Source organism: Pan troglodytes, chromosome 12, assembly GCF_028858775.2.
Source record: "Pan troglodytes isolate AG18354 chromosome 12, NHGRI_mPanTro3-v2.0_pri, whole genome shotgun sequence".
Lineage (NCBI taxonomy): Eukaryota > Metazoa > Chordata > Mammalia > Primates > Hominidae > Pan > Pan troglodytes.
In genome coordinates this window covers 18,133,433-18,205,521 of record NC_072410.2, presented here as the reverse complement: position 1 = coordinate 18,205,521, position 72,089 = coordinate 18,133,433, and the positions used below count along the sequence as shown (strand labels likewise).

Sequence of the window (72,089 nt, the reverse complement as noted above, 5' to 3'; positions counted from 1 at the left end):
TCTAGTTTATTTGCGTAGAAGTGTTTATAGTATTCTCTGATGGTAGTTTGTATTTCTGTGGGATCAGTGGTGATATCCCCTTTATCATTTTTTATTGTATCTATTGGATTCTTCTCTGTTTTCTTTATTTGTCTGGCTAGCAGTCTATTTTGTTAATCTTTTCAAAAAACCACCTCCTGGATTCATTGATTTTTTGAAGGGTTTTTTGTCTCTGTCTCCTTCAATTCTGCTCTGATCTTAGTTATTTCTTGTCTTCTGCTAGCTTTTGAATTTGTTTGCTCTTGCTTCTCTAGTTCTCTTAATTGTGATGTTAGGGTGTTGATTTTAGATGTTTCCCACTTTCTCCTGTGGGCATTTAGTGCTATAAATTTCCCTCTAAACACTACTTTAGCTGTGTTCCCAAGATTCTGGTACGTTGTGTCTTTGTTCTCATTGGTTTCAAAGAATTTATTTCTTTCTGCCTTCATTTCGTTATTTACCCAGTAGTCATTCAGGAGCAGGTTGTTCAGTTTCCACGTAGTTGTGCAATTTTGAATGAATTTCTTAATCCTGAATTCTAAGGTGATTGCACTGTGGTCTGAGAGACTGTTTGTTATGATTTCTATTCTTTTGCGTTTGCTGAGGAGTGCTTTACTTGCAATTATGTGGTCAATTTTATAATAAGTGCAATGTGGTGCTGAGAAGAATGTATATTCTGTGGATTTGGGGTAGAGAGTTCTGTAGATGTCTATTAGGTCCAGTTGGTCCAGAGCTGAGTTCAAGTCCTGAATATCCTTGTTAATTTTCTGTCTCATTGATCTGTCTAATATTGATAGTGGGGTGTTAAAGTCTCCCACTATTATTGTTTGGGAGCCTAAGTCTCTCTGTAGGTCTCTAAGAACTTGCTTTATAAATCTGGGTGCTCCTGTATTGGGTGCATATATATTTAGGATAGTTAGCTTTTCTTGTTGCATTGATCCCTTTACCATTATGTAATGCCCTTGTTTGTCTTTTTTGATCTTTGTTGGTTTAAAGTCTGTTTAGGGTTGCAACCCCTGCCTTTTTTTTTTTTTTTTTTTTTGCTTTTCTTTTGCTTGGAACATATTCTGCCATTCCTTTATGTGTGTCTTTGCACATGAGATGAGTCTCCTGAATACAGCACACCGATAGGTCTTGACTCTATCCAATTTGCCAGTCTGCATCTTTTAATTGGGGCATTTAGCCCATTTACATTTAAGGTTAATATTGTTAAGTGTGAATTTGATCCTGTCATTATGATGCTAGCTGGTTATTTTGCCTGTTAGTTGATGCAGTTTCTTCATAGTGTTGAGGGTCTTTACAGTTTGGTATGTTTTTGCAGTGGCTGGTACCGGTTGTTCCTTCCCATGTTTAGTGCTTCCTTCAGGAGCTCTTGTAAGGCAGGCCTGGTGGTGACAAAATCTCTCAGCATTTACTTGTCTGTAAAGGATTTTATTTCTCCTTTACTTACGAAGCTTAGTTTGGCTGGATATGAAATTCTGGGTTGAAAATTCTTTTCTTTAAGAATGTTGAATATTGGCCCCCACTGTCTTCTGGCATAGGGTTTCTGCAGAGAGATCCACTGTTAGTCTGATTGGCTTCCCTTTGTGGTAACCTGACCTTTCTCTCTGGCTGCCCATTTTTTCCTTCATTTCAACCTTGGTGAATCTGACAATTATGTGTCTTGGGGTTGCTCTTCTCAAGGAGTATCTTTGTGGTGTTCTCTGTATTTCCTGAATTTGAATGTTGGGCTGTCTTTCTAGGTTGGGGAAATTCTCCTGGATAATATCCTGAAGAGTGTTTTCCAACTTGGTTCCATTTTCCCCATCGCTTTCAGGTACACCAATCAAACATAGGTTTGGTCTTTTCACATAGTCCCATATTTCTTGGATGCTTTGTTCATTCCTTTTCGTTCTTTTTTCTCTAATCTTGTCTTCACACTTTATTTCATTGAGTTGATCTTCAATCTCTGATATCCTTTCTTCCACTTGATCAATTCGGCTATTGATGCTTGTGTATGCTTCATGAAGTTCTCGTGCTGTGTTTTTTAGCTCCATCAGGTCATTCATCTTCTCTAAACTGATTATTCTAGTTAGCAACTTGTCTAACATTTTTTCAAGGTTCTTAGCTTCCTTGCATTGGGTTAGAACATGCTCCTTTAGCTCAGAAGAGCTTGTTATTACCCACCTTCTGAAGCCTACTTCTGTCAATTCGTCAAACTCATTCTCCGTCCAGTTTTGTTCTCTTGCTGGTGAGGAGTTGTGATCCTTTGAAGGAGAAAAGGCGTTCTGGTTTTTGGAATTTTCAGCCTTTTTGTGCTGGTTTTTCCTCATCTTCATGGATTTATCTACCTTTGGTCTTTGATGTTGGTGACCTTCAGATGGGGTTTCTGTGTGGACGTCCTTTTTGTTGATGTTGATGCTATTCCCTTCTGTTTGTTAGTTTTCCTTTCAATAGTCAGGCCCCTGTGCTGCAGATCTGCTGGAGTTTGATGGAGGTCCACTCCAGACCCTGTTTGCCTGAGTATCACCAGCGGAAGCTGCAGAACAACAAAGACCACTGCCTGTTCCTTCCTCTGGAAGCTTCATCCCAGAGAGACACCCACCAGATGCAAGCCAGAGCTCTCCTGTATGAGGTATCTGTCAACCACTGCTGGGAGGTGTCTCCCAGTCAGGAGGCACAGGGGTCAGGGACCCACTTGAAGAGGCAGTCTGTCCCTTAGCAGAGCTCAAGTGCTGTGCTGGGAGATCTGCTGTTCTCTTCAGAGCCAGCAGGCAGGAATGTGTAAGTCCACTGAAGCTGCACCCATAGCCACCGTTTCCCCCAGGTGCTCTGTCCCAGGGAGATGGAAGTTGTATCTATAAACCCCTGACTGGGGCTGCTGGCTTTCTTTCAGAGATGCTCTGCCCAGAGAGGAGAAATCTAGAGAGGCAGTCTGGCTACAGCGGCTTTGCCAAGCTGCAGTGGGCTCTGCCCAGTTCCAACTTCCTGGTGGCTTTGTTTACACTGTGAGGGGAAAACTGCCTACTCAAGTCTCAGTAATGGCAGACTCCCCTCCCCCCACCAAGCTAGAGTGTCTCAAGTCAATTTCAGACTTCTGTGCTGGCAGCGAGAATTTCAAGCCAGTGGATCTTAGCTTGCTAGGCTCCGTGGGGGTAGGATCTGCTGAGCTAGATCAGTTGGCTCCCTGCCTTCAGCCCCTTTTCCAGGGGCATGAAAGGTTCTCTCTTGCTGGCATTCCATGTGCCACTGGGGTATGAAAAAAAACTCCTGCAGCTAGCTCGGTTTGGGCAGTGTCTGCCCAAACAGCCTCTCAGTTTTATGCTTGAAACCCAGGGCCCTGGTGGTGTAGGCTCCCGAGGGAATCTCCTGCTCTGTGGGTTGTGAAGACCTTGGGAAAAGCATAGTATCTGGACTAGAGCACACCATTTCTCATGGCACAGCCCCTTATGGCTTCCCTTGGGTAGAGGAGGGAGTTCCCTGACTCCTTGCACTTCCCAGGTGAAGCAACACCCCACCTGCTTTGGCTCGCCCTCTGTGGGCTGCACCCACTGCCTAACCAGTCCCGATGTGATTATGTGATTAGCCATGTACCTTAGTTGGAAAGGCAGAAATCATCCACCTTCTGCCTTGATCTCGCTGGGAGCTGCATACTGGAGCCGTTCCTATTCAGCCATCTTCCTAGTATCTTTTATTAACCTTCCTTTCCTCTTGACTCAGAAGACCATCTTTGTCACATATCAGATCTTTATATGTAAATGTCACCTTAATGGCTGCATGATTTGCCATCCTATTGTTGTTATATCAGATGTTACCTTAGCATTTTTACCTGATTTCTACCACAGCATTTGTTGTTCTATATTATAACCATTTGCTTTTTCTTTGTCTCCTATTAGATTCTGAGCTTTCTGATTTTCTTTTTGTTCTGGATCCATTATGGTGGTGGTTCCGCAGCAGCTGTTAAACAGGTTTTGATGACTAGGTGACAATTCTAGACCCCACTGACAGTCAAAGAGCTAAGTAGACTGGATGAGGTGGGAGAATCAAAGCCTTCCAGCTTTTCTCTCCTTGGGAGCTATAGAATGGGTTTCAGAAGCAAAACTATAGCATCTCAGATTGGGAAGAAATTTAAGAAAAGTAGGAGCCTTTCCACAGAGCAAATATTAGGAGACGTAATATTCAGATTTTAGGAAAGCTTTCTGCGTCCAAAATAAAATTTTTAGTGTCTAAGTTTCAAGTATCTAAACTTCTACAGCTACATATACATTCCTTTGGCTTTAGACTGTAACCTGGGCAAAAGCCATCTGCCTATTTAACTAGCTCTATCCCTTCTATACTGCAAGTCCCTATAAGACTGGCAGAAACTCTGACTGTCTTGTGTATTGTTGTATTCTGATAGTGATTCACATGTGATTAGCACCTGGCAGACAATAAATAAAAATTTTCCTAGTGACACAACAGATGAATAGAGATCAAAGCAATAAGCCCAAGCAAGCATTTGACTTAATATGAATAAGTCTGTAGTACACTTTTTTCAGAAATAGTTCTCATAAAATCAAAATAAACATAAATTAATGATCTGAGAACAGAGGAGAGGAACTCAGTCAGCTGGAGAAAAATAGCACAGAAGAGCAGGAATGAGGGCTGGCTGTCACCTTAGGTCATGAGCACTGTATCCAAGTGACCCCAGATAAGAAAAATTATGTTAACTATTTGAGTCAGGTATTGTTTCTCATATTCATAATCTCCAGATAATAATATTTTACAATGCCACTCCCAAGAGAATTTTTCCAAGTTTTTTAAGTACCTACTATTCCAGTTATCTATCATTGTATAACTAATCACCACAAAATTTGGTGGTATGAGCCATCAATTAGCTGTTACCTCTCAGCTCTGACCAGCTCAATTAGGTGATTCTCACTTGGGTCCCATACAGTTGCAGGTAGATGTGGCTGGGGGAGGGGATCAGTCCATTTTCACACTGCTCTAAAGAAATACCCAAGACTGGTAAATTTATAAAGGAAAGAGGTTTAATGTACTCACTCACTCACAGTTCTGCATGGCTGGGGAAGCCTCAGGAAACTTACAATATGGTGAAAGGGAAAGCAGGCATGTCTTACATGGTGGCAGGTGAGAGAGAACATGTGAAGGAGGAACTGTCAAACACTTATAAAACCATCAGATCTCGTGAGAACTCACCCACTATCATGAGAACAGCATGGGGGAAACCTTCACCATGATCCAATCACCTCCCACCAGATCCCTCCCTTGATACACGGGGATTATGTGGATTACGATTTGAGATGAGATTTGTGTGGGGACACACAGAGCCAGACCATATCAGGGAGGATCATCTGAAGGCTTCCTTCTCACAGTGTGGCATCTCTCCACACAATTTCTCTCCATGGCTAGCTTGGGCTTCTTCACAGCATGGTGCTGTTGGGAGAACCAGGCTTTTGAAAACTCAAGCTCCAAAAATGACTGTTCTCAGAGACCCAAGCAGAAGCAGACAGGTTTCTTATGACTTAGCCTCAGAAGTTCCAAAGTGTCACCTCTACCACATTCTATTTGGTCCATCAGGCCAGGGCAGATTCAAGGGGAAGGAATTACACTCTGCCTCTCAAGGGAAGGAATGTCAAAGAATTTTGAGCCATATTTAGTTCCTCATTTCTCCCCTAAGAAAAAATGCCTTGTAGAGGCTGAACTTATACCTCTGTGAAATCTTTCTTGTAATCATAAGCTATTTTTCTTATTTTGTCTTCTTAAAGATAGACAAGAGATGACTAGAAAGCTTTCGTTTGGTAGCAATAATTTCTATAATTTAAGACATTTATATCCTATCTGGGACTGGAGTTTTCCTTCCATAGTATGGGCATCTAGAAATTATATGGCACATTCCTACTTATATGGAGCTCTTTACCCAAACTTTAGTCTTGTACAAAGAGTCTAAAAATGTTTCACAATAAACAGTTATTTTTCATGACTGAAACCCAACCACTCAAATTACTGACAAAACACTCCTTTCCTTCAATTGCTAACTACTACTGAATTATTATTGTCCAGATAGGAACAGTTCTGAATTTACACATAAAAGATGAAGTTATTACAACATTTTGAGGAAAATCTTTGAAGCTAATTATCTAAAGATTAGAGAAAGGATATATTTTAATTAATTTCAAACCCTGGATTGAGTACTAAGCAGAAACATGAAAGAAAGATTTCCAATAGGAAGTGATAGTTACGGAGGAGCCCCCCCTCCCCTTGAGGATTACCATTTAATTTTCAACATTGATTTGAAATAAATGCTGGTAAGATCTCCAAGGGTAGACTGTTGCAGTTATAAACCTAAGGAGAAGTAAACAGTAGAGTAAGCAAAATATATTCCGTGCTCCTGTATTAAACCACCTTCCTCACACTATGCTTTGGTTTCAAGGGGGATATTAGCTTCTTCACATTCACTGTCACCATAGATGTGATGGATGGTGAACTTTAGAGGGACAAGCCTCAGGCCTTTGCTGATCTGTTATTTGCTTTCTCTCCACCCAGCGTCCAAAACACTACTTGGCACATTAATGTTTGATAAGTGAATGGCCACAAATATTTTTATTTTCCTTATATTATGGAATAAACTTAAAATGTAAAAACTATTCAATTTAGATTTTGGAGAAGGAGGCATACTTTGTGTCAGACTAATCTAAAAATTACCTACAAGTTAAATAATGTATAATTTTCTGGATTTTTTTTTTTTTTTTTTTGAGATAGAGTCTCGCTCTGTCACCCAGGCTGGAGTGCAATGGCACGATATTGGCTTACTGCAACCTCTGCCTCTTGTGTTCAAGCAATTCTCCCACCTCAGCCTCCCAAGTAGCTGGGACTACAGGCGCGCACCACCATGCCTAACTAGTTTTTGAACTTTTAATAGAGACGGGTTTTGACATGTTGCCCAGGCTAATCTTGAACTCCTGGCCTTAAGTGATCCGCCCACCTTTGCCTCCCAAAATTTGGGCAGGGCAGTAAGCCACTGAGCTTGGTTGATTTTCTGAAATTTTTATATCTTAATTTCTCGATTCTTTTAAATGTTTTTCTTTAAAAACAAAAAACACACACACACATTTACCAAGTACCTACAGTATGCCAAATACCAAGTGGGAGATGGTCTCTGGTCTCAAAGAACTTTCAGAAATCCTCAGGCTTTTGGAAACCAAAATTGCTTTTCCTCTCTAGTCTGTGTAAATGTAACTATCTTCTCAACTTCTATTTTTTTCCTTTTCCTTTCAAGGTTAGTTTTTATAATATACACTATTCCATCTTTAGAACTGATGTATAGCCTATGCTCTTGCAGACATGATGCTTAAATTTTAAAAGCAATGGGAAATGATTCTTTCTTTCAGCAGCCTTGGCCTTCCACAAACTCAACTGTAACCTCTGCAGAGCACTGCTTCTGTGTTCCACAGGCCAGAGAGCCTGCCTAGACTGAAACAGTGTGCTTTGCACAAGGGGCAGAAATCTTCCAGACGGTCTCATAGCAATATAGTACATGATGATAAGAAGTCCACACCATCAGCCCATCAAGTCCAGTATCAATATGGATAAGCAAAAAAAATTCACAGTGATAGAGCCATGCCCAGAATGATCTACAAGAAATTTTCGAATCCAAATTAATCCCCACTTTAATTTCACGTCACTTTATTGACACAAATTAAATTCAGGTCCTCGTTCTTTCTCTCTTAGGCTATTAAATGACTCTTAACTGGACTCCCCTCTTTTATTAAGGCCCTCATTTATTTACTCATTCATTCAACATTTATTTTTTAAGAGCAATGTTGCCATCATTTGTTTATTCACACTGCTTTTTTCTTTTTTAATCTGTTGACCCTGTATTTCCTAAGCATGAGTATCTAAAATTTTGATGAGGGTAATTTGGATTCAAGAACATTTTGACTCTGCCTAAAAACCTACTAACCCATACGTGTTTATTATCAGATAATGTACACAACAGAAAGCCTCTGCTCAGCCATGACTCTTGCTTCCACCTGACCCAGGGTCCCAGCATCTTGACCTGCTGCACTGGGGAAGCAGAAGACACCATCAGAGAGGTTGGTAGGGATGAAATCATGAACATCTGTGGATATCCTGCCAGTGCCATTCTGCAAACTGTGGGATCCACTGAAAGGTTTGAGCAGGAGGATCATGAGATCGCACAGAAGCTTGGGTTGATGGAAGGAATGTTAAATAGTATGACCATTATAGTCCCCCAGTATGCTGGGAGAAACAGAGATGAAAAGAAGGCTGAGAGCAGGGATGAAAGCCCTCAATGGACAAGGGGAGGAGGACGTAAAAGCTAAGGGATGGAGAGGGCTGAGCTGATAGCATGATTTTCAAAGGACAGCGTTTTACAGGAGTCCTGGTGGCAACAGGGAGTTAAGAAATGCAACTGCATCCTCCCAGTGCACTGCCTTCTCTACCCCGCAGCTCCCAGAAAGCTAACACGTTCATCTCAGCATGTCTCTCCACTTTGTAAAATTCCTCATGACTCCCATCTCCTCTGGGTGAACACCGTTTATGAGCTTTGCTTCCTTCCACAACCCAGAACTGTTGGCTCCTATCAGGGTGACAGAGCCCCAGCACTCTGCCTGTGCACGTGCTGGTCCTTCTGCCTGGGGCCTTCTCAGTAATCCTAACAGATTCCTCCTCAGCCCACCTGCGGCCTCCTGGAAGCCCATCCTGACCCTACGGCCTCACCGATTGTCTGCCAGGTGTGCTCAGGGAGCCCCTCTACTTAACTCTCTTGTGGTACTTTCTCTATTGTGTAGTGATTAGTGATACAGGGGTCTCTTCTCCTACTAGACTGATCACTTTGAGAACAATAAATTTTTTATCGTTCTCTGTATCTCCAGACCATAGCCTTGTGTCTGAAATGTAGCAAGAACTCAGTAAACATTGACCAAAGTGGCATTTGCCTACCGAGCTACTGAGTTGATGCCTGTCATAGGAAGGCTTTAATTTTATTTGATTCATAATCTCAGAGAGTTGCCTCTAACTCACACACGGTTTCCAAGAATGACTGTAAAGATCTAGTTCTCAAATGGACATATATAAATAACGGGTAGGAGCCCTCACCCTAATGCTTGCATGGAGGGAATAAAATGACACTTTTCCAGAAGGAAAAGGAAGAAACTTCTCCTACTTCACCCCCTTTAAGTGCCCTTGGCCACCCCCAACAGTTCCCCAGCAAAGAACTTTGCTTTACTTGCAGCTTCTATGTTGAACCAGCCACGCCTCTGAGGCAGTGTTTGGTCACCTTCCATGATGTCTCTAGTAGTCCAGCCCTTGCTGATGATGGCCCCTGGACCCTGCTGAAATGGCATATGCCTCTGTGGAAGAACAAGTGGAACACCCATGCATAAATACGGAAAGAGGAAAACACCACCATCCTGCCCCACCTACCATCCCCAGCCTGCTTTTGTTATCTACATATTCTGTGTCAGATGAAGCCGTGTCCAATTCATTTGGGGTTTTTTTTGTTTGTTGGTTGGTTGGTTCGTTTTTTTTTTTTTTTTTTTTTTTTTTTTTTTTTTTTTTTGAGAGATGGAGTCCTTCTCTGTTGCCCAAGCTGGAGTGCAGTGGTGCGACCTCGGCTCACTGCAACCTCTGCCTCCTGGGTTCAAGTGATTTTCCTGCCTTAGCCTCCTGAATAGCTGGGACTACAGGTGCCCACCACCACGACTGGCTAATTTTTGTGTGTGTGTTTTTTTTTTTTAGTAGAGATGGGGTTTCGCCATTTTGGCCAGGCTGGTCTCAAACTCCTGACCTCAAGTGATCCGCCCACCTTAGCCTCCCAAAGTACTGGGATTACAGGCATGAGCCACCACACTGGGCTCAATTTATTGTTTTTAATTTGCTTCTACTATATCTCCCTGGGTCCTTCTTATCACTTTGTTATTTACCAAGGTATTCACCAAGGTCTGGCTACCAAAATTACTACCAGTTAACTGCTCCTAGCATGGGTAGAAATCTCCTATTGGTGGCGGGAGCAAAGAAAGTCATTACCTGAAAAAGCATTATTTTCTGGCACCTCTAGTGTTGCTGCTATATAGATTTCTAAATGCCACATGATAACTATGCACTATTTTAATACAAATATTAAAACGTGATAAACATTTCTCCTCAAAGACAATTCCTCAATTGCCATATTTTATGATACAAAGAGGAGGCATTCTTTGGAAGTGCCCTCATGTTTCGTCAAGTTTATCCAAAGAAAAGTATCGGCACGGAAAAGCAAGATCAATGTTAATGCTTACTTCGCATCCCCAAATTTCATGCTGTAATTATCTATTTTTTAAAGAATGGCTGTACTTTTACATTCTCTCCCTGGGGACAACTTCAAGTAGCTTACTGTGTTAAGAGGCCAGGAAGTTGTCTTCCACTCTTTCAACTTCTAAACTTAAAGCCAGATCCAGACACTTGAGGAGAGGCCTCCGAGGCAAGAGGCACCAAGGATTTTAGGAACGCATGTCAAGTCTCCCAGGCTTTCCTTCGCTGTGAGATATTAATACTTCATAGAGTTTTGACAATGGTTGTTTGGCCACAAAGGTATTTAACTGGAGTTAGCCACTGCCCTTTCGGCCAGAAGTTTTTGAAAAGGAAGACTGCTGAGAGTGGGCTCATCAGAGCCTCCACTCATCCTTGTGGAAGAACTCTCTCCCTAAGGAGTTTGGTCTGTGCCTTTGAGCATTCCAAAGCCTGCAGCTTCCCATGGCTACATATGGCCCATTGACAGTTAGCAGCTGTCAGGTGAACAGGCCGCGCACACCCAGCTGGTCAATTGAAGCCATGTTTAGACAAAATGAATGGACACAGCCCTGCTCCACAACTGTTGTTGTTCATCTTCCTTTTAGTCAGGGACTCATTGTGACCTCAAGTCCCTACCACCAAAGTCTCTCTCAAGAAGCATTTCCTAAAATGTCATTGCTGAGCATCTGGTCCAGCAGAGGAAACCAACTCGAGACTCCAAAGAGATTTCAAGAGACCTTGAGTCTCTTTCCTTACCAAATGCAGGCTGTAGTGGAAAAGGAGTATTTACCCTATTTGCTCCATCACATGTTAGATATTGAAGAAAAATACTTGTAAAACGTAATACAGTCACACATGTAGAACAATCAAGGTGCCCATTCCCTCTAAAACAACCAAGGTGTCCATTCCCTCTACTGCCTAAAATTTACAAGATTTAAAAAAAAACAAATCTCTTTTGAAGAGTTAAAAACAGCACATAATCTGCCTGCAGACATAAAATATTTTTCTATAAACTTATTAGCACTTCTAGTGACAGGCTGGCCTTCATGATGAATAAAGAAAACTAGTTATCAAAATAGTTTCAGCATGTTTCAAAAGAGGAAAAAGACAGACGACACTTCAAAATCTGTTTGAGAAAACAAAAGTTGTATGGCGTCCAACAACTCCAGGGCTGATGCGATGAGCTCCAAGCTTCTCACCAAACATGTGGGCCCCTGCAGAAATATGCCAAAACAACACAGTTTGGGCTCATTGTATCCTAATTAATACTATAATGAGTTTCCTTAGATAGCCAAATTCTTAATCAGTCCTATCAAAACTATGTCTGCCCAGAAAAAGATTCATGTTAATTCTGCTTAATGCCTAACAGTGGTTAAGCACCATTAATACTCCATAATTTTATTGTATGTTATTGTAATCATATCAGCGTATATCTCAGTGGCTACGCAAAGCTCAATAGGCTGCCTTGAATTATCAGTCACGTGACTCTGCTTCACTAAGAGACTATCTTCCATCACAGCCAGACCTCCTTTGCCCGCCCCGCAGTCAGTAGCCTAAGCAGGTATTAATAAAGGTCTCCTTTTTTAAATTGCACTGCTCTAAATGGTCTTTAAGGGACCCAGCAGTAATCTCAAGGTCCCTATATTTTAGCAGGAAGGCAGGACAGAGGAATTAATAAGAGCCCTTTCTGTGTAAACTGCTCCCTGCTCTAAGGCTATATCGTGATGTCAGGGCGCTAAGAGAATTTTAAATGCACAGGATGGATTGTTTGTGTTGCAAAAGCGAAACAGGGGGCAAAGGCTAAGAGACTTGAGAAAATTGAAAGACTGCCAGGATGCTGGGATGCAAATAGCAACAAAACAGGGATAAATGCTCCTGCTCACATATGCAGGAGTCCTGCAGAAGGGGAAAAAAAAGGTTATTAATTTTCACCAGGCTGTATCTTACAGCTGGTGGCTCAGCATCAGTTTTTGGTGTAATGAAAATGGTCTGAGCAGAAGATAAATGGTTCATAAAGTGGACCATTTAGATGCAATCGAGGCTCAATCTGCCCAGTGACTAATCACGTCCCCCCAGTAAAGCTGAATTCCACTAACAGACTTTTTTTTTTTTTTTTTTTTTTTTTTCCGGCTGTACCAGTGAATTGTAGCCGGGTCTAAGTTCAAGGCAGGCAGAGAATTATCTTGATTTATTAGTGCACTCCCTAGCTGTGCCACTCGCTCGGCTGTGCCTTTGTGGGCTTCTGCCCTGTTGCTGTCGGAGTGTAATTTTTACTGTTCCCCTGTGACTAGTACACAGCATCATTTTCAGCTGCTAGAAAAATGGGCTGCTTTTCCACCTGTAATTTTTCTTCTTTTGCTGCTGAAGGTATATAATATATCTCTAAAGTGCGTAATAAGTTTCTGAAAAACGTGTTTTTAAAAGAAATTGATTCCAGTAGTTTGTAAGCCTGAGCAAGGCCACATAAGGAAATGCACCAGATTGCAAAGGTATGCATGCTTGGCGAGGCAGCCATTTTTTCCCTTCCATTTAGTGAATTCCGACTTCCAGTCCAGAGTGTAATTTCAGACATTTTTCTATACAGTAGTGCTTCTCATAATGAACTCTGATCAAATAAAAATGTTGTTTATATTGAGACTTTACAAGTCCTGATTATGTATAAAATAGAGTAGAATCCCTCATAATGACATTTAATTGTGAGAAAGAAAAGATTCCAATAGAAGAGCATTCAGCTGCATTTGTTCCATGTTCCTTTGCATAATGCCGTTTATAGATCGTTCAATTATGACATTATTATGAGCTGCATAAGAGTAACTCACTGGTTCCCCATATTTTTAGACCTATGGAAAATAAACTTGGGTGCGATTTTCGCTATTTTGACTGTGACTTAGTCACAAAAGGCCCTTCATTTTTAGAAGAACTGACTGCACCCATTTGGCTAACGAACTCTGATGCTTCACCTTTGATCTTGCAAGCATCTTCAGAGAAGAACTCACACTGTTGAGGACACTCGGAAAAGTCAAGTCTCCTCCTCTTTGAAACTCCAAAGATTCTAACTAAACATTATTAATAACCCAACCAATGGCAGGGGGAGGGTTCTGAACGGGCTTATTCTGAGACTTCCAAGGTTATTTTTCTGTTTTCTGAAGGACCTGACAGATATGATAATAAGCAATAAGCAGGGGGGAATGCTGCCTAAAACCTCAGTGATCATACATCTTCAATAAAAGGAGCCCAAGTTCTCAGATACTCCTCCGTGGTTTCATTCTTTCAATAACATCAGTTTTCTGAAGGTGGCAGAAAGTGTAATTCATTACTTTCCAAGCAGCCTCTCAGAACTGCAGGTCTGTTTAGCAGTCTAGGTGCTCACCTGCCTTCTTCCCTTTTCCATGGAGCTTTGACCAGTTCAGCCGGGAACTGGCTTTTGCAGCACAACAAATGGGCTTAGATGATGCTGACCACACCCACAGCTCTGGCAGCAAAAAACGTGGTGAAGCATTACAGTCCTCATTTGCAGCCACATGTATTAACAGGACACGTTTTGTAACAACACAAGCAGAACAACCAATGCTTTCTGTCATTCATGTAACAAACACTCATTGCATGCTTAGTATATGTCAAACACTATGATGGGTTTGCAGAACACACAGATGAATGAGGCAAAGCTCCTTCCCTTAAGAACTTGCAATCCTGAATGGCTAATGACTAAATGAATGAATGGATGCATGCCTCTGGCCTGCACAATGCTCAATGTATTATAAAAATACAGTGAAAGGTCAAGAAGCCTCTGTTTCTAGTCAGAATCACCTAGGATGGGTGTGGCTTTGGGGAAGTCACTTAATTTCTCTATACCTTGCTCCCATAACTCTAAAATGAGGATAAGGATCTTTGCTCCATTCATCACTCAAGATTGCTCCAGGAACTAATGACATGGCATTTGTGCAATTGCTTTGATGCACCATGGGATGATAGGGAATTATTATTATTGCCTGGAAGGTAAGAGGTTGTCATAGAGTTGTGGACATGCCCTGTCCAAGGACACCTGAAATACAGCCCACTCTGGGCTCATCAAACCCTGTGATTGGGCATGGGCCTGGGATGTCACTGGAGAAAGGAGCATGTTTTCCTAATTTGCGCAAAGGCACCAAATGGGCTAGTAACAGTGTGTGCAAATGTGCAAAGTATGTCAAAGCAATTCTTGGAGCCATTCCATCACTGAGCATTTCCGTAAGCTGTAAGTGCTCGGGCCTCCACTTGCTCCTATTACAATCTACACTGGGCTCTGACATCAAGCTATAATATCTTGGAAAACTACACCTTGGGTAAACGACATGATTCTTTTTTATTTAGCCCATGCAAATGTAGCCTGAATTTTTAATTCACAAGAATATAAATGTCCTTGGAATGAGAAGGTTTTCATAAGTGCAAGCATGGTTTGTACAGTGGGTGGATAAAATTTCTTAGAAATATTCCTTGATTGAATCACACTGCTGAGAGTTAAATCAGTTTGTTGTGCCCTCAACACAGGATGCAATAAACTTGGAGCCAGAATGATCTTTGCTGCTTCTAAGCCTCCCCAGCAATCCAAACTCACAACCCTGCCGCATCATTAACTCTGCCCCAGGCCGCCTCATAGTTGTTATAGTGCTGATAAATGCTGAAATTGCATATTTTGTTTTGTTTACATTTTTGTTTTTTCTTTTCCCATTTAGGGAAATCCAGCAAATCTTGAACCTGCTGCCTCACCTGTCAAATAAAGATGTGAGACCCAGCAGGACCACCAGAAGATGGGAAAGGTAAAGAATCAGATACAGGCTAAGATGAGCCCTTGACAGTACCAGGCCAAGGGCCCCAAGAACGCCTGAATCCTGCCCAAAACATAGGAAGTCTTACACACAGATCCCTGTGGGGCAGATAAACCTCAATGGCAATGGCAAATAAAATGAAAGTAACCGCCCCCACCATGAGTCTGGAACAGTGGCAAGGCCCCAAAACCATCTGTTGGTTTAGACTTCCTCCAAGTAGAGCAGTGGATAAAAGAGATAAGAGTGTCTGGGCACAACCAAGAGAAGAGAAGGCAGAGTTCCCTGCTTGACATCACACCAGCCACAGGAGATGGAGACAGGGCCAGGGGTTGCATGTGATGGAGTGGCAATGGGGCTGTTGGAGGGAGAGGTAGACCAGCAGTCTGATTACCCCTTCTGCAGCCAGCAGGAAAGGATGAATAGAGTACCAGAGGGAAGCAAACCTAGGAGCCTAATTTGAACTTACAGTAGCTTTACCCACTGGAAAAATAGCATTCTGCAGTAAAACCAACAAATAACAACTCCTCAGAGGTGGTAAGTTGGGGGCTGGGAGACTAGATGCAGAAGTGGGGCTGGAGCACCTGACACCTACTAGGTACTCAGGATCCAACAGTGACTATGACCGTAATGATCTTTGTGTGTGTGTGTGTGTGTGTGTGTGTGTGTGTGTGTGTGTTTCTTTTTTAAGACTAAGTATTGCTCTGTCACCCAGGCTGGAGTACAGTGGCACAATCTCAGCTCACTCCAACCTCTGCCCCCCAGGTTCAAGCGATTCTCCCACCTCAGCCTCCCAAGTAGCTGGGACTACAGGCGCGCACCACCACGCCTGGCTAATTTTTTTGTATTTTTAGTAGAGATGGGGTTTCACCATGTTAGCCAGGCTGATCTTGAACTCCTAACCTCAAGTGATCCGCCTGCCTCAGCCTCCCAAAGTGCTGGGATTACAGGCGTGAGCCACCACACCCAGCCCACGATGATCTTATAATAGAAGGTTTTCCAAAGAAAATGGACTACAAAGAATTCATCCCTTCTGAGTGACTAAATGAGGGTGACCCTCAGGACTGCAACACAGGGATATGTAGGTGGTGGTCCTCGGTGAAGCTGCCCCACCTCACTCCACGGTTGTCTCACATTGGGGAGTTTTTGATTTTTTGAATAAATTTTGTATGCCCTGAAAGGATTGGCAATAATGAAAGATAGAGTTACATGACCTCATAACTTCTATTATTTTTTAAAGTATGTGCAAAACAGAGAGTGGCCCAGGGGCTCTTGGCTGCCATTTGTGTTGAAAGACAAGTCCTTATTGTTTCCACCATCTAAGTCTTAGGATGCTGAATGGCTTACTAGTTCTATGTTTGCAAGTAAAATTAACACTTCTCTCTAGAAGTTATTGGCTTGTCTCTAATAACACGTGGATTAATCTAGTATCTATTTGTCTCTATGCTAAGATAATCATGACAACCAGGTAAAATATTTATCAATAGAAACTTGAATCCAAATACACTAAAAAATTCACTGAGTAAATTTTACAAGCCAGTCGAAACTAGGTGTAAGACCTCCGCCAATGGTGACAGCATCCTACATGATAAATATTGGAGACTAGGTTGCTACGTTGGATCTGAAGACAAAAATAGAGAGAAAGAATTCACATGGACAGAGACAGCACTGCCAGGGCCTGGCACATTCATAGGTTCTGTATGTTTCTGTGAACCTCTTTATATATACTGATGTGACAATATATTTGTCCTGTCAGTAGGGGTGTGTGTGTGCGAGAGGGACAGAGAGAGAAGGAACAGAAGAGTATGTGTTATTCATGCAAAGACACGAGTATGCTAATTGGCTAATTATTTATTGATTAGACAACGAAAGATGATGTTTAAAGCCCAATTGGCCACATATTATTGACTTTTTTCCTCTACTTAGGAAAACTGTTCTCTAAGTGGAAAATTACATTAACAGTAATAATAAAAATAATAAGCATCATTCCAAAAGCTGACATCTTAATTTTATCTTTACATAATGTCATGTTCTATTACAGTCAAATTTCTTAAAAATGGGTCCATATATAGTTTCAAATTTTTATCCAGCTTGGCAAATGGTACAGTTTAGCCAAAGCCTAAAGGGCTCCATTCTCTCCTTACCCAGAATCAAGATGGACCATAAGAACTGATTGATTGACCAGGCAGGAACTTACAACACCCTCTAGTTTTCACGTTCTGTTTTCCTTTGTGCTTTCTACCAGAGCCTGGCTGAGACTTCTAAAGGTGAAGGGCAGCATATGGAAGCTCCAGGGGATTTAAATCAGAGGTGCTGCCTTAGCAGTTGACAATATTCAAAACTACTTCTAAGACTATGCTTTACCCCAGGACAAAGTTGGTGGGCAAGGGAAGAGCTTGGGCAGAATCCTACTTGCCAGCCACACTTAAACTTTCTTCTGCCTTTTCGAATCACGTGCTTGGCAAGAGGGTCCTTTGGTTAGGTTCAGAAACCAAGGTGGGTGCTCAGTCCCCATTTGTCCTTGTTCGGAATGTAGCTTTTCCTGCTAGGCAGCAAAAGAAGGCAGGCATTGATCCGACACCTCACCTTTCTACTGAGATTTCCAAAGCACTGGCATGACCCATACCCTGCATGTGATTGTCAACCACAGATATAAGAGCAGCTGAGGATGGAAAAAAAATCATTATATCCATGATCTGTGTTTACGTCTCCAAAATCAAACACCCGCATAGTGCAGCCATTGAAAACAGACTGGAAAAAGAAAGGACATGGGGTCACGTGATATTTTAACAGCATCAAGATCCAGGCCTTGGGTATACCTTCTGAGGGTGAGAGGGTGCATTCTTTACTCGCTAAGTACCCAGCTAGGGACCTAAAGTCTACAGGCTTCAGCAGGAATTTCAGTCTAGCCAAGTCAATCAAATGATGTGTAGAAAGAGCATCAGTGAAAGAAGTAAACATTCTAGCATCTCTGAGTTTTAGTCAATATTTTTATGGACCTGATTGCTATAACCTCATAATGAAGTGTCACCATGGGGCTCCAAGATACCTAAGCAGCTGCAAATACCAATTCCTAAAAAGTTTACAACCAGAAAGAAAAGAAGCCTTCCTTGTGTTAGCACTTGATTCTTCACAGGGAGAATTTATCAAACATTGACCTGATGTTTGAGCAACCGATGGAACCTGCTGCTCTCAAAAGAATATTTTAATACTTAAGTGTTAGACCTAAAACCATAAAAACCCTAGAAGAAAACCTAGGCAATAACATTCAGGACATAGGCATGGGCAAGGACTTCATGTCTAAAACACCAAAAGCAATGGCAACAAAAGCCAAAATTGACAAATGGGATCTAATTAAACTAAAGAGCTTCTGCACAGCAAAAGAAAAAATCATCAGAGTGAACAGGCAACCCACAGAATGGGAGCAAATTTTTTCAGTCTACTCATCTGACAAAGGGCTAATATCCAGAATCTACAATGAACTCAAATAAATTTACAAGAAAAAATCAAACAACCTCATCAAAAAGTGGGCAAAGGATATGAACAGACACTTCTCAAAAGAAGACATTTATGCAGCCAAAAGGCACAGGAAAAATGCTCATCATCACTGGCCATCAGAGAAATGCAAATCAAAACCACAATGAGATACCATCTCACACCAGTTAGAATGGTGATCATTAAAAAGTCAGGAAACAACAGGTGCTGGAGAGGATGTGGAGAAATAGGAACACTTTTACACTGTTGGTGGGACTGTAAACTAGTTCAACCCTTGTGGAAGTCAGTGTGGTGATTCCTCAGGGATCTAGAACTAGCAATACCGTTTGACCCAGCCATCCCATTACTGGGTATATACCCAAAGGATTATAAAACATGCTGCTATAAAGACACATGCACACGTATGTTTACTGAGGCACTATTCACAATAACAAAGACTTGGAACCAACCCAAATGTCCATCGATGATAGACTGGATTAAGAAAATGTGGCACATATACACCATGGAATACTATGCAGCCACAAAAAATGATGAGTTCATGTCCTTTGTAGGGACATGGATGAAGCTGGAAGCCATCATTCTCAGCAAACTGTCTCAAGGACAAAAAACCAAACACCACATGTTCTCAGTCATAGGTGGGAATTGAACAATGAGAACACATGGACACAGGAAGGGGAACATCACACACCGGGGCCTGTTGTGGGGTGGGGGGATGGGGGAAGGATAGCATTAGGAGATATACCTAAGGTTAAATGATGAGTTAATGGGTGCAGCACACCAACATGGCACATGTATACATATGTAACAAACCTGCACGTTGTGCACATGAACCCTAAAGCTTAAAGTATAATAAAAAATTTTTTTAAAAAAGAATATTTTACATAAGCAGGGTCAAAGAGTCAAAATAGGATCTGCCTATGTAGCCTCAAGTTTCTTTTTATGGACAAGGAGTAAAGGCTCAACTGCTTTAAAGTATGGAACCAGAAGCCTCCAATTTCCAGCTCAGTGATGGTTGCTTGGGAAACGCAATGCACATTTTAGGTTTAAAATCGCTGTTCAAACAACGGATCCTTCCCTTCAGCCAGCAGATCTTTGTTGAGCATATACCATGTGCCTGCTACTGTTCTGGGTGCTAAAGATAATGTCAGTAAACAAAACAGACAAAAATCTCTGCCTTCATGGAGCAAAAAATGTCTGTGTATTGATTTGATAAAAACATCCCCACCCTCAAATATCCCCACAAAGAGTGTTACCAAGACAACCCAATTTTGTTTTTGTGGAGTATTAATTTCTAAGCTTCACTTACAATCAAAGACACTTTAATACATACACATTGATGAGGCAATAAAAATGGCAGCAGTGGCATAGAACACTAAAGTCATCTGTTTCTGCAGGGTTGAAATTGTTGATGCAGTGAACTAGTAAAAATCCCAGTGTTATGTTTGTAGTTGTATTCAGCCAATCCTACCCTGGACCAATTCTAGGAATGAAGTGTACAGGTCAGAGTTCAAAACCCTTCAGTCAGTCCTCACATGGGTCACAGTCCTGAAGGAGAAGTCTGTCCCCTTGGGAATTCGACCTGAGCCCACCAACTCACCCCACAGTCCACACCCATGCAAGGGTGAAAAGTGTCTCTTAGGGGCTTTGCAGGTTCTGGTTGGATGTCAGCCAGTCATTCAGAGTAAAAGTTGTCCGGCTCTGACAACCCACAGCCATCCAACTCCCTGCAAGGTAAATGGCTTGCCTGTGCTTGCCCCGTTCCTTTCTTCCTCCTTCATTTTTCATTTGTCTTTATCAGCGGACGTCTGGAAAACCTAATTGCTGTTATTTCCATCTTGAACAGGCTAATAGGTATCAGAGAGTCAGAGAAGGAAAGGCTTTTTTTTCTTCTGAATTTATAATAATAATAATAATAACAACAACAATACGATAAAAGCCCATATTGATAAGGGAAATATAACTCAGTCTTTCACCTTAACAAAATTTGCTTTCATTTAAACAGAATATGCAGCCCAGCTCCTTGACTACTTTGGTGCGTTGCATTCACCAGCGTAAATAAACCTACCGCGTTAGAGCTGGGAAGGCTGCTATTTTAAAGATGAAAAAATTTCAGCTTCTGGATGGCTGCTTTCATTTAACACAGCTTCAAATGAATTTATGAACTGTTCTATAATGTTTTCTGCATACACCAAATGGCAGACTTTAGGCAGAAACCCAATATATGTTTAGTTAGTATATAATAAACATAATATTTACATGGGCTATGCACTGTGTGAAGAATCAAGAGCAGTTGCTCTATAAACTGTTATTGAATTCTCTAACATACAGCCCTAAACCAAGGGGTCCATCAAGATTCTAGAAGAATTCTTGAGAAGAGGCCCTGACCTCCTCCCAGTGCACACACACACATGTGTGTTTGTTGGCACATATACGTGGGTGTGCAAACCTATGCCTCTTTCATTTAAAAATATCTCTTTAATCAAAATCTTGACAACAATCTCATTTTCCTCAGCCGCTAGGATGACAATGTAGTTTTAGATATTGTTTTTAACTTTAAAGGTGTCTCAGTGGTTTTGAAAAATGATCCAGGAGCTAAAAAAAATTGTTTAAAAAAAGTTAAATCCCAGTAGATAGAGAAGCCAGTTCATTTCTTAGGCAATAAACAGAAAGCCGGGGTGGGGGGTGCTGAACAAGCATGCTCATATGGAATTTTTCTCTTGAAAAGCCCACTAGTTAGGCATTATAACAGTTCAGTTGATATTTCTACAGTGCAAACACGATAGTGGAAATTAAGTTGCCCCAGAAAATTCAGTTTAGTGGAAATTTGTTATGAATAAAATGCTGCTGTTGGCCCTAGAACATTGAATTTATCCACCAAATAATATCTCAGAAATACCACTTCAGAAGAAATCAGCTCTAAATAATTGATAAATTTGGTTTGTTTGGAAACCTTTTGACCTCTGTAATAGAAAGTAAAAACACATTTCAGTTATTGAAGTCACATATATTCCCTCTGGTGGGGGAGCTTTTAATTTTAAGCTGGACTCTGTAGGGGCCATTTGATAAAGCTTAGAGAAATTTTTCAACTGCTGCTGCTGGATTTGGGTCAGCCTCCTTTGGGAAAATGGCAAAAGATAAATCTGTGGTTTTTCATAACGTACTGGAAAACTTCAGAGGTTTTAAACATTAAGACCTATTGGAAGCAAAAGGATTTTTTTGGTAGCCCCTTTTGTTGACTACCTTCCCCCATCCAAAGTCTCTCTCTCTCTTTCTTCATTTTGTTTTGAAAGAAGGTTTAAATGTTCACGCTGTTAAAATAAAGGAACAGTGAATCAGCATATCCTATTAATGTAAGACATTTCATTTTAGATAAGAGCTGTGTCTTTTATCTGCTGTATTTAGTGCAATTCTTCTGAAGTTTCATAGAGAAAAGAGCAAGATACTATTTAAAGTGTTTGCTTTTTTGAATTTGTTTTCAAATACACTTATTAAATAATTTTATTGGCCAAATCTATTTTATAATAAAAGCATAGCATAGTGAATGTTCCCCAGCACGCCTTTCTATGTTAAAAAAAATGTACAAGCAATACAAAGGATTTACATTTTGTAACATTATTATCAAAATCATTAAGACATAATTGAAAACACAGCTCTCTACAATATTTTTATGATGAAACTCTGGGAAAAATTCATCTCTATTGTTATATTTACCTAAGATAATATGTTCAAATAATATAGCTCAGGTAAGAGGATTTTTATGAGCACGTTATAAATTCTGTGTCTTAAGAGCATACATTGAAATGATGTCTCTACTATCCGTGTGTGTGTGTGTGTGTGTGTGTGTGTGTCTAGCATAGCCTCACTTGCATTTGGGCATTACTTTATTGCACTGTAGGCTTGTGAAGGTAAAGGGTTATATATGATCTTTATCGTGTTTCCTAGGAAGCCAATTCACCCTTTGTGCCCAATAGATGATTAAAAGTATTCGTTGTTAGAAAACGTTACCCTGACTCAAACACCAGACATGACTAGTGATGCTTATAAAGCCCCTCCCAAGTAAACCATTTCCTAATTATGGGAAATTAAATTTCCCATAATTCTTGATCCTACTTTTCAACGTTCTCCTACTAGGAACCCCACACTCCAGATTTCTTTGTTTCCATGAGTTCCACCCCCATGACACCCCATCCACTCCCTCTGCCTCCTCTCAGTCACATCACAGGCCTGTGTGCTCCCTTCTGAGTAGCCTTCTTTCCTTCCACATGTACTGGGCACTATGGCCAATCACAGGGGCTGGATTCTCAGGGCTTTTGGATAAAGACATAGATGTGGAGTTCCCAAAAGATGGGGAAAGAGTTCTTATCTTGAAGTGGTGAAACACAAGTGGCAGTTGATAATGACCTAGTCCTTCAGCTTGATTTGGAAGCCACCTGACTCAAGAGTATTGGGAGGTTGGTACAGAATTGATGCAAAAAAAAAGTATGTATAAAATATCGTGTGTATAAATAAGAGAAGTAACTTCTCTGTTTCTCAACTGAGTATGAAAGTGGAGGGTTTGAGAGGGAGGAAGAGAAATCACTGAAAAAAAAAAGTGAGTGCATATCTCAGTGTCTGAAGAAAGGAGAGTTCACCAAGCCCCAGGTAATGCAATTGTCCTTAATAATAAATATCCTCATTTCCCTAGATTTCAAAAAGCTGCTCAGAGAATCTCTGAAATGAAACAAGACCATGGTAATCTAGTGTGTTAGTACCTTCAAGGCAATGGAAAGTCCTGCCTATGGGCTCTTTTCTCCATGCACGGGCACATATGACATCATGCTTGCATGACTACATCTTACTCTCTTGCAAAAGGAAAGAATCAGGGCTAGTCTTCACCATTTGGGATTTGTGCTTCCTCAACATTTATTTAGATTTTTATCTTTAGGAAGCAATTGGTTGAAAACAAATGATGTGTTCCCTGATTCACACAGAAAAGAGGATTCTAAAGGGCTAGGACCTATACAGATGAGGATGGCTGTTATTAAAAAAAAGAAAGAAAGAAAGAGAAAAAGGAAAAAAGGAAATAAGGAAGAGAAGGGAAGGGGAGGGGAAGGGAGAGGAGGGACAGGAGGGGAGGGGAGGGAAGGGCAGGGGAGGAGGGAATGAGGATAGAGGGGGAGAGAGACAGAGAGAGACAGAGAGAGAGAGAGAAATAAGAAAGAAAGAGAGAAGGAAGGAAGGAAGGAAGGAAAGAAAGAGAAAGAAGGAAAGAAAGAGAAAGAAGAAAGAGAGAAAGAAAGAAAGAAGAAAGAGAATGAAGGAAAGAAAGAGAAAGAAGAAAAGAAAGAGAAAGAAGAAAGAAAGAGAGAGAGAAAGAGAAAGAAAGAAAGAGAAAGAAAGAAAGATAAAGAAAGAAAGATGTGAGGCTGTAGAAAAATCAGAACCCTTTTCATTGCTGATGTGAATGTAAAATGGTGCAGCTAATGTGGAAAACAGTATGGCAGCCTCAAGAAATTCACCATAGAACTACCATATGATCCAACCATCCCACTTCTGGTACATACTCCAGAAATTGAAAGCAGGACCTCAAAAAGATATTTACACACCCATGCTCATAGCAGCATTATTTGCAATAACCAAAAGGTGGAAGCAACCCATATGTCGACAGCTGAATGGATAAACAAAACGTGGGCTATACATACAATCAAATGTTATCCGTAAAAAGGAAGATTCCGACACAGGCTACAACATGGATAAATCTTGGAGACATTATTCTAAGTGAAATAAGACAGTCACAAAAAGAGAAATACCATATGATTCCACTTATATGAAGTTCCTAGGGTAGTCAGATTCGTAGAGACAGAAAATAGAACAGGGGTTGCGAAGGGAGGGAGGGAAGGAGGAAGGAATGGGGAGTTAGTATTTAACAGGTAGAGTTTGGTTTGGAAAGATGAAATAGTTCTAGAGATAGATGATGGCGATGGTTGCCCAACAATTTGAATGTACGATGTGAATGCCACTGAACTGTGAACTTAAAAATAGCTAAAAATGTAAATTTTGTGTTATGTGTACATAACCACAATTTTAAAAATAAGGACCAGTACCACTACTCACTGGAATCTCCTGATAACAAATCCATAAATCCAATATGAGCAGATCTTTCCATTCATGTCAATAAAAGTGCACCCGAAATGATAAGCCTTATTTAATACTATTGCTGCCTTATCTTCTGTTTTATATTCTCTTTTCTGTTATGTTCATCCTATTGCTTTGCCTAGACCTAGCAGTGAGAGAGGGCTTCTAGTCTTGTTCTTGACTCTGAAACAGATGTGTCTAGAAGTTCACAGGGACCGGTTTCTAATAAGCTCCCCCTTATGTCTGGGACATTTTCTTCTATTCTTAATTTCCTATGAATTCTTATTAAGCATGAATAGTTTCTTCTATTACATTCATGGATCAAATTTGTTTGTTTTTCTTTGAGGATATCAGTATTCTTTGGCTTCATATAACTTTGTTTTTTGATTACAAAGATTTTTAGGATATTCATATGATCTCACACTTAAAATAAGCTTGAGGTTTAATAATTTGAAAGTGTTTTCAATTAATCTCAGCAGGTCGGATGTCCTCATTTACTGTGTCGTAGAATTTTAAATGAGCCATGAGCATTTTGTCACAAATATATTTTTCTTTCCTTTTTATTTTGTTCTTGTGTCTCTTTCTGGTAGGTCCCGCCTATTATAACTTTAGTTTTCCTATCATTAATTCACAAATAATTTAGAGTTCTTTCACCCAAGATCAGACCAGGCCTTCTGGAAAGGAGAGAACTGTCACTTATGACTCTATGTGTTTGCTTTTAAAAGAGTTTCAAGGTGTTATTATTATAACTAGTTGCTATTTTTCAGTTTTACTCAATATCAATTATTTCAATATTAAGTGGTGTCAGTTCAAATTAAAATTAAAATATTCTTTATATGAAATACTCTTCACAATTGAGCTGGTGATGCTGTCAATAGTTAAATTTTCATTGTCATTAGAATGTTTGTCACATAAATAACTTTTTTTTCTTCATTTCCTACTGTTAATTTTGGCAAAGACTGAAGTAAAGGTACTGTTTGAAACAACATAGCTCTCCTAGACAAGCCAGGCTTTCAGAAGCACCGTGGTGCCTAGTTACATGCCTGAAATTTGTTGCCTGGTCATTTGACCCTGAGTCCTGCTTTTATTACATCAATCACTCACTCAACTCCTTTTTTCCTCAAAAGATTTTTTTCAGTGTTCATAAACTCCTAGTTGTGAAACACGAGTGAGTGTGGAGAACTTTCATTATAGGGCACTTTGTTTAGCAGGATGAGACGTTGCATTTTTCACATTTCTCTGTCCACACATCTTTATGGTTTATTTTAAAAATGCTAAAATGGGATGAGTCTTTTACTCCCAAAAATATAATAATAGAACCTACTTCAGTCTAAAAAGATTTCATTTTGCTTATTTTAGATTACATACATTATATTTGTATGCTATTTCTATGCTACTTTAATCTGCATATACTACTTTCATAATTAAAAATAAAAAGTTATGTGACTAAATATAGCCTGTTCCTCTTCAAACCCAGATTAAATGCATGTAGATACAGGCTACATGCATGGCTTACAGGATTTACTGATTAATATAAGATCTTCTATTTTTTTTTTTTTTTTTTTTGAGACGGAGTTTTGCTCTTGTTGCCCAGGCTGGAGTGCAATGTCATGATCTCAGCTCACTGCAACCTCTGCCTCCCAGGTTCAAGTGACTCTCCTGCCTCAGCCTCCCAAGTAGCTGGGATTACAGGCATGTGCGACCTTGCCCAGCTAATTTGGTATTTTTAGTAGAGGCGGGGTTTCTCCATGTTGGTCAGGTTGGTTTTGAACTCCCAGTCTCAGGTGATCCACCTGCCTTGGCCTCCCAAAGTGCTGGGATTATAGGCATGAGCCACCACGCCCAGCCAATATAAGATCTTCTTGACTTCACACAGTTATCTCCAGTTCTACTCTTTTAACCAAAATCTAGTCAATGTCTAACTTTCTATCGGATGTTTTACTTGAAATGTTTACAATTTCTTCCTCATACTTGCCCCAAATTGTGTACTTCTTCCCCAACCAAATCAGAAAATCCCTCCCTGCCAGTGGCACAATCATGATGCTAGTCTCCACATCTGGGGCCATCTCATCTCCAGTACTCACGTTAGTCTATCATTAACCTTGTTTTGACTGCCCACTGAGAGCCAGGCTCTTTTTGTCTCTGAAATTTCTGAAACATTCATTTTTCTCATTTCTGCTGTTATTCTATTTCAGGTTCTCATTATCTGTCACCTGATAACTGCAACCATTGACTTTTTTGCGCTCTCCTGCCCCTGCTCCTTCTGGCCACATATATACACCCCAATAGACAGCAAGCCCACAGCTGTCTAAGCAGTATCTTGAAAAGGTCTCCTTCATTAAGCCGTGGTGCTGCCCAGAAATACTCATTGGTTTAGATTCTACTGCCTCAAATCTCAGCTCATTTACTTAATCACTAGACATTTATTAAACATCTGATATACCCATTAAGACTCTTCACAAGCTGGCTGCCTATCCTTCCACCCTGTTCCCATCACTACACAGTGCATAATATGGGTCCATCCCATGACCATGGCAGAATCATTCCTTCATTCACACCATCTCCTATGCTCTTTCTTCATCTCTAATCCTCTCCATTCTGATTTCCTTCAGACAAAATTATTTCTATCTTTGACATCAACAACTCTCCTGAAAAACATATAGTCAGTTCATCGAATTTCATATTTACTCTTTACTCTTGAGCACAATTTCTTGCCTACCAATTTATGAGCTCTTTCCAGTGAAAGTCCATATCTCCCATTCTTCTGTTACCCCTTTGGGGGTGATTAGAGTGCTTTACATGCTGAAGAAACATGTTGGTTGATTAATTACATAGCTCCCTTCCATCTGCCCACTGTATGCACTATGAAACAACCTAGAGGGCTTTATTCATAACTATATGTACTTTAGCTACTTCAAGAAAAGCAGAGACAAACAAATAAGGTTAATGGTTATTGAATAGGAACTGATTGTCTTAAGGAGAGAGAACGCAGCCAGCTAGCTCCCACGGAAACTCATTTGGCCATATTTCTAGGAAGTTTGGCACCCTCCCAAAATAAGGTGCACTCTGGTAGAGTATCATCCCGTATGAAAACACATTTTTGAAGCTTGGAAGTAGGGTACTTCTGATTATTTGCGAATTCAAGATCAGAAGTATCTATAAATGTTTGCATTGATAGGGTGGGTGGGATTGTTGGAAATGTTCCTGTAATTAGGATCTTGGCCTCGCATCCCTTGATGATTTGCATGCGCAGACCCTGTCAATATGTTCCCAGAGAGTATAGTAAAAAAAAAAAAAAAAAAAAAAAAAATTCTAAAAAAATACAGGAATAAAAATCAGAATTGCATTTCCTGCCTGGATTAAATGAGGAGAAACTTGAAGGGTGGGAGTTGCCCTCGCCTTTGGCCATGAGACAATTGTATCAGAGTGTTCTGTTTTGTTCTGGCTGGATAGTGTCTACTTATCAAAAGCAGGAAATTGCATTTTAACTTGGATCTGTAGGATGCTGGGGAGGGGCTGATCTGGTTAGGAGGGTGGAGCTGGGAGGAGGACAGGGGCAGAGAACAGTCAGTACTAGACCATCATAGGGCCCGCGGCCATAAGGAGATTGGCCAGAATGGAAACTGCATTTAGGGGGAAAAGACACGAGTTGAAGATAAGAGCAAGTTTGTCTTTTCCAGATGTGAAAAAAATCGAGGAGTTATTTCTCTGATCTGGTGGGAACATTGCTCCCACTATAGAGTTGTAGCATCCTTCCCAGCTACATAATATAAGTGCTGATTCAGTTAAAGCCCTGAAGAGGAAATAAGCGCAAAGTTTTCTGATGCCAGATTACAGGCATCATTGATATTGAGATAGGAATATCTACATGCCATGGAAGAGCCTGGGTAGGGGGAAAATGAAAGGAAAGCATATTTTGTGAGCAGTCTTTTGTTTGTGTTCAGTTTATAATGAATGTGGTGAGAGATTTGAGGACTAATTTTAGCTAATGAAAAGACAATGAGAGCTATTAGGTAATTTTAATATACAGAAATATGAAAGCAAAATCACATTTATTCACTCTTCTGTAAACAAAAGCAAATAAATACTAATTGGACATTTAGCAATTAAAATTCGATCTAACAGCATGCATAAAACTAGTTGATTCTTACCTTTCAAGTAGGTGTTCAGAAAGCACGGGATTCATCCATTTTCCAAGTAAAAGATGTGTGTGTTTTTGTGTATGTGTGTGTGTTTCCCAAGGAAATGAAAATGGCAACAACAGGGTTTAAATATAAAAGACTTGGCGTGTGTGCACACACACACACATGCACACGCACACACACAGAAATGTGGAATCTGTTAGAAAGACAACCAACATGAAAAAATGTGACTAAAATTATAACTGAAAGTCTACACTGGAAGTTTTTCTTCTTAGACTTTTTATTCTTTTATATTCTTGTAACTCAGGCCATATTATAATTATCATTCTGACGTTATATGTTAGTGTAAATAATAAATTAAATATGCAAAAACACTATGATATTTTTCTAAATCTTGGTTGCTTTATTTCTGCTTATTATTATAAGCCTTTCAATAAGAAAACCACCAGAGTTTTTTTTTAGTGTTACAGTAAATGATATTCCATCTTCTATAATAACATTAAAGAATCAAATCAGAAAATAAACCAATTCAACTAAAGGTTTATCTTCATTTGAAAAGTTTTATATTTGAGAATGGTGTACACAGACTTGGAACCAGATATTTACTAGATAGACTTTGCAGCGAATATTTAATATAAAAAATACAGACAGAGGACATTTTGAAGGCAGAATCAAAAAAGAAAGAGCAGAGAGAGAGAGAGAGAGGCCTTCCTAGGATTTAAAGTAGCTTTAGTGTCATTTTTAAAATGTTAATATTTGTAAATTTACTTAATTACAATGTTAAAGATACAGGAATCCATTTTGTATTGTAATACATATAGCAAGTAAAACCAATATTAACTTTGTGGTTATTTTAAGTGTTTTTCGTTGGAAATGCCTAGGCTTGCTTTATTTTTTTAATCTACTTAGATCCCAAACAGCTCTGGTTAAAACATAGTTAATGTACCAACTGCAATTAGCCAACTGTCATAAGGCTCAACTCCCAACCGTCGACAAGCTTCATTTAACTAATTTGAGAAGTAGAAGTTTGAATTTTTTTTTTCCAGGAAGGTAGCTTGTTTCCTTATTTCCTGTCAAGAGAGCCAAGTCCTGTGACCTACGGTTAAAAGGGCTCTTTGTAATTAAGACAGGGAGTCTCCAAGTGAACAGTTCTCACAGTAGGAGGGAAAAATTAAAAAAAAAAAAAAAAGAAAGAAAAGAAGAAGAAGCATGACACTGCTTAACGAAGTAATCGGAGCGCAGCCAATGCCGGTGGGCGCCCGCCGGGCCATCTCCGCCGTCACTGGCTCGGTGTCCACTTTATGGAGCGCGGAGTCTATTAAGACCTTGGCGAGTGGTGGTGCTGCTCCCTCCGCAGTGCCTGCGCACAGACAACCAGAAACCGATCAACCGTGTTATATCAATAACATTCTCACACCAGGTTGTGTAAATTGATCTTTTACAATTTCTCTCGGTGACAGTCTCTGTAACCAACAAGATAAATCATTCCTCCTGTGGCTTTTTTATTGATTGCTGAGACCTGTATAAAAATTACACTGCTCAAGCTGTGAAGTGAACATCCTCATAAAAGAAGACTTTTTATTTACAATCAAAATATGTCTGGGCCCAGATCAAGTGCAGATATACTAGCTCAGAACTACGAGAACAGTGAAATTTAAAGACTCAGAGAAAACTAAAAGTTACAAAGAAACACCCCCCACCACCATAAACCAGCCATCACAAACTGTAAGACTACACACAATGTACCTCAAATTAAGATTACTATCTTCTTTTAAATAAAAAGCTTTACACATTTGATTTTAAGGTTAACAGTCAATAGAAAGCCATCTGCTAAAAACAAGAAAGGAAAACTGCCACAACCAAAATCACCTTTGCAATGGATTTTACAAACGAATACAAACTGTATCCTAGTTCTTGTTAAAATATTAAACACAAGAACCTAAAGTCCTTTTTAGCCTGTCAAGAAAGCTTTGGACAAAATAATAGGACAACATGCACCCCAAAGATGAGACTTGGTCTTTTTTTAAGAAGCTTAATTCACATTATTTTTCCATCATGAAAATATCTTTAGTTCTGTTTTAAGAATAATTTAAAATTCTGGAGTACTTAGAATTTTTCAAATGTAGTTTAAATAGAGACAATTGATATCTTTCAACATATTTTATACAAATCATATATTGGAATGTAAACTTTCTTTTCAATTCTAGCTTCATATTCTATTAAAGGATTAAACACATTTTCAATTCAAAAACACTGTTTTGAGAAGAGTTTTCAAGTTAAAAGTCTGTGTATAGTATCCCTGAAACTTCTTGAAGTTTCCCTTTGGGTGCGCAATTTTGAATCACCTGCTAATAAATGTGGTCGCTTACGGCCTTAGCCCCAGAATTCACTTTTTTGAGAAAGTGCAAAGAAACGTTGAATCTTTTTGCATCATCTCATAAGAGGAGTTAATGATGTTTATAAAACAGAGAGAATTACCCTAAGTTATTGCCGCCTAAAATCACTTTCTATGCATGCCCTGTAGGCGGGTATTGTGTTTCAACTCAAATAGCATTTCACAGACCTAAGAATCTGAGCGTAGCTTTTTGCATACATCTAAGCGTCAGGACAGAGATAGTCCTTTTTGTGCCTTCCCCTTGAGCCTTTGCCCGGTTTCTCTGAAGCTGTGCTCTTTATTTGCAGTTTTAGAGAAGGCCCTTTCAACGCAACAGGCCGGTGGAGGAGGGGGAGAGAGAAGGGCTGTCTGGGCAGTGTCCTCACTTTGTTGGCCAGGAGGAAAAATGAGAGCGTGGAAGTGTGGTGTTCAGGCTGCCTCACCTCTCTGGGAGGCATTTTCACTGGGAAAGAACAGCAGCAACAGGCACAGTGGGGCAAAGAACACGAAAGGGAAAAAGATCAGCTGGCTCCTTCTAGGAGCCAGGCTGGAGAAGAGATTGCTACACTGCGGATGGCTCCTGCTTATGAAGGCAGCCTGTGCCAGGGCTGATCGCCCTAGGCCTGCTTGACAGCCCCGCCCGCTTCCTTCCTGCTTTCTCCACGTGGCCGCAGCCCTGGCCCCCGGGAGTGCACAGTTCAGCCCCGCTTGCATCAGGGCGCTTCTTGCCCCTATGCACAGAGCTCTCCTGTGCCCAAGTTCGCCGGCTGTCTGGCTCTTTGTAACTCTTGATTTAGGAGTGTGTGTGCGTGTGTGTGTGTGTGTGTGTGTGTGTGTTGGTTTGGTTTGTTTTTTGTTGTTGTTGTTTTGAGACAGGGTCTCACTCTGGGGCCCAGGCCTGGGTGCAGTGGCTCGATCACAGCTCACTGGAGCCTCGAACTCCTGGGCTCAAGCGTTGTTTTAGTTCTTTGCAAGGCGCTGTGGAGTCTTCCCCCAGCGTATTTCCTATGGGTCTTGACAGCCGCCACCAAAACCCCAGAAGAAACTACCCCAGGCGGTGCAGGGTCTGGAGTTTGGGTTTGGCTGTTTGAGTGGTGGCTTTCTCCCACTTCCTCGCGTGGGAATGCGATGTCCCTTGCGCCCCACTCGGTGGCACATCCTCTCCATTTCTCCTCGCCTGCGACTGTGACAAGCCTGCGGCCGCACATTGTCAGCGATTGTGGGAAAGGGCCGCGAGCCTTTCCGCCGCTCCCGGCCGCCCTAATGAGGGAACAATCGGGCTACGCGGCGCTGGCGGCGGGGTCAGGCGCGGCGTCCCGCACAATGGGCGCGGAGCCCGAGCCCCTGACAGCGCCATAAATTGGCCGTGCAAAGCCGAGCGCTAGGTGGTCCCCCCTGGAGAAAAGAGCCGCCGCCGAGGGCGCGAAAAGGCGAGTCCGGGAGCCCGCCAGGGAGCGAGTGGCGCGTTTTCCAGATCACCTTGTTGGAACTTAGCGTAGCAGAGGTCAGACGACAGGGACAATAGCAGGGTCCCTGGGTGGATTCCAGGAGGGAAGCTGAGCCCGGCTCCCAGGTCGAGCTGAATGAATGGGGTGGGAGCTGAAGTCGGGGAACCCAGGGGGGCCCCAGAGTCAGAAGGTCGCGGGGTCTCAGAGCTGGAGCCCCAGGAAGCCCAGGTCGAGGCCCCCACCCCTGCCCCGGAGAGAAAGGAAAGGCCCCCGGCCTGAGGGAGAGATTTCTGCTGCTCCCAGTCAGCTTTTCCCCCACTTTGTTTCTTTCTTCTTTATCTTTTTTTTTCTTTTTTAATATATTTTAGTACAGATCTTGTCAGACGGGGACAAGATGAGAAAATCACTAGATGTGGGTGTTGTTTCTCATGGAAGACATACATATAATGCAAAGTACCTTTTGAAGTGTTTTTATTTTAAACCAGAACAGTTTTCTAAGAGGAAAAATGATTTTTTTTTCAATTTCAGAGAAATAAATGACATAAGGTTGCTCTTTCTGGTTTTTATTTAGCGTCAATATGCTCTTTTTTTTTTTTTTTTTAATTTCTCCAGGGAACAGACAGAGAAATAGAGGGAGAGGGAGGGCTGGAGGGAGAGGGATTCTTATATGAGGCTTTCAGTGAGCTTTTAACTGGAAAAAATGTATGTTAAAAAGAGTTAGACAAAATAATATCGATAAACGTAGCCAGATATCTGGTTTTCATAGGGTGATTCAGGAGTTTCTGTTTATTGCAGGCTTGGAGCTGCCAAACTCCTTAGCCAGTCATGTTCTCCCCAAACTCATGAATTTCAATCAAATGAGCCCAAAGAGTTGATTGCTAGACATGGTAACTATTTACCTCTGAAATTGTGTTTGCACATGCTGAGGTTGAAGGAAGTTCTCTTTCTCTTAATTATTTTGGAAGTCAGAATATGACCATGTAGAGGAGAAAGAGTTGAACAAAGGACAGGTGATGAGAGTGTGGGTGATTTACTACTACCCTAAGCAAGAACACATTCTGCTGGGTGCTGAGCCTTTGAGGGCACCCCGAGCCCCATATCCTCTTTAAGATTTCCAAATCACATCACACAAGGACTCGCACAAGGCCCAAGCTATGCTATTAGAAATGAGAAGAGCCGGGCGCGGCAGCTCACGCCTGTAATCCCGGCACTTTGGGAGGCCGAGGCGGGCGCATCATGAGGTCAGGAGTTCGAGACCATCCTGGTCAGCATGGTGAAACCCTGTCTCTACTAAAAATACAAAAATTAGCCAGGCATGGTGGCGCACGCCTATAGTACCAGCTACTCAGGAGGCTGAGGCAGGAGAATCACTTGAACCGAGGAGGCAGAGATTATAGTGAGCCGAGATTGCGCCACTGCACTCCAGCCTGGGCAATAGAGGGAGACTCCATCTCAAAAAAAAAAAAAAAAGAGAGAGAGAGAGAGAAGAAAGACAGTGTTTATAAAGCCTGCCTTCCTGGTCTACCCCACTGGGGCTGGATAGTTCGATTTCCACAGCTCCAAGGTACAAGGTGCAAGAGTTAAGGTGGTTGATTGGTCCCCAGCCTCAGCGACAAGAAGTGAGCAGAGGGGATGCTCTGTGATGTTGCTTGTTCAACCTGATTCCCTCCACCCTCCCAGAGGCAGGGGAACCCCCGTCCCCCGCCAACGCACAGTGATAACATCTCTCAGGCTTCCTCCTTTGTTGGGTAGAGAGGAGGTAGCCACACACAAAAAAAAGGGTGGTGGGTAGGTAGGGAAGGGGGAACTATAAATAATCCAAAGAGGTGGCTAGAAAGGCAAAGAGGACATGATGCGAGAGAGAAAGGTTATGCTTTCGTATAAAAGGCATGAGCCACTTGACTTAGGGTAATCTGAAGGATCTTTTGTTTGTTTGATTGATTTTCCTTTTTGATTATTCTCTGAAATCTGAAGTCTAGGGTTGCCTAAAAGATGGTGAGTTCTTCTTATCTCCAATTTTTCCTGAGGTAGGAAGAACACCATGGAATAAGGAGAAAGGAGATACAAGTAGCCTCTCCAGGAAGAATGTGACTGAATACTTTTTATACAAAACCACAAAATTAGATAAATATGTATTTAAGTGTTATTCCTGAAAGCTGGAGAAAGAAATGTTACTTCTAAGGTAAGTCGGATTAAGTTTCTCTGTTAATCTGATTACGTTTGAATACACGTGACTTGCTTCCTGAGGGTGGGTAAGAATTGATAACTTCTTGGAGCAGAGGGTTACTAAAAAACCATTCGGAGGCGAAAAGAACATGGTATATGTTCTAAATTAGGGTCCTAAATTAAGTTGAACAACAATTCTGTTCATATCCTTCATGTTCTTTCCAAAGATCCCTATTAAAATTACATTTTTAAATAATTTACATAAAAGAGAAGCTAAAACTATATCTTTTAAAATGTAGGGAAACTATCCACAAACAGTATTCTAAATAGGACAAACACAAAATTTCTTTAAAATGGAAAGTGGGGGCATGAGAGAAGGAGGAGATAGGAATTTCTAAGTTATAGCATGTTATTCTTTCGGAATACAGTATTGATTTTGACATCCACAAAATCAATATGGAAACATACACACATGCAAAGTTCCCAAACTCCCCCCAAAACCTTATCTTCAAAACAATACTAGTCTACACTTTAAGAAAACGTTGCAAAGGATAATTCATTCTGTTGTTTGATTACTTAAAGCTGAAAAATCCTTTTCCACTAATAACCTGTTATTTCAACAGTTGAATTAGTATAGTGTTATACTATTTAACAGTTTTGTAGTACCTGGGGTAGTTAAAAAAATTGTAGTGCCAAAATAAATTTGAAGGATCACCTGGAATTAATATCCCTACAGACTTTGCACTGTATACTGTTTAGTCACTCTCAACAATTACAAAGACTTTGAAATCACAGCACTTATTTGTGATACTACTAATATTTCTTCCTCACCTCTTATTATGTAAATATAAGTGAGTGTACAAAAGTACATAGTTTTCCTTTTCACTTGAGTGCATTCCCCATCCCTTAAGGGAAAAGACAAGATACACTTTTGGATTCTTCAATGATGCCATTCAATTGTTTTCCATGTAAAAAGCTTGAGTGATTTCTCTGTTTCCCACCTATTTCCAAGTTGTTGGAATAATACATTTAAGTAAGAGAAGGAAAAAATAGAAGAAAAGATATTATTATTCTAACCTTGTATTATAAGCATGTCACATGTTCTTAAAGAATTGTTTAGCGAAGGAATAAGAAAATGTGATGCTTGGAAGAAAAAACACACTGCCGAGAGGCCTTGCTGCTGAGTGTGCTGAACAATAGACAACCTCTAAGGATGCTCGCCTGCAATTCCGGCTCTGCCATCAATTCACTGTATGCCTTTGGGTAAGTCACTTAACCTTTCTGGGTCTCAGTTTCCCCATGGGCAAAATGGTGGTTATTATAATAACCCTCTTACCAGTATTTTGTAAAGAACAATGATTACAAATGAATGCAAATCATCTTGTGTGTGTTAAGAATGACATACAAGTGCTAAGAAATAGCATAAGCTTGTAGTTCACAATACACTTTTCCAGAAACAACAGGCAGATGTTGCAAGCATAGAATGATAACAAGAATTAGGGACCACCAAGCCAATTACAACCAAGGGAATCCTTTAGAAAAAATTCTTGAGTCACTGGACCAAAATGGCCAAGTGGGAAAGGAGAATTAACTCTCATTTTTTAATTTAAATTATTATCAGAAGTAATGTTGGGGTAACAAACCATAACATATACTTAGTTTGAGTTAGTCTAAAATTCTTCTAGAAATATTGATTGAGCGTTACATGTTTTCTATGTGGAAAGCAAATACACAACTTAGAGAAGGTATTTCATGTAAAAAAAAAAAACAGGATGTCTTGTTTAGGATTTATAATGTGTATCTTGTTCTGTAATGCAGGAAGATTTCACAGGTAGCTTTTTAAAAGAATGAAAGAACATTTAATGATTAACTAAAAATATTCAGTAATGCTTTACTTTAGTTTGGACCTAAGCAGAGCAGTCTTTATTTGTACTGTATTTTTTAATAAAATTGAATACTTGACATGCAATAACCTACGCTTTTGCATCCACATTTACTTCTGAAGAATCAAAATTTTCAGGTTTAAAAACAAGTTATATCTAAAAGCACACTTAAAGTCGTATACAGTCATATATTCTCTTTAATTGAATCTCAAAGATGAAAAAATGACAAATGAAGAGCATATAATATGACAGCAAAAGTTTAATAACCTACACACAGACAGAATTATTACAAATCAATAAGACAAACAAGTCAGTAGGAAAAGACAGTTGGAATGAACAAGCAATTAGAAAAAATAATAAATACAATGCCTAACTCACATGAAAAAGTATTTAATCTAAATAATAAACTAACATAAATACTCTGTGCTATACATCAGGTAGTAGATGAATACATTGATACTTTCTGAAGAAACAACCAGAAGTAACTATCATACACTATAAAAAGTGCTGTGCCTTTATCTCAACCACTTCATTTCTTGGAATTTGCGGTTAAAAAAAATCATTATTATTATTATTGTACCCTAAGATTTAACTATAGGGATAAACATTACAGCATCATTAAATTGAGTAAATGGGAACAATTCTAAGTGTGCGACACCGGAGCAGTTGGTTAAATACACTATGATATATGTATACCACGCAATGTTATAAAGCTGATAGAAAAGATGCTGTGATGGAGAGGAATGAAATGTCAGGCAGGCTAGGGTAGCGTATGCTGTAACATAACAAAAACACAAAAATGTTAGAGGCTTGTAACAACCAAGGTTTAGTGCTCATCATATTCCAGGTCCCTCTTGGCAGCAGGGAGCTCTGCTCCGCATCCCCTCACTGTGTGACCCAAGAATACAACAGCCACCGTCTCAAACAAGGCTGCACTGCAGCAGAGTCAAAGAGCGCTCCAAGCTGGCCTCCCTAACCAAGTAGCCACTTGGCGCATGTTGCTATTGAGTACTTGGAATGGGGCTTGGGTGAATTGAGATTGCTATAAGTGCTAAATACATATCTGATTGCCAAGACTTTGTCCAAATAACAATAGTAATTATAAAAGGATATAAAATAACCTCAATAATTTTATATTGATTTCATGTTGAAATTGTATTTTAAATATCTTATGTTAAAGAAGATATATTGTTAAAATTAATTTCACCTGTTTCTTGTACATTTTTAATGTGTTACTAGAAACTTGAAAATTACACATCTGACTTAAGTCTGTGGGAGCCACAGTGCTGTAGAGGGTCTTGCACTGGCAATTGAATGCTGCACCTCATTGGCTAGAATCAGTCACATGACCACACCCAATCTCAGGAAGGCCAGAAAATGCAATCCCACAATGCAGCTGGAAGACAGCTAACTGGAAATCAATGCTGAGAAGTCCTAAGAAATGCCACAGAAAGACAAAGAGGTAGGGGGCCGGCAGAGGCCAGAACAAATTTTGGAAAGTATATTTAAGATCATCTGGGTTAAATACGTGTTACCTGACATCCAAAAATTTACTTGGAAAGCCCTTGAGAATACCTCCAGGATCTAAGCAGTCAACCTCTAAAGCAACCATTAATAAAATGGAGTCATGAGACTGCCCTATAACAGCTTGTGGAGAAAGAAATGTCTCGCATATCACAATAGTGTGGACAATGAAGAAGATCAGCAAAAATTTGGGCAAAATACATACACACACACACACACACACACACACACACAAAGACAGACATTCGCTAACTTTGGTTTGCTATTGAGCTGCTTCTTATCTGGGCAATTCTACATAGTACACTCTAGGATACCAAGCAAATATTTGGGCAAAATACACACATACACATACAAATACACACATACACATACAAACACATACACACACGCACACACACACATACACAGGCAGACATTCGCACACTTTGATTTGCTATTGAGCTGCTTCTTATCTGGGCTACTCTGTGTAGTACACGCCGTGGTGAGAAGCAACAGGGATTTATTGATTGATCAGTCAATGAGTATTGTTCTCCTGAGAAAAGCTGAGAGGCCGGCAAATGTACGCAAATGTGCAGGTATGTCCGTAAGTATTGAAAACCCTGAAATACACACTCCAAAAACTACACCATCATTGTCACTGGATACCGGAATCCCATGTGATTTTAAATTCTTTTTCCTTATCTTTATTTTCAGATCATCTACAAGACATGAATGATGTTCAGAATTACTTGTCATGCCCTTTGCTTGGGGCTGAAAACAAGATGCAGTCACACAGATTTCAATGGAGTGTGTACTCTAGAGGCAGACTGCCTGGGATCAAAATGCTTGCAGTATAAGCATTGACAGCTTCCATAACTTGTCTCTTCCCAGGTTAATCAACCTGTAAAATGGGGTAATATCTGCGCCTCCCTCATAGGGTTGTGCGTAAAAATCTCATGAGATTATAGGTGTAGAGAAGTGAGAACCCACAGAAACCTTTCCATAAATGCTACCTATTATTATTAAATTCTAGCTTTCTTTCAGTTTTCAAATTTAAAGTAAAGACTAAAATCAGCTGAGATATACTGCAATCTCCAGCTAATGTTTGGAGAAGCATTAGTAGTATTCCCTTCATCTTTCCTCATCCCCTCCTTTTAAAGAACTCTAACTGGGAACATGCATTTATTTCCCTCATATCTGTACAAGCCATTGATTTGCCAGGAGAGAAATACAAAGACTTTCACATTTTTGCTGCTCTCTCTCCTGAATTAATACTCCACTTCTGAATTTAAGGCAGCAAAACTCCATTCAGTGTTTTAAGAGTGGGTAAAATATATAGAAATGAGAATAGCTTTGACAAGTTAACATCAATGTGAATGAGACTAGAGAAATAACATTCTGTATATGAGTGCTTTTCTTCTAAATCGTCTTACCAACTTTCAAGTGATTAGACAATTTTGTTTCATTCCCTTCAAACTTACAAATTAATATTTTTAAGAGATGGAGTTAATAACCAGTTAAAAACTATAAAGGCTTCCTCAATTGAAGGTCGGAGCTTTGCTATCTAAAACTGACTTAGAGTTACAATAAAAATAGCAATATCATGCAATGCTATATTTGTATTTCTCAGTTCAATTGCTTTTTATTTTCAAACAGTATGCAACTAAGACATGCCTGAGTGAAGTTTCCTAGGAGCCAAATAATTAATCCAACATTTATCTGAAATGCTGAACTAACTTGCATAATTCTTCAAATGAATATCACACCTTCGATGGGGACATACAAATTGTTTCAACCTGAGGCTTGAAAATATGTGTCATAAAGCATTCTGATTTATCAAGAACACGTTGTAAGTTGTTGAATTTGGAATGTAGCTACCTAACTTCCTGAATATTTTAATAAAATACCTGTAAAATTACACAATCAAAACTATACCTCCACCGAGCAAAGTGACAGAGATGGTACTAACATCAACAAAAAGGTAAGAGAATGGTAAATTTCAAGAGGTTCTAGCTGTTTCTGTACTATCTGTACTCTTACAGTGAAATCAAGCACTGAAAAAGATTCTAGGCTTAAAATTCAATTAAAGCAAACACTTTTGACAATTATTTTACTATTTGATGTAAAAAAATAGATTTTTTTGTCTAGTGCTTTAGTTCTTTGCCTCTTTTTAATTTTTTCTTAGGTATGGTTTTATTTTAAAGTTCCACTGAGGCAATATACATATGCCAGGCAGAAAATGCAGATATTAAGGGATTTTATTCATAACAGGCTAAATTTGTCTCTTGTGAAAGATAAAAACACTTTAAAGTTGATGAGTCTATGATTTTAAGTAAAATCTTCATTCAAATGTGATTGCTTTATAGGTTTAACTCTGGTCAGAGTAATTTGTGTTCTTTCTATATATTACTCCAACTATAATAAAGCTGTTTATGCAAATGTGAAATTGTTGCTATTGCAGAATCTTTCCAACCATGTAAGGTTGTAATGTTAAATTCCCATTCACGATCAAAATTCCACATATTTACAACCTGCAAACATCCCAAATTCACACTTCAACATCTGTGTGGCTGCCAACTTCTACTGAAATCTGTAGCATGCTTTTTTAGAAGTGGAGGAAAAAAGAATAAAAAACCTGAGGTAAGTGCAAATCAATAATGATGCTAAATATTTACCAAATGTTTGTTATGAAATATATTTTATTAATTGATAACACTTAGAAACTGATTAGGGATGCAAAAGCCTTAAAAAGTTTGCAGAATTTTTATAGCAGACTGTGGCTCATGAATTTAAAGCATGCCAAAAACACACGACATGCACAATTCTTGAACACAAGCCTTAAAAGTTTTTTCATTTACAATATTCAATTTCTCCAAATTCCTTTTATTATACTAACTTTGAAATTGTTCTGATAATGAGTATTGCTGCACTCTTAATAAAACCTTTGTCTTCTCATATTCTGTCTCATTGAAAAAGTCAAAAGTTCTGTCATATCTAGTATGCTAAATACCTTCAAAGTAAATAACTTAAAATAATGTATAATATTTTCCCAGATCTTTTAAAAATAGTTTAAGTAATGTTTCATGTTTCTGCACATGTTAACTGGATTATGAATTAGTATTTTAATGGGATTATGAATTATTAAAACTCAGACCATAGTATCCATAGACAACTCAATTTCTTTTCAGACTGTTTGTTTATCACATCTGTTATTCCTTCAACTGTATTCTGGTCCCTCTGAATTTGGAGGTATTTGAGGAAGGCGATAGGTTTTGCAGGGAAAGTGAGTAAAATGGTAGGCTGCTCCAACACAAGAGCCAGTTGCTGCCTTTTGGAGGAAAAGGAATTACAAGTTACACACAAAAAATGACTGTGTGCTACTCTGCTGCACATCTGGTCACTCTGGAGGGTCTTACTCTGCTTTGGTGCTTGCACCATGACGTCCTCAGTGACTATGGCTCTCTACCCTGGAATCTTTCTATTCTCTAGTCCGTTCCCTACAAGACTCAGTTAGAGATACCTCCTCCATCGGGGCTGCCTTGTCTATTATCCCATACTTAACCACTGTATTTCAAGGACAGCTATCATTTCCCCTGAATAACATGTTGTAGTCTTATTTCTGCCAGTAAATCTGTGTTGCCCTTCATCATGTGGTCTTTCTGAGCCTCAGTTTGCTCATTTGTAAAACATGAATACCTTATAATAATAAGAAACGTCTTCCTTGTTATTTGGCCATTATTACTTTTGTAAATTCCACTGCACCTCCTTCACTCACGAGTAATTTTTGCATAAATGACTAAATGCACATGGAATATTCAGACAAGGAAGTTATATCACTGCATTCTGCTGATGCACAGTTTTGTTTTGTTTTGTTTTGATTTTTTTTTTTTTTTGGTTGTATCTTACAACCAAGTAAAAATAAACACCACTGGGATGTTGAGGCCCAAATGCAGTAGAAATAAATAGGAGGCGATGCATTTTAGTTTGAAAATCAGTTCCAGAGTACAGTATTTATACATCTGAGAGGCATTTGTATTAAGCACCCACAAGGTCCAGGCTGGGCTCTGATGACACAAAGATTTTTTTTAAAGTCCCAATACCTAATAAGCTCACAGGCTTACAGTATTGGCAAGAGGGAAGTGAGAGATGATGGACGTTTAAAAAATACAGTACACATTTCAATCAATACTGTGAGAGACTTGAGTACGTATTCTATGAGAGCACAAGAAATGGAGAAACTAATTTTACCCCTGGGAGGGTGGGTGCAAGTTGGGGAAGCCTGAGAGGATTCTGAAAGAGGAAAAAGCGGTCAGGCATTTGACTAGTAGTGGCTGCTAGCCTTGATTCACCCAGCTTCTTGCTAAGATAATTACGAAGACGGAGAAGATAAGAATTCATACTATCATCAGCTAATAAGTAACAGATAGTAAGTTGCAGAGCCCATCAAGCCAGGATCATCCTACTTTTTTTTGGTGGGGGAAGGGGGGAACGGAGTCTCGCTCTGTCGCCCAGGCTGGAGTGCAGTGGTGCGATCTCGGCTTACTGCAAGCTCCGCTTTCCGGGTTCACGCCATTCTCCTGCCTCAGCCTCCTGAGTAGCTGGGACTACAGGCCCCCGCCACCACGCCTGGCTAATTTTTTTGTATTTTTAGTAGAGAATAGGTTTCACCGAGTTAGCCAGGATGGTCTCGATCTCCTGACCTCATGATCCGCCCGCCTTGGCCTCCCAAAGTGCTGGGATTACAGGCATGAGCCACTGCGCCCAGCTGGGGCATCCTACTTTTAACCAGGAAACTAAGCTGCTTCAGTCTAATAAATGACAGCATCCTGTTCCAGCTAAGCTTATTACACAATTGAGACACTAAGAGAACTATTAAATTAAAAAAGCATTTTTTCTTCCAAGAAGTATGTAAATAAAATAATATGACATTTTTGGCATTATGGCATTTTTATTGCCAAAAACTTGGCTAATGTTTTACCGCATCTTTAGAGGAATGATCTAAACCATTTAGGATTGTTTTCTTTTAATCAATAAAGACTACTAAGGCACCCAGCAGCAGCTGTTATCTACTGCTAAACTCCCCTTTTACATGCTCTTCCATGTAGAAGCTGTGACTATTCTTGTGCCAGGTATTCCCAAAAATCATGCCGAAAGTATGCCCTTTAGATGAGCTTGGGAAAAAATGTCCTAAGGAAGTACATTGAAATGTAGGGTGAAACTCTAGGAAATGTTTTCCTTTGGACCTTTCTATATATTTTAAATATTCTACCAAGAAAATACTTTTAAAATCAATCAAAGAAATACCATGTGCAGTTGGGGATTTTTAAAAATTCTGTAGGATTATGGCCGGGTGTGGTGGCTCACGCCTGTAATCCCACCACTTTGGGAGGCCGAGGCAGGTGGATCACGGGGTGAGGAGTTCAAGATCAGTCTGGCCAAGATGGTGAAACCCCATCTCTACTAAAAATGCAAAAAAATTAGCTGGGCATGGTGGCACATGCCTGTAATCCCAGCTACTCAGGAGGCTGAGGCAGAGAATTATTTGAACTCAGGAGGTGGAGATTGCAGTGAGCCGAGATCGCACCACTGCACTCCAGCCTGGGCGACAGAGCGAGAGTACATCTAACAACAACAAAAAAAACTATAGGATTACGATTTTGCTTTTTAAAAACCTGGGTGGGGGGAGGGAAAGTAGCCTAAGATACATTGGGAACTATAGTGATTTCTGCTTTATTGCATGATTTGTTTTCTCGTATTTTCTTTCCTTTCTTTTTTCTTTTTTTGAGATGGAGTCTCACTCTGTGTCCCAGGCTGGGGTACAGTAGTACAGTGGCACCATCTCAGTTCACTGCAACCTCTGCCTCCCTGAATCAAGCGATTCTCTTGCCTCAGCCTCCAAAGTAGCTGGGATTACAGGCACGCGCCACCACGCCCGGCTAATGTTTTGTATTTTTAGTAGAGACGGGGTCTCACCATGTTGGCCAGGCTGGTCTCCTGACCACAGGTGATCCTCCCACCTCGGCCTCCCAAAGAGCTGGGATTACAGGCATAAGCCACCGTGCCGGGCCTATTTTCTTGTATTTTCTAAAAGGAGCTTTTACCACTCCTAAAATTGACTATATGTATATTAACATATTAAGAGCAAATGTCAATGAATGACAATAGACACACAAAAGAAGAGGGAAGCCCCAGCAGAGCTGTCCAGGCAGAGGATGGAGGCTGGAGCAGCCTTGGCACAGCACGGGGTACAGCCTGCCCAGAGAATGGCTCAGTCTCAGCGTCACAAGGGATGGAAAGATCCATCACCTTTGAGGGCTGGAAGAGGATGGGATTGAGAGCCTAGCTGAAGGTATCTCTCCAATAAAGGAATAGTGATGGCCTTCCCAGAGAGAGAGAGGACAGATGGGTGAAGATGCTCTGCCTAGAGGTGCAGAGTGGGGAAGCTGAATAAATATGCACCTGAGCCAGGAGACAGAGAAGGGCAGAGTGGAAACTTGAGTGGTGCCACAGTTATAAATGAAAAATTGAACCAGGAGAGAGCATGAGTTTAATATTCGGGGCCAGGATGTAACGTGATGGAGCTGGTTGTGCCTTGGGCCAGCATGGTTGGCCAACGGATGCAGAATTGGAAAGCAGCATCCGGATTCTAGTCCTAACAGGCCATTCACCAACTGTGCAAATGTGATCAAGACAGTCCTCCCTGCCTGCAGCCTCTTCAGAGCCAGAGCCAGTAGCTCTCTAATAAATGAGAGAGCCTGCCTTGTTCTCACTCACTTTTTACTCACTTCTTGCCCTTGTTCAAATTTGTCCGGTCATCCCTTGAACAATTGTAACTGAATGAATCAGGATCCCCTCTCACTGTCCTAGAGGTGCTCATAACAGCTGCCTCTTGAAAGCAGTATGGATGGAGTAAGAGATGTCGCATTCCAGAATTCCACGAATGAGTGACAATCCACGTGTGTTGTTGAACTCTGTCCAACTCAGAGTTGACATACCCAGTGTCTCCTCCAGAAGATGGGCAGAATCTTACCATTCTGTGTCATTCTCACAGGACATTCATCCTCTCCCTTTTCAGGAAGATGGTTTCATAATTTCGTCTGCAAATGTATTTATTTATTGAATCAAAGAAACAGCTCACTTCATTTTTTTTTTTTAGGTAAACTGCTTATTCCTAATTTACCTGAATTTTCAAAAGTCTGTAACTGAAAACCGCACTGTAGCCTGGTAGGAAGGGGACTTCCTGAGCATTTTGCCAGGAGCACTTGGCCTCCGATGGACCAGGAATTCTATAGTGCCCTTCATTACTAGGTTTCAGTATTTCCATTTCAAGCCCTGGTAAATACAGGGCTATAAGAGAAAAAAAAATTAATGGGAATATTTTCAAACCTTTGGAAAACTTAGGATTTGATATTTGGCAGGAGGGCTAAGAGGGCGGTTAAAGAAAAAAAGTGCAAATGCTCAAAACGTTCTTTAAGGTTGCGTTTGAGTCCAATTTATGCTGTTCTTTTTTCACACTGGAGCTAGCAAGGTTGCATTTTTTTCCCCTCACTAACAACTCTTTCCTTATTCTATGGAATGTTTAATTTGCCCTTTGAAAGAAAGTATGATTTGTTCCATTTTTCCATGTGTAATTTCTATGCTATTTACAGACTAAGATAAGAATCAAGAAGGATTCATGTGCCAAAAGCACACATTCAAGCCTGGGAGAGGAAATCAGAGTCCTAAGCCCCAACTTGGAATGACTTACTAGATGATTGTAGTGACAGAGCCATCTCCACACCGGGCTCTCATCTGAGTCAGTGATATACTCTGTGCTAACAGAGACGATTATCCCAAGCAGCCAGTGAATCAAAGCACAGTCTAAACCAAAATCAAAGACTGTGTCTGGCAAAGCATCACAACTTCCAGAGGATTTGCTGAACAAAGCTACCAAAAACTTTAAAAACTGCAGTCTTAATCTAGTCACCCCTTACACCTAAATGATGACAGTGTGATATGAAAACACCAGTTATTATGCTTTACAAGTCAGCATGCTCATCAGCGAAGGATCTAAGTTAAAATTAATCCCTGTCGATATAGAAGACAATATCAAACTGGAGCCTTTTTTTAAGAAAAAAAAAAAAGAAATATGTAGACTGAACAAACTCAAACTTCTAACCAAAAACAAAGTGATAAACCAGTTAATCAAGCTATGAGGAGAGCCAGTTAAATCTGATATGAAACCACCATTTTACTAGAGTAAACTGTTACTAAGCTCTGTTTACATCAGCTCTGCCTTTTTCTCTTTCTCAGTAGTTCAGCTATGGATTGTCTTGTGGACTCTCACCATCCGGAATGATTTGCTTTCTATTCCAGTCTGTTCTCAGCTGTCTGGCCCTGCACAAGTGCTCGCAGAACTCACTAATACCGACCACCTCCCTACCCCCCTCACCCCATCTGCTTTTTACTCTGAGCATGCAGGGCTCTAATCAGTTCTCCATAGCGCAGAGACTACTTCTTGTTTTTACAGACAAACATGTTAATTGCCATCACACTCACAGGCAGAATGAAGGACTGTCTTTTTACCCTCCTCAGTCCACCCGTCTGGATGCAACACAAACTACAATCTCCATCTCACCCAAGGACAAGCCCCCTCTTCTCTAAACAGCACACATTCTTTCAAACAAAAAAATCCCCACAGCTTAAACATGCACATACACAATTAACATACAAACATAGGAAGCGCACCATTGCAATGATGGATATAACTTATTACATTGACCTTACTAGCTAAAGAGTAAGTGGTAAAAGGGATTCAAAAATATGAGTTAGAGCATCAGAGTAAGTCCAGCACTTCAGATGGGGGTCAGCATTCCTGAACTCTGTTTTCTCATCTGATCCTATAACCAACCTTTTTCTCCACCACTGACTGTTGGGAAGCAGTGCATTTTAAACAAAAAAGGCCTCCCTTTGATCCCTCTTTAAATGTCAAGAGTAAGCCCTTATAAGCACCCAGTAGTCGGTACCCAGAGTTGGTGCCCAAACATGAAAGAGATTAGAAGAAGGTCTTGGTGTGGAAAAAGCCGTGGACCCCTTTCACTTCCAGGTGACACACTGTCATCACCCACATTACAGGAAAGGTGAGGCTGCTAAACGATTACTGGGTGGCCGAGGACTCCAGATTAATTACCTTAAATAAATGGCATTATTTTTATAAATATTTTCAAGGAGGTATAATATTTGTCTATAAAAAGATGGTTAAGAGCTGCATTTCACCTTTCATGTTTGTATCTTGAAGTTTCAAGTTCATTTCCGTACTCTGGGGTAGCTGCCCAAGGGAAATCTGCTCTTCAGGTTTACTCTCCTAACATCGCCCACAAATCACTCATGCAACCAAAACCTGCCAATGAAAAGTGCGTAAGGTCTCCTTCATCTAAGAAACCGGCAGTTTCCAAAACAAGCTCTTGTACATTATCCACCAGTGGCCAAGGTCTGGTGAAACAAAAACTCTCTCCCATATTGAAGCAGAGAATATAAATGAGGGCAAACTTTCTGGAGAGCAGATTGACCACATAGATCAAGATTCTTACAAACGTTCTTATCCTTTGACCTAATAATTACAGTTCTTGGAATTTATCCCAAGGAAATTATCAGAGAAGCAAACAAAGAATTATGTACAAGGATGTTCATTGCAATGCTATTTATAATAGCAAAAAATTGCCACTGCCTAATTAAGCAACAATAGGGATTTAGTTAAGTAAATTATAGTAAATCCATAGAACAGAATGCTATTCAGGCATTAAAAACCATGTGTTCAAAGAATGCAAAATGGCTCAGGGAAATGCTGACAAGATAATGTTAAGTTAAAAAAGTAGGCTACAGCATGTTAAATGCAACGTGACCCCAGTTTTATAAATATTACATATGCATATGACATGTAATATGTGTATATAAAATTTGGAAGAAAGAAAAACTACATTGAAGTTTACTAAGTGCCAAGGAATGCAATAAAACCTTTACATAATTATTTTATTCACTCATCAAAATAATTCAAAGAATGAACTATTTTGATCTCTATTTTGACAGTGAGAAAACCAGAGCAAAGAGAGATTAAGTTGTCAAAGATCACTCAGCTAATACATTGGGTAGCCAGTGTTTGATCCTAGACGATCTGTCCTACATAACACTATCCATTGTGTTGTTCTGTGGGTTATTTTCTCCCTTGCGTTATTTGTGTATTTTTCCAATTTTTTCAATAAACATATTACTTTTATAACCAGTTTTTAAAAGGTTCTTAATAGTGTGCAAAGTGAGAGTGATTAGCATAAGTACTGAAATTAAATGCATATTCTTACTGAAATGAACAGGGTATTTTTGATTTGTTAAAAGCAGAATACGGTTTTGTTTTTTTAACTCTATTCATTAATTATTTAGATTCTGAAAATGTACCACTTGCTTTGCCTTTTATAAGTTTTGGCACTTTTATGCTTAATATGGCATTTTGTGAAGCAGAAAGGGAGAACTGAAGTGGGGATTTCTTAAAAGATAAGTAAAAATACAGACAGGGATTTTCTAGGTGTCTTCAATCTTCCTAATAGAAGGTAAGGTAAGCTCCTAGGAGTGAGTCGAGCAGGGGTGGAAATTAAAATTACGGAGAGTAAAAGATCTGAAATAACTGCCATGATGTGAACAACAAGAAGTAAATAAAGAATGGAATATTATGGTTTTCAATAATGATGACAAAGGACACATGAACAGGGAGAAGACTCCAGGTTTGCGAGCACTTGCATGGTGGGTGGAAGATGGGATGTCTGGCTGAAGATGGATAAGTTTCTTCATAGAGCATCACCTGGGCAGCAGCGTGGTTTTGGCCATGAAGCCTGTGATGGGCAGAGGAGCAGCGCCCATCCAGGAAGGGCCCGTGCCAAAGGCCTCCAAAGGCAGATGGAGGGCAAAGATGATGGTGGGCGAGGAGAACATGGTACCTGAGACCCCACAGACACAGTTAGATCTGTTAAGTCGACTGGTAGTGTAGCAGAAGTAAAAGGAGACATCTAGGAGTGGACACTGGAAATGCAGGAGCAGGGGAAGGAGCGCCCATAGATGGATCTGACGCACTGGAGGAAGCTGGCTGTGGTCCAAGAGGGATCGGGGGCCCTGCTGCCATGAGTTTTCATCAGATGGCATGGATTTCCAGTAAGGAAAAGAGTAAATTGGGGTATAATTGTGATGTATTATGAAAACAAGTGTTAGGCAATGCATAATACAATCCCTTTTAAAAGTTTAATGCTGAATGGCAATACTACATCATCAACAGGCCACCCTAAAACAGGGGAAAATATATGTGAATTCTGGGATATTATAGAGCCATTAAAATTATGCTGATTAAATTGTAAGAACATACGCAAGGAAATTTATACAAAGCTATACATATGCAAATTTGTATATACATTTATAACATACAAATTTATAATAAAGAAAATATTCAGAACATGTATATAATATCTTATTAGTTTTTCTTAAATTCATAAAGCAGAAATTAGCAGGAAACACCTCTGAAGATCAGTGGCAATTTCTATCAAGGTCGAAGGGTGTCTTAGTCTGGGCTGCTTTAACACAGCATCATAGACCAGGTGGCTTATAAACAACAGAAATTTGTTGGCCGGGTGCAGTGGCTCATACCTGTAATCCCAGCACTTTGGGAGGCCGAGGCGGGCAGATCACCTGAGGTCAGGAGTTCGAGACCAGCCTGGCCAACGTGGTGAAACCCCATCTCTACTAAAAATACAAAAATTAGCTGGGCATGGTGGTGCACACTTGTAATCCTGGCTACTTGGAAGGCTGAGGCAGGAGAATTGCTTGAACATGGGAGATGGAGGTTGCAGTGAGCAGATATCGTGCCACTGTACCCCAAACAGAGTGAGACTCCATCTCAAAAAAAAAAAAAAAAAAAGTGAAAGAAAATAAATTTGTGTCTTACTATTCTGGAGGCTGGGAAGGGAAGTCTAAGACCAAGCCACCAGCAAATCTACTGTCTGGTGAGGGCCTCCTTACTGGTTCATAAATGGTGCCTTCTCATTGTGTCCTCACAGCGTAGAAGGGGCTCATTTAATAGCATTAATCCTATTCATCAGGGCTCCACCCTCAGGACCTAATCACCTTCCAAAGGCCCCACCTCCAAATACCATCACCTTGGAGGTTAAGATCTCAACATACGAATTGGGGGCAGGTGCGGGAAAACAAGCATTCAGAACACAGAGGAGGGTTACAAGGGATATTTTTCTTCTCGATGCCTCTAAGTTGTTTCTGAATTTTCTCAGAAAATAAAATATTTGGAAAATCCTTTGACGGCTCTGATTGAAATCATAACCACCATCTTGGTCCACCACAATGAACTGCCACGACACCCATCACCTCTCTCACAGCCCTTCTTCTCTCCTCGCTGGTACACACACCCCCGCTCACATATGCACGTATGCACACACGTAGTCAGTGCCTGGGTCACCACTCCATGCTTAGCATTTATCATCCTACCTGTTTCTGATTCCTGGTCTTTATGGCCTTAGTGATCTTCCCCTGACACCCAAACTCTGATCTCTAATAACTGAATCCCAACCACATTTCGAGGCCCATCAGAAGTGCTACCACCCCCCTGAAGTTTTCCTCCATCCTTTCATGGAGAATAATTTAGCTGCCTATTCTGTAGCTCTGCAGCACTTCAAATCTCTTTTCTATTCCCACATTGCATCCTATACAGTGATTTGTGTGCATATAGCTTTCCTCCACCCAAGCCTAGCCTTCTCCATGGCTGGAACTCTCATCTTTGTATATCCACATCTACTTCCTTCCAACAGTCTCTAGCATCTAGTATCTGCAATATAGTAAGCATGCAACAAGTATTTACTGAATTGATTTGAAAATCTCCCCCCAAAGAACAATGAGAGGTGTGATTTCCTTCTTTCAGTTTGACCACTGGAGCTCTTGAATGTGGAAGCTGTAAACTTCCTAGGAAAATGAACAGAAACTAAAGTATCTTTGGAGAAAGACAAAGCCCAGTCCTGTTAAGAATTTAAAAGAAGAGATGAAAAATGTGTTTCTGATCTCTAGGCTCTGCCCACCGCGAGGCAGCGAGATTCTGGAAGACAGATCAGAGTCTGGGGAAGGGGATGACAGCAGGAATACAACTTCACCTGCGGACAGCAGGGCTTAAGAGACGTGCATTTAACAAAGTGGTGCTGAAGGCCAAGAAGGAAGCTCCTTCCTCCCCCCGAGATGAAGCCAAAGCAGAAGCTCTGAAGGCCAAGAAGGCACATCTGAAAGGCATCCACAGCCACACACGCACACACACACACAAAACATCCACATGTCACTCACCTTCCAGCAGCCCAAGACACCAACGCTCCGAAGGCAGCCCCAGGAGGAAGTAGCTTAACCATGCTTCCATCAAGTTCCCCCAGCCACTGAGTCTGCCATGAGGAAGCTAGATGAAAGAAAACACTTGCGCTCATTGGGGATGTTAAAGCCAACAAGCACCAAATCAAACAGGTTGTGAAGAAGCTCTCTGACATTGATGTGGCCAAGTCCACATCCTGATCAGCCCTGATGGAGAGAAGGCATATGTTCCACTGGCTCCTGATTAAGATGCTTCGGATGTTGCCAACAAAATCGAGATCATCTAAACCAAGTCCAGCTGGCTAATTCTAAATATGTATCTTTACACCATAAAAAAAATGAAACGTGCACTCAAGGCTTCTTCTCCACCACGGGATGACGTGCGAAGTGGAATGAAAATGAATGAGAGAAGAGGAGAGGCACCTGTAGTGTTTTAGGAGATAATTAAGTCACTGAGAAGAAGGAGAAGGAATCACTGTGCGTACTGGGTCCTGCGTCAACACACGCAGGTAACCACAGTCCGCTAAGCGGACCCCAGGAAATAGAATGGAATGTATCCTTGGATCCAGAAGCTTCCTCTCCTAACCAATATAATTGTAATCTGAATTTTTGGCAAATTATTTAAATCCAAATACTTAGTTTTATTTTCCTACAATCATTTCCTAATCTGGTTCTTCATAATCATATCTTAAGCAACCTGTAGTCAATGCATTCACTAAAATTCTAAGTGGGAAAATGATATCCAGCTTTTTTGTTTACCTATTTAAGATATACAGGGACTAAATGCTAACAGTAGTATTGTCTGTTGTCCTGCAGCTGGTACTAGAGAGTCTATTTAACCACACTAACATCTTCCTAGGAAGCTACAGTTTTAATATGGAATAATTCAACATATTCATTATCGCCTATTTACACTCATGTAAACCAATGCTCCCTGAGTAACCAAACTTTAAAATGTTAATATAAACATTATGCCTCTTTTAATTGCAATAGACACATTCCTAAGTAACTTAATTCCAACAAGACCCTTTACCAATAAACAAAAAACACATTTTGGGCAGCTTTCCTGTACAGTACGTAGTAAGGAAGAAAGTGAACGATTTCCACAGCAAGGACCAGCAAGACGACTTGCACTCTCTAAGTTCTGAGGCCAACGTTGTAGATTCAAACTCTCTCCAATCACCGGTTCGTTCTCAGAACGTCTAGAACATAAGGGGAGGTTTGAACTTGGCTGGAACTTATGGGTCAGATCTGGAAAGTTATAAAAAGGTGCAAACCATCAGGGTTTATCTAAATGTTGGCCTTTCCAGAAATTATTTCCATCATGTTGGAGAAGGAAGGGCCCAGGCCATTTTCATGAAAGCCAGTTACTGAACTGACCAGCTCGGCTGGGACCACACAGCCTGGCCCAGTCATCCCTGGGAGTCACCAAGCACAGGTTGAGGTGACTGGCGTTTATTTGGATCACTGAAATAATAAGCAATTCCAGAGGAATTTGTTTTTACTAACTACTTGGATAATTTGATGTGACAGGATTGCATTCCCACATGAAAAACTGAGAAGAATTCTTGGTGTCAACTGAAGAGACTGCTTGACTTCTTATTACAATGGATTTTCTTTCTCCGAAGCCCAAAGTCTTTTAAGTGTATGTGTATGTGTTCCAATTTAGGCTTTAGTTCACTAATTAGCCAACAGTTACCATAAAATTGCTTTCTTCCTTTCCAACCTTGATGAAGTTTTTACTAAGTCCATCATTACTCAAACCCCATTAAAACTGCTGAGTTTACAGAGGAAAGAGATCTCGAAAAAGATAAGACTTTGTTAATATTTTAATCAGCATTTCTGGTACAGTATTTATTCCCGAACACCAGCATTTATTCTCACAATACCAGTGTAGTTTAAGTGTTTGGTTTTGAAGGTTTTTGCTTTGGGCATGAAAGCTACCACCATACTTGCTTTTGCTTTTGTTTTTGTTTTTCAGAAAGTGTGTATGAAAAATACTAGACAGGTCTTTCACTTGGACACTTGTGTACTACAGCACACATTTGATTTACTTGGGCAGAACCACTTAATCACTGGGTATTGGCTTTGGTAAGTTTGTGTGGCCCCGCTGTCTTTTTAAATTTATCTTGGGAATAGTTTCCTCTTCCCCTGCAATGGAAAGAAATTGAATCCTCGTCAATATGACATTCATGTCATCGCATTGAGGAACACAGAATAGATGAGGGTTGATCATGTTTCTTTAAACTTTGGAGAAAAAAAAAAACAGTAAGAACTGTAAACATTGACTCTACAGGTACTTTGGTGTTCTCCTAAGTGGTCTTCAATTAACACTCTGACAGTTGGTGAAGTCCGTTCAAACATAATTTTTAAGATTGTGTTAACTACATAAGTGGAAATTTTAAATATTTATAAAGCGGCTTATATATAGACTATAAACATTGTTAGGCTAAAATTCCTATTATTTATGGAATTAATGAAATAAAGAACAAAGTAGTATTTATTCTCTTACCAAGGTACTAACCTTATAAAGGCAAATAGAGACATAGTTAATGTTAGGGCTGGGATTTAACTAAGAAGTTCTAGGGGGGCAAACAAGGCTTCATTTTGAATTTGTGACAGTACATCATCCTTACGATTCCTTCATTTTTCTGTGGTTGCCATAAGGTATGTGGTGTTTGCCAGTAAGTAATTGTATGACAAGGCCAAAACTAAAAATCCCAGCCCCAAGTGACTCTTAGTCCAAAGGCTGTGGAAGTTAATGTGGAACAGTGTCAAAAACCTCCAAATTGGAATTCAGAGAACTCAGATCAGGTTCCTATTTAGTCCCAATTTTTCACATGGCTAATTTGATATGGATTTAGTAGTTACTAATTCATGCTTAGTCATAGATAGTAATTGTGAGGAAGCCAGACCCTCTCTGGGTCTGTTTCCTTAGCGGAGTACCCAAAGCTCCATGGCCCCTGAGTTCCTTTCAACAATGACATCTTTGCAGCAGTCCCGATCTACAAGCAGAGTGTGGCCCAAATGCTGCGTGTATCTTTAGAAGGTTTTTAAGACAAAGGGAATGGCCCTAAAGGAGCTGAAAAGCATGAGGAGACCACTCTAGACCTCAAAGGAGATGCAAGGTTGTGGAAGATTAAAGCTGCTGAAAATAAAGAGAGAAAGGATTCTTTCAAGGTACAGAACCTCAGAATGTCATGAAGTAACCACATGAATGAGAAAAATAACCAACAAGATAGACAGAACCATTGCCTTCCATCTGCTGTTGTCTACTGAATGTCTGTATTTAACGATCATTTGCCATTGATAATGATTAATTCATGTCACATTATTTTCTCCATAGGCAAATGCCCTCCTATATTCAAGAAAAACTGTCCTTGTGAAATTGAATTGGACTACATTCATTAAGATTTAAATGTATCTCTATCTTTTGATATAACTATAAGCGTTTACTGAGCACTCACTGTGTCCCAAGAATTGCTTTAAATGTTTTCACTGCACTAATCTTCACAACAGTTCTATGAGTGAGCTTCATTATCAACCACATCCTGCAGAAGCACAGAGAGGGTCAGTAAGTCACCAAGCGCTGCCCAGCTGGTGAATGATGGAGCCAGAATGCAAACACAGGCAGCTGGACTCTCCAGCTTGAACTTTTTCACAGCTACATGTTTATCACACGTATCTGCTCATATTTTATTTCTAACTGAAGTCTGGGAGTATGGGACATTTGGGCATAATGCAGTTACTTTTCAAGAACACGAGAATTAAAAATATAAAATGTCACCTGTGAATCAATGCAGAAAAATAATTGAGGAAGTGATGTTATTTTTTTAATGTGCTATCTGCTAAATTTGAAAATCAAAGACAAAATTTTCAAGAATCTTTGCCTTGCCACGGATGAAACCATAGAGTGTTGTTAAGCTAGCAAGATTAGTTACTTCTATATTTGAAGTAGGTCGATTCTGTACCTCTGGACTTGATTCAGTAATAAATGGACTGTATGTCTGGATAGCAAATTGTGTGCTATTGTTAGGTATAAGGAGCAGAGACTAAGAGGCTGAGCTGTTGCCTTTCACCCATGGCAGTGGCTCAGTGCCTTCATTCACACGCTCCGGGAACTTTCCCTTCCAGACAATGTCCTATAAAAAACCTACTAGTGCTCTCCAGAGAATCATTTCTATAAGTCCAGCGTTTAATGTTTTTAAATGACAATAGGTGAATGTCAGTAGCAAGCCAAGTACCATTTCCTGGAATGGTGTGGCAAAGTATTACACTTGGATACATTTTTTTTTGTTACATATCACATAGTAGGCTCTCTATAAATACTGGATAAATTAAATAGATTTGATAAGCAAAAACAAAGAAGCATTTTCTACAGGAATCATCCTCAGACTTCAAGACACATTTTTTGAATATCTTTCTAATAGTTTAATTGATTTTCTTTCATTTTCCAAAATTGATATCTATTATTGCTCACCTATTGGTATAGATCTATAGATAGATCAAATTATTGCGATTTGGAGAGGAGCATTGACAATACAAGCCCAGGTTTTTATCCTGTGAGAAAACATCCAATAAGTAATGATGTATTTTTTAAAAGGCCAATTTAATAACAAATCAAAATTCTGTTTTGTTTCAGAAAGAAGAGGCAGAATGATAATTCTCTTAAGGTACATAAGAATTTTACTAATGAAAAGATTCATTCATAGTATCTGGATAAAAGAAGAAAGGGAAGGAGAGAAGGGAGGTAAAATGAAAATGAAAACAAAAAGGAGAGGGGCAAACAGAAATTTTCTTCCCAAGCAACAACTGTGGAGGAAGGCCAGTGTTCTGAGAATGTCGATTGTGTGGATGTGTGCTAAACTTTATTTTTATTTTTCACTTGTCTTGTTCAACATAATGGAAAATCTATGGCAAAACTTTAACCAGTGTTAATTCACGTCCACCAAAAGAATTGCACACCTCTTTATCCATGTAAGATGGACCACATAATACTAAAATGCTCAATCATATCTCATTAAAATGCTTTGGGTTTTTTTCTTTCCTTTTTTGAGACAGAGTCTCACTCTGTCACCCCAGCTGGAGTGCAGTGGCACGTTCTTGGCTCACTGCAACCTCCAACTCCTGGCCTCAAGCAGTCCTCCCATCTCAGCATCCTGAGTAGCTGGGACTACAGGCGCACACCACCACGCCCAGCTAATTTTTGTATTTCTTTGTAGAGATGGAGTCTCACCATGTTTCCCAGGCTGGTCTTGAACTCCTGGACTGAAGTGATCTGCCCACCCTGGCCTCCCAAAGTGCTGGGATTGCAGGTGTGAGCCTCTGCTCACAAAAAAACACATAAAATTTTTTTTGTTTGTTTTATTTCATTTTTTTTTTAAGAAAAGAAGAGCTACCATTAGCAGTAGAGTAGTATTTTCGTTAAAGAATGTGCAAGAAAAAATTAAAATAAGACCCAAGGTAAGCCTGAAAAAGTCACATTCAAGGCTAGGGACTAGCAGAGAGAAAGCACATCAGGACCCCAGTAGAAACCTCTGAACTAAAGAAGCAGCACACTACATTGTTTCCATTGATGGATTTCTGACAAACTATTTTTCCTAACTCACCTTTGTGTTCTAATAAAATTTGTACCTTGACGTACCTAATACCCCAGGTTTGGGCCAGGCCTGTTATGTCGCCCTCTCACCCAGTTCTACAGGTTTCTTATCACCTTCCCCATCTTCAAGCTCACAAAAATCCTATGAAGAGGACCGACCAAGGAAATAGGCCTATTAAATAGGTGACTTTTTAAAATGGGAGAATTTGGTACCGATTCAGAAAAAGACTTGATGACAATGTTACGTGTTGAACAAAGGTTATCCCAAACTAAGCAGATCAAACTGGAATGCAGAAAGGAGCAGGCTCCCCCTCTAGGAATTTCTGTTGGTTAGAATGTTCCTGAGCTTAGCATCTCTATGTATGGTCTCCAGAGTTAATGTACCATATTTTCCATGGTTTGATGAAGACTCCAGAGCCCTTAAGATATGAATTGCTATAATTCCTAAATCAAACAGCATTCAATTCAGTTCCAGACCATTTCAGGGTAATAAGACCGGTATTTCTTATTTTAATTAGTCATTTTATACTTCTAACAACTTCTTTGACAATCTTGGATTACTTGTTTGTTTATATGTGATAAAAGCCATGTTTCGCTAAAAATACGAATGCTACATTTGAATGTCCATTTACATTTTAGTAGTTATGGAAATAAACTATCGAGGCCTTTAGATTATGGCTTTTTATAGACACTGAATACAATCACCTAATCTATTTTAATATTATCCCTTTCAGCTGTCTCGTGAGCATCCCTAACACAGCAGAGATATCAAGCTGATAATATAAATTCAAGACAAAATGTCTGAACACTCATCAGAAACTGTCTTTTAGTTTGCGGAGAAATTTGTGCCTGACATTTGAAATTTTCAAGATAAATAAAAAAATCGTGGCCACATAGAAGTATTATGTTCTATTTCTAGATTTTAAATTCCTTCAGTGTGAAGACTGTTTCTTATCCTTGTTTCCTGAATACAGTCTCTTTATACCTGATGCTTACCCAAGAAAATTTTTATTGCATTAATAAATGTGAAAACGAGTGGTGTTCATATCATGATTAAAAACTATTTTTTCTCCAAGTCTATATGCTGGTTAGTGAAAGCATCCCCTAAGCACAAAAAAAACTAAAATAATATGAAAACGTATATAAACATATATATGTGTGTATAGATATATAGATACAATGATATATATTCATCCTTTGATCACAGACAGTTATATATTTCCTATTGATTATATATCTACTATGTTTAATGTTCCGCATCACATATTTTTTAATAAATTAATTCCAGCTGGGCATGGTGGCTCATGGCTGTAATCCAGGCACTTTGGGAAGTCATAGCAGAGGATTGTTTGTGCCCAGGAGTTCGGGACCAGCTTGGGAAACATGGTGAGACCCAATCTCTACAAAAAGTGGGGGAAAAAACAATTAACCTGGCATGGTGGTGTTTCTGTAATCCTAGCTGCTCGGGAAGTTGAGGCGGGAGAATTGCTTGAGCCTGGGAGGTTGAGGCTGCAGTGAACTGTGATGGCACCACAGCACTGCAGCCTGGGTGACAGAGTGAGCCCCTGTCTCAAAAATTTTATTTTTATATAAAATAAAAATAAATTAATTCTTAGCACAGGCATACAAAGGGAATTACATTCTCCATGTCACAAAGAAGTGAAATAGTGCTTCTTTGTGCATTATTTTGCATAGCTGAAATGCACCAGAGTCACGATTCAGTCTAAACTGTACCTGCCTATCTTCAGGTAGCACAGTCACTCATTTCACCCCTTGCTCCCACGGCTGGCAGAATTCTGGAATGACTCATCCTGAGTGCAAATTGAGCAGCCCCAGATGCCATGCCCGTGAAAGAGAGCTGAGACACTGATCCAGTCTCTCCAAGTCTTTCGGTGTTTGCTCAAAGGTTATTACCAAACTTTAAAACCAAAACAGCTCTAAATATACATGTTCCTCAAAATTAGATATGCTGACAAGAGAAATGGAGACCAAGTTTTTAAAGCTCAAAATGAATTTCAGCGTTACAGAGTTCTTTATACATAGGGACCATTTGGAAGCCCCAAGGAAGCGACCTGCGATGGGAAACAAAGCTCTTGTCCCCACTCCTCCAGCGCCCGGTGTGTAACTTTAACAAGTCACTTATGTGCCTTAGAATGCAGTGTCCTTCCTTCTAATGAAATTGTATATAAAATTAAAATGTTGAGAACAAATACAAGAGGAACTGCTGGCTGCCACCCAGGCAGCCTCCCTCCTGATGCCTTGGTAACAGCTTCTGGGCCTCTCAGTGAAACTCTGGGGTCCTGGGTACTCAGGTACCTATCAATCTAAGCCATATGATCATGACACTCCTAACTATAGCCTCAACTAATATAATTTTTTAGAATTCCTATGGGAACCAGTTTACAAAAAGAGAACCCGTGAGTCATGATCATGATCATATGGGTAACCAAGAAACATAACTTCCAGAATTTATTCTTGGTTTCTGTAACTGCAAGTTGCAAATGCCCTGAAAAGGTCTGATTTTGTTGCAGATACAAAGAATGGATGTCACTGTTTTACAAGCTTGAGAACCACAGATGCAAGCCCAACCTTGCTAGAATCGGCTAATGAAATGCTGGATGTGGAGGCGACCTCACAAGACATTGCAGGCCCAGAGAGGTGAATGTGGGGGCCATGGTCATGAAATGGTGTCAGTCCCATAAGCTGAAGGATCGTCTAGGGAGTGCAGGCCAGTGAGAAGAGAGGAGCCCAGGATAGACCCCAGGGACCCCAGGGAGCCCCCTGCTCATTCAGGAGCAGCCAGCCTGAGTGAGGCCAGCAGGAGAGGGTGCTGTGTCAAAGGCCAGGAGTTCCAGAAGGAGGGAGCTTCCCGAGCTTCCAGAGTTGCTGAACGTGCTGAATGAAGGCTAAGTAAGGGGGCGACAAAGCAGCCCAGCCTGTGACAAGAACACAGGGAGTGCAGCGAGGGGCAGAAGCCTGGCCCCCCTGGGCCCAGGAGGAGCCCGCATGGAAAAAACGGGTCCAGTATGGTCAGTGCCACCCGCAGGGCTGCCTGCTCTGATACCCTGTGCTTGGAAGTCAGTGCCCCATGACAGCCTGGACATTCTTAAGACTTTTGTCTTTCAGTTTGTTTTGTAAGTGAAGTCTGATGGGACAATGGGCAGAAAAGCATGCACTGGGGCCCTGGGTCCTCATGTCTGCATAGTTCCACCTCCTCCTTCGGCCTCCAGGGGTTGGGGTCTCCCCACTGCCACCACTGCCACCCTCCACCACATGTTGACTGAGAGAGACCACCGTTCTGCCCCCTGATCCCCAGTGGGGACCTGGGCCAGGATGTGTGAAGATCGGGCTTTGCCGTGGGCCTCGTGACATCTCGGGCAGGGGCCCATGGCCATCTCCATCCCTCAGTGTATTTGGGGGCAGGTCTGTGGTGTCTTCCTGCCTACCCATGATCCAGGTCCAGAGCGCATCTGGTGCAGAGGCTGCAATCCCTGGAGGAGTGTCTTCCACCGGGGTTGCACAGCCACCTGGGAAGGGAACATTAACTTCCTACCTGAGCGGGCCCTACATTATCGTTTTGCATGGGGCCCGGCAAATTATGTAGCTAGTGAAGGTGGTAACTTCATGAGGTTCAACTTTGAAAAGGAGCAGAGAGGTGGCACAGAACCTGGCAGGAGATGTAAGATCAAACAAAATTTCTCATTTTTTAGGGTGGGCAGTGCTGCGTATGTCTATGGTTTTGGGGATAAACGCATAGGAGGGAAAGACTGAGGCAGCGAGAGAGGGATGGGGGGAGAGCTACAGGTGGGAAGTCCTTTCAACGCAACAAGAGCTAGCGGTGAGCCAGGTGGCCTTCGCCTAGCAATGCAGGAAGGAAAAAGGCAGAGGTTTGGTGATGGCAGGATGAGGAAGGGCGAGGCTGCCCCCTTCCATTTAGTGCATCACATCTAAGCAATTGCCCTTGCTGAGTGTGAAGGTGGAGGAGGCATATGGAAGTCAGTGGAGAGATGCCAGTCCCGGCAAGGGGAGAGCAGGAGAACCAGGGGGTCTAGTGGGATGGACGGCTTCCTCTGTGCCACTTTTCACAATGTTTAGTTGTTTTGTCTCTTTATCTGTGTTATTTGCATTTTGTCTCTCTCCCTGATGAGAATGTGAACTCTGTGAGAAGCCCTACCCCCAGGCCCAGGGCCTGGCTCACGGTGGAACTCAGCAAAGTTGTTAGTAGAAAAAAGGGACCAAGGATGGCAGGTAAGGAGGAGATGTCAGGTCTCGTAGCCTAATGTAATCATTATTCAGGTTTAGCCTATGTCTCCTAGAAAAAGGTGTGAATTGGACATAATTAACACCTCAGGGGCCAAATAATCTGGAAATGATTTGCAGCTTGTGAATTGATGGGACCGTGCTGTGGCCTCATAACTGGATGTGCTGAATGAGGACTCTATCCCCGGCACACCCTACCTGCCTCCATACTCAGTACTCAGTACACTTGTTTTCTCACCCTTTGGGAAGATGGGTAGTATCCCCTTGGCCTGTTGCCCCTTCGGTGTGCAGTCCTGACTTCACTGAAGGTGGAGATGGTTGTGAAGCCATTCGTCTTCTCCTGGGGTAGCTGAGCCCTCACAAACAGCAGGTACCTTTCCTTCTGGGTTATTCTGCAGCACGTCAAAGGCTGGCCCAGAAGAGAACGTAATTGCTGTGACTAAGTTCAGGCTCTTCCCCAAATCATACCTGACTGGCAAGTGAGGGAGGGAGTATTTAATGAGGAAGCGCTCATGGGGTAAAGGCTAATGGGCAGGGCTTTGGCAGGGTGGAAGCGGAGATGCACCAGAATAGTGGCAACAGAGGTCAGCTGCTGCTGAGATGCCTTTGTGTCTCTGCTGCAGGGATTGTCAAATCTGCTTCTGATGGGCTAAATGCAAGCATTCAGCTATTGAGTAGGTTTTTCAGATCCAACATACAACATTTCTGGGGAGACCCGACTAGAGTCCACGTTCTGTATCATGATATGGGAGTCATGTGGTCTGCACGGCCACACTGAATGTCTGCACGGCCACACTGAATGTCTGCAGTGAGCTTTCTCTCGCCAGCCAGTCCTAGCCATGTGAAGCTCCTCTGAGGTGAACTGCAGGCCAGGATCATTTTCTCCCCATTTTACTGTAAAGAAACTGAGGCATAGTATGTGAAATAGATAGCAGATTTATGTATTTATCGAGACAGAGTTTTGCTCTTGTCGCCCAGGCTGGAGTGCAATGGCAAGATCTTGGCTCACTGCAACCTCCGTCTCCTGGGTTCAAGCAATTCTTCTGCCTCAGCCTCCCAGGTACCTGGGACTATGGGCATGTGCCACTATGCCAGGCTATTTTTTTTTTTTTAGTAGAAATGGGGTTTCACCATTTTGGCCAGGCTGGTCTCGAACTCCTGACCTCAGGTGATCTGCCCGCCTTGGCCTCCCAAAGTGCTGGGATTACAGGCGTGAGCCACTGTGCCCTGCTCAGATGTTTACATTGTAGAAAACTTTCCAAATGTACAAAATACATTCACATGTATTATTTTATTTGGCTTCCATAACAACTACAGCAGGTGACCTAGACAGGTATGACTATTCCCATCTCGTAGAAGTCAGAGGAACTAACATTGCATGGTTGATACGTGGTAGATTTAGAACCCAGGTCATTGGGTTTCTAGTTTCGTGCACTTTCGACCTCACTGCCCTCCTTTATAACCAGATACTGGCCAGAGATAGTCACGGTTCTGCAGTCAGCTGCTCCAGACTCCTGAGGGAATTAACTGGGGTTAATTCCCAGTTCCCTGGGGACTAAGGATCTCTTACTCTTCTCTCCAGAACTGGGAGCTGCTTCCTTCAACTCTAGCCCAAAATGCTGGCTGGAAAGTAGGATACTAGCCTCAAAAGGGGAGGAAACTCAAATAAGCTCATGATAACTGAGTATCAAAGGGAAATGGCCACAATCCAAATCCTACTTGCTCCATGTACATCTCCTAGATGGAATCAGTGAATTTGAAGAGATATATGGCCGAGGGAGATTGCCCAATTCCCCAGGGCTGCTTCCAAGACCCAGATGTCAGTAGCGGTGCTGGAGAGGGACGACTTATAACCATATGCCAATAACTTCAAACAGAACTTCAGATGGCTTTCATGGACCCCAGACACTTTTGCCTGCGTAAGTCCCTTCCTCCATAAAAATAAGATTAAAAATAATATTTTCCAACTGTGTTGGTATAAAACAAATATATTAATATTTTATATTAAATTTTTTCCTAACCTTAAACTTTATTTTTTTTCTGAATTTATAAGAAATGAAAACATTTTTGTGCTCTACTAAAAGTATTGCAGACCTTAGGCACTGTGCCCCTAGGCCTAATATGTAGGCCAGAGGTGGCTTAAAAATTCCAGGCCCTCCCTGAGCCACATGCTCTGCCTTCTCTCCCTATTGTTTTTTGCTGTTGTGTTTTACTTTTCAAAAATGATGACTAATCCCAACCATGTCATAATAGAAGAGCAAAGAAGGAAAACTTTTATTTCTTCTCTATGATGTCACAGAATTCTCAAATCTCTGGCTACGGTTTTAATCCTCTGCTTTTGTTAAACCTCCAAGTGTTGCGTTGTCACCAAATACATTAGTGCTACAAAATATCATTAAGTCAGCTGAGCTCACCCTTCCAGCTGTTACAATAAATGGGCAAAATAAAGGAAAACCAAAACCCCAAGCGGTTTTAACAACGTGATGATTGATGATTGAGTTCTATTTCTCTTTCCTCCTCCCCTGTATTTGGCTGCAAACTACTTAAGCCACCTCCCCAGCGTTTTTGGCCCTTGAGTAGAAGTGTGCCCTTGCCAATGCAGAGAAATCGAGCTAGGCTTTCAGGCTTGGAATCCACTATGTACTCAACTCCCAAGCCTTTTGAGCTTCAGCCATAATTAGTTGTAATGTGTTTATGGGGCCAAGAGAATTTAAAACATGCAAGACATGAGTCAGGACAGGATGATATCAAAATCCTTATTTATTCTGGGTTTTAGTCTAATCTCATTGGGTTCCACACACATCGTTGTTTTTCTTGAATATTAGCAAGGTAGGGAAAGATGGGAAATCCCTGCAGGATTTAGACATTCAGGCCCGTACCCAACCAATCCTTGTGGAAGGGTTTATGTTTCTTAAACTCATATCCTACACAATGGGCTTGGCCCTGGAAGGTCATGTTTTGTTTTCCTTTCATTTGGCTAATAACCCAGTAAATATTTGCTCTCATGACCAAAAATCATCCTGAAATACATGCAAGCATATTGAATGTCAAGAAAAACATGGGCATATGGCGAAAAGCCGTGGAAGAGGAAGAGAGTATGACATTGCAAAGCTGCCTTCACTCTTTGCAGCCACTGAGCAGTTCTAAAGGAACTCCTAATGCAGTGATGCAAAATCTATGCAGTTTCAAGGACTCCTTGTAAATTCTTTCCATTTCCATGGCCCGTGCCTTCTATAAACATTGTTTTCTAAAGACATAGCCTGGACTGGCTTCAGAGAGCAGCCAAGTAGGCAACAAATTCCACAGTATTACTTGAAAACCTTTAAGAAAGTACACTTCCCCCACAGAGATCCCAGCCTATGCCCATCTCTAGCCCCACTCCTCAGACCTACCATCATGCTGAGTCCACCATTCTGAATATTACTCAGTCTTCAAAAAGAATGAAATTCTTACACACGTTATAGCATGGATGAACCTTGAAGACATTATGCTAAGTGAAATAAGCCAGACGCAAAAGCCTATGTATTGCACGGTTTCACTTAGATGTTGTGGACTGAATGTCTGTGTCTCCCCAGAACTCAAATGTTGAAATCCAAACATCCAATGTGAAGCTATTAGGAGGTGGGGGCTTTGAGAGGTGATTAGGTCCTAACAGTGGAGTCCTCATGATGGGATTAGTGCCAGTATAAGAAGAGACACAGGAACTTGCTTCCTCTGCCATATGAGGACACAGCAAGAAGATAGCCATTTGCAAACCGGGAAGAAAACCATCATCAGAGCCTAGTGCATGGTATTTTTGTTACAGCAGCCAGAAATGACTAACACATATGAGATACCTAGAATAATCAAACTCATAGAGACAGAAAGGTAGTTGCCAGGAGCTGGAGGGGAGAGGAGAATGAGGAGTCAATGTTAATGGATTTTCGGTTTGAGAAGAGGAATGAATTAAACACATTCATGTTGTTGTGCGACCATCACCACTATTCATCTCCATTTCTGGAGATGTATATTTTACTATAATTTTTTTTTAAAAAAAGATTTCACCATTCATGTCATTTCCTTGTGTAATGGCCTCTCTCCAACAAGCCTCCATTAAAGTGCAATTACCCCAAGGCAGCCCCTACCTTCATCAACAGTCACTAATGTGGGAAGAGCAAGGTAGGAACCTAATCTGGGGTCCATGGGTTCTGGCTCCCGCTGGGGAGTGGGGGATCTATAAGAGGATGTGAAATGGTTGTGGAGGGCAGGAATGAGAGACACAGAAAATGAGACAGAGAACCAGAGAGAGAGAGAGAGAGAGAGAGACGGACAGCAAGCACCAAAATTGTTTCTAGGACAGGGGTCATGATTTTCATTAGATTCTCTAGTGAATCTGAGCCCTCTTCCAGACCCGCTGTCCCCAAAAAAGCCCCAACCTTACAAGGCATTAGTTGATGGGGTTAATCCTTGTCTTTGGGGTGGAAGGAAAGTGACAGTGAGGAACATCCTGAGGCTACTAGCTGTCCTTTATGGAGCACTGGTTATGTGCAAGGCACTCCTCTGCACATCTCTACAGGGCTACTTCAAATGATTCATCTAGCATTCTTACACAAGAGCTGCTAGATACTTTTCCAGCTTTAATTCTTTTTTAATGGGGGTAAAATATACGTAACATAAAATTTACCATTTTAACTATTTTAACGCAGTTCAGTGGAATTAAGTACATTCACATTGCTGTGCAACCCATCTCTAGAAATTTTTCATCTTGCAAAACTGAAACTCTGTACCTGTTAAACTCCTCATTCTCTCCTCCCTCCAGCCATTGGCAACCACCCTTCTACTTTCTATCTGTATGTATTTGACTACTCTAGGCACCTCATGTAAGTGGAATCATGTACTTTTATGTCAGGTTTATTCCACTTAGCATTATTTTCTCAAAGTTCATTCATGTTGCAGCATGTGTCAGAATTTCCTTCCTTTTTCAGCTAAGCAATATTCCATCATGTGGATAGACCACCTGTTATTTACCCATTCATTCATAAATGGACTCTTGTGTTATTCCCGCCTTTTGGCTATTGTGAATAATGCTGCCATGAACATGGTGTACGAATAGGAGCTGTTAGTATTATCTTCATCTTGTAAAGGAGGACATGGACACAGAGAAGGAAGTCACTGTTCAAAGTCACACAACTGATGATAGTGGAGCCAGGATTTGAACCCGGAGCAGTGGACCCCAAAGCCCATACCAAGGACATTTGTGTCGTGATCCATTTATTACAAGCAAGCAGAGTAAGAGGGTCAAGAACTATCATATTTACGTTAAATTTCCTTCTTCATAGCCCATCGATGCCCAAAAAGTACTTCCAACTTACTAAAATAATTAAATAGATAACACATAACATTGAAAACCATTACAACAAGAATGAGCCAGAAGCAAGTAATAGGAGAATGTTGGGGGACGGATATAAGAAGCCCTGGCTGCTTAGCTTAATGTAAGTGGTGGCAGGTCTTTCTGGAACATCAGTTTTACTCCAATATTTGGGGTAAGACATTAGTTTGTTTCATTGGTAATGTAAAGTCATACTTTTATATTAGAAGAGGTATTGACATGACTTAAAAAAAGAAGTTTACATAAATTTTCATATTTTGTAATTTTTTTTGAGACAATGTCTTGCTTTGTTGCCCAGGCTGGAGGGCAGTGGCATGATTATGTCTCATTGCAGCCTCAAACTCCTGGGCTCGAGTGATCCTCCCACCTCAGCCTCCCGAGTAGCTGGGACTGCAGTCACACACCACCACCCACCACTCCTGGCTAATTTTTTGGTAATTTTTGTAGTGATGGGGTTTCACCATGTTGCCCAAGCTGGTTTCAAACTCCTGGGCTCAAGCTACCTCTGCCTCCCACCTCTGCCTCCCAAAGTGTCGGGATTATAGGCGTGAGGCACCAGGCCTGGATAGTACATTTTTATTTTGCAAATTTTATGATAAAAACTTTCAACTATAAGCAAGAGTATAGAAATTTTAATATATGAGTCCCTGTATTGCCTCTCTAAACTTAACTGTTAGTGAGATTTTTTATATCATTTATTCATATTTCTCTTTCTGCCTTCCTTCTCCCTTTCTTCTTTTCTTTTTAATTGGTAAAGAAATTTAAGATAAATTCCAACCTTCATGTCATTTCACACCTATGTACTTAGCATATGTGTCTTTTAAAAAAAGACAGATATTTTGTTACATAACTAACATGCCACTATCCCATCTTAAAAATTAAAAACTAATTTCTTGGTGAAATGTTACACTCCTTCCATATTCAAACTTCCCTGAGTGTATCAGTTTGTCTATTGCCATTTGGCCTGTCTGAATCAGGATCCCAACAAGATTCATATATTTTGTGGCTGATAGCCTCTTAAGACTCTTTTAATCCACAGCTGGTTCCACCCTGTTTTTGTGTCACTGGTTCTTGGAAGATCAGCCAGGTCAGTTGTCCCATAGAAGTCTCTCTCCCTGGGTGCTTCTGCTCGCTTCTTCTCGATGTCATTTAACTGATATTTCTCTCTCTGTATTTTCTGTAAATTGAAGGTTAGCACTACAGAATCCATTAAATTGTTCCAATTCAACTCTAAATCTTTTGTGTTTTGCTTTTTCTACAAGAATATTTCTTTTTTTTTTTTTTTTTTTGAGATGGAGTTGTGCTTGTCACCCAGGCTGGAGTGCAATGGTGCGATCTTGGCTCACTGCAACATCTGCCTCCTGGGTTCAAGCGATTCTCCTGCCTCAGCCTCCTGAGTAGCTGGGATTACAAGCGTGCACTACCACGTCCAGCTAATTTTTGTATTTTTTGAAGAGACAGGATTTCACCACGTTGGCCAGCCTAGTCTCGAACTCCTGACCTCAGGTGACCCACCCACCTTGGCCTCCCAAAGTGCTACAAGAATATTTCATAAGTGAAGCTGGGCACTCCTTATTACATCCTATCGAAAGACCCCTACTGTCAGGCTGTCCCTGTCTTGGTAAGGTTCAGATGGTGACAGCCACTTTTTCCAATATTAAAATCGCCACCAAACTTGCATTTACTGGTTTCCTCGTTGATCATTTGTGCCCCCCTGAATCAGATACTACTTGATTGTTCCAAAACAGTGACTTTTAAATTATGCAGTAGCTCTGCATAACAAACTATCCCAAAACTTGATGGCCTAAAACAATTATTTGTGCACAATTCCATAGGTCACAGTTTGGGTAGAGCTTTGCTGAGCAGTTTTTTCTGATCGAGCCATGTGGCATTAGCTGAATTCTTTCATTCTACTGCATCCAGCTGGTGGCTGGGCTGGCAAGTCCAACAATGTCTTGCTCATGGGCCTGGCTCCTCAGTGGTCATCCTCTCTTTCCAAATGGCTAGCTTGGGCTTCCTTATAGCTTGATGGTCTCTGGGTTGCTTTTGTGACTGGCTTTGAAGAGGGTGTTCCAGTGATAAAGGCAGAAGCTATGGGTCTCTTAAGGCCCAGCCTTGAGAGTTACAGAGCATCACATCCATCTCATTCTATTGGCCAGAGCAAGTCATGGGACCATTGTAGATCAAAAGGATTTGAAATAGACTCTACCTCTTGCTGGGGAGTCACAAGGTCACAGTGCAAAAGAGGATGGGAAGTACCATTGTGGCCATCTTTGGGAGCACAATCGTAATCATGTGAGGGCAGGTGAGGTGGTGACAGCCTAATCCCCCCACCATAAAGTTCCCATCACACTTTCATCTCACGGTGTCCTCCACTGGTGTGCTTTGCAAAGTCAGATCATCCATTACATGTCATAAAGGGTGACCTTCTAATTTGGTTTATTTTTCCACCTTTTTTGTAAATAATTTTCTTTCATCAGCTAAGGCTATCACACTAGTCCTCGAAAGGCACGATAAATGCTTTGTTCCTTTCCTTCCATTGCCAACGTTCAAAGGATTTGAAGTCCTAATTACCTACAATGGTCACCAGTGAATTGTTTTGTTTTGTGTGTGCACTTTGTTTTGTTTTGTTGTTTTTTCTAAACTCCCCCTCTCAGTATCATGGAAAGTTCATGTTTTTACACATTTAGTGTATTTCAATAATTAATCATCATTTTTTGATGCTCAACTTGCTCTGTCTTTGGCCAGTGGTCCCCTTGCATATTGTCTAGTGTGTCATTTTGACATGCGCCCACTAGTCCTCGATAGCTTCCGTTTTTTTCTGACATACCAAAATGTCCCACTTCATTTACGTATTTTCTGTCCGAAAACTGATTTCTTTCATTGGGAAATAGTATTTACAGACCCCCCTTCAGGCACTGGGAGTAGTTAGTGCTGCAATGTTGCCTTTGCTTTTAGGTGGGGCTAGTAAAAAAACATAATAAACAAATCATGAGTTAAACTTGCTATTTTCAATTATATTGCAGGAATTTTTCTTATCCTTTGGCTTTACACTTGTACTTTTTTTCTCTTATGTTGAAAATATTGGCTTCAAATTATTTGCTGTATCACACAAACTATGTAGAATTCTCACAAAGTATGATTACTAATGTTGCTACTAAAAGTAAGATTGCAGAATGTAGTTGAACACTGTGTGGCAGCATTATTTGTTCCTATAAAATATTTCATCGTGGATGCACAGGTTAAATAACGTCTTCTAAAGTCACTTGAAATCATTATTTCTTCCGTGTGATTATGTCACCAAATTGATGTAGAGTTGGCTCATTCAACTCTACATCAATTTCAGTATATTTTGAAATTTAAACTGTATGTTTCTTGAACCTACAAAACATAGACATGATTCAGAGGCATCTCCTTTCGTTCTGTCCCCTGTGCCTTCTTCTACAGATAATGATTTATATTTATTTTTCATTTATCTCTTCAGGGTTGCTTTTTGAAAATATAAGCAAATCAGTAAATATATTTATATCGCCTCTCTTTCTTACACAAAAGGTTTGTGTTCCACATTTCTCACTTTTTTATTTTGTATAGACTTTCTTTGTGTGAATCCTCTATTGTTTATTCCCACAGTCCCCTATTAATGGAGACACCTGGGTTGATTCCAGTCCTCTGCTAATACAAATATGCTGCAATTAATAGTTTTGTGCATATGCCTTATAGTATTTTTGGCAGTGTGTCTACAGGATAGATTCCTAGAAGTGAGAGCTCTGTTTCAAAGGGTCAAATCCTATGTAAGTTTTCTGGATGTTGCCTAATTTCCCTCCATAAGGGGTCGTACCCTTTTACACCTTTCCCAGCAATATAGAATAGGGCCTATTTCCTCACAGGCTCACCCACCAATGATGCTGACATACATGAGTTTTTGCCAATCTGGTGTCTAAACGTACTCTTAATTTGCATTTCTTTCACTCTAGCATCTTTTCCTGTATTTGAGGGCCTTTTCTTTTCTCCTGGGAACTGCCTGCTGATGTCCTTTACACATTTTTCATCAGATTCTTCATCTTTTCTTCATAAATTTTAGGAGCTCTTTAAGACGAATGGCATTAACCTTTATCATACAAGTCTGCCAAGGTTTGTCTTTGGAATCTCTTTATGGTGTTTTTTGCCCACACAGGTTTTGAGACAACACCTGACATCTTGAAGCAATTCCATGGTGATAGAACCTCCTAGGCCAAGACTGCACACCAAAGTTCTGTGGAAACATCTGAGAAGTTGCTTCTCTGACTCAGTTAAGCTACTGCAATTTGTAATCAGACTCAACTCTAAGCCTCCTGGATCCCACTTCACAAGCCAGTCTGATCGGAAGTATCTTAACACAAAGGAAGGCTGAGGTTTGTCCCTTTGCTTAGAAGCAATGGAAATGTCAGGGCACCCGTAGAGAGGGCAGCTGCTTCAAAGACCTTCAGGAGGTGCCCTCACTCCTGGAGCTACTCAGCTTAGATGGGAGCAGTGGCTGTTGTTTTCGAGCATTGTCCCTGCCTGAGTCTGAGGTGAGAATCATGTCCTTCTGACACAATGCTCAACTGGAGTGCATTATATTTATGCTATGAGGACTCAGAGAAATGGTTCATGGGAACGTCACCATTTTATATGTCCAGGCATCCCATCAATTCAGTATGACACCTTCTCAGTGACTGACTCACTCTTGGGTTCCATGACTAGAGAAAGCAGGGACCCACAACAAGGGATAGAATACAGTGGTGGTTTTAGTGACAGAGAAGAACAAGATTGTCTATTCGTGTGACCTGATGCCCAGTGAGGCTGAGAGGAGTATCAAGTCACTTCACTCTAAGTCGAGAGAAAGAAAAGTGAAGCCAACATTGGATTGATGACGTCATGATCTTGTCTGTTCCCGATCCTAATCATGACCCAACAATTTAAAAGTAATAATGAAATAATGATATCCCAACGCGTGATTTTACATCATGCTTCAGAATTTACAAAACACTTTTGCATTGTATGCTCACAAGCGCCATACCAGTGTGTAGTAAAGTGTGCTTGAAAGCCACAGAAAACCCAAGCTACATGAGGTTAAGTTGCCAGGATCACACAGCTAAGAAAGGGGGAGCCTCAGCTGGACTCCAAACCAAGGCTGGCTGTGGGCGTGTGCCGTGCCTCCAGTCACACAGGACCCTGTGCCCAGGAGGGCCCATGCTTGGTTTAATGCTCTGCTGAGATTCACTTTTACCATTTTTGTACAGGGGGAATACATTT

At 40.7% G+C, this 72,089-nt stretch overlaps 1 long non-coding RNA gene across 9 annotated transcripts; it reads left to right on the top strand.

Annotated features, from left to right (window-relative positions):
* The first annotated feature begins 32,486 nt into the window (after nt 1-32,486).
* LOC104005115 (uncharacterized) lies at nt 32,487-58,083 on the top strand. Of its 9 annotated transcripts, none has more exons than XR_010149055.1 (11): nt 32,487-32,647; nt 34,697-34,847; nt 35,942-36,094; nt 37,954-38,176; nt 38,932-39,024; nt 39,874-40,198; nt 40,679-40,857; nt 53,570-53,679; nt 54,584-54,768; nt 56,231-56,261; nt 57,922-58,080. It is a non-coding gene; the product is annotated as an uncharacterized LOC104005115 (long non-coding RNA). The 9 variants fall into 9 exon arrangements; XR_010149053.1 differs by having other exon boundaries at nt 38,932-39,108; XR_001715975.3 differs by having other exon boundaries at nt 32,526-32,721; nt 38,932-39,108; nt 57,922-58,083.
* Nucleotides 58,084-72,089: the final 14,006 nt, after the last annotated feature.